The sequence below is a fragment of the Triticum urartu genome, chromosome 1, assembly GCF_003073215.2.
Source record: "Triticum urartu cultivar G1812 chromosome 1, Tu2.1, whole genome shotgun sequence".
Lineage (NCBI taxonomy): Eukaryota > Viridiplantae > Streptophyta > Magnoliopsida > Poales > Poaceae > Triticum > Triticum urartu.
The window spans coordinates 155,449,927-155,522,015 of record NC_053022.1 but is presented as its reverse complement, the minus strand read 5'-3'; positions in this window follow the sequence as shown (position 1 = coordinate 155,522,015).

Sequence of the window (72,089 nt, the reverse complement as noted above, 5' to 3'; positions counted from 1 at the left end):
TCTTGTAATATCAATACTAGATGGTATTCCTCATGTACACACATTTATAGGATTGTGAGGTGCACAAAGTACATCACTCCCCCACAATGGGATATTCCATTAATCTCTCACAAGAGCCAACTAAGATATGACCAAGATGCACAAAGGCTCAACGAACGACACACATGTACATGATGTGCAAACCAACACACACATACTTGATTGATCAAGATAATCAAGTTGGAAGCACAACATATACAAACACATGCAAGAACGAAACCAAACATGCAAAGGGGCAAGTAACTATCAATGTAGACACTTTAAGCACGAGTTACCGCAAGGAGAAACATTGGATATAAGATAGAAACTTGATAATCCGAATGACTTGGCTTGAGACAATAAGAATGATGAAGTCCCCTTAATTCTTCATAATGTAGCCAAGTCTCCAATGACCTCCAATATCACCTATTGATCAAGTTTGAGCTTGTTGGTCCCCAACCAAGTTGGGTCCTAAGAGGTTAGTCACAATAGGCTTGGCTACCCAAATGGTTCTTTTCTTGACACCACTTTGAGCACCAACAAATTTGGCAAACACATTGCCAACATTATCCTTCCCAAGAGAATAGATATCATCAATAATAATTGGGTTGGATAAGTTACCACTAGTGCATGAAGAGGTGAGGTGACCTTTCTCGCGACATAGGTAGCAACGTCTACTCTTCACTTTCTTCTCACTTGATTTCTCAACTTGAGAAGCATAAGCTTGAGTCTTCTTGGGAAGAGGCTTTTCTTCAACTTGAGGTTGAGCATGAGAATGAACTTGTGGCCGCTTCCCTTGTTGCTTGTCACTAATGGGTTTCTTCTTCAATGGGCAAGATCTAACATGATGCCCTTCAATTTTGCACTTGAAGCAAATAATCTTGGCCGAATTCTTGACTTGTTCTTGGCCCTTCTTCTTGATCATCTTGGACTTCTTCTTATTGGAGTTGAATCCAAGTCCACCTTTGTCATTGGGGGATTTTTGCACACTCAAGATATTGTTGAGTGTGGATTTCCCTTCATGACTCTTTTCCAAGTCTTTCTTCAAAGAAGTGACTTGGGCCTTGAGCTCTTTGATTTCCTCTACATGGTTAGTCTCAACACAAGTACTAGAGGAAGTATAAGATTCATCGTTAGAGCAACAAGGCAAGGAAAGCAATTCATCACAAGATGTACCAATGTTATGCGTGGATGAATCGCGAGGACTAGCACAAGGCAATATAGCATTTTGAATAAAAGTAGTGCTAGTATCCACATGAGGTTCACTAAATGTTACCTTAGCAAGAATGGCCTCATGAGCTAACTTTAGCACATTATGGGATACTAGAAGATCATAATGAGAGCTTGTGATCTTTACATGATTTTCTTCCAACATCCCATAATTGCTAGATAGCAACTCAAGTTGATCCCTTAGCTCAACATTCTCCTTCAAAATGGATGCTTCACAAGAGATAGAGTTAGTAGCACAAGCATCATCATTAACAACAAGAGGAGAGGACACCTTGGAAAGCTCTTTTGAATACGAAGCTTTAAGTTGAGCATGAGACTCGGTGAGTTTGATGAGCTCACTCTTAATGACCCTTGAGCCATTTTCGAGGTGCTCAAATTCCTCAAGGAGTTTAGCATGTGCAACTTCAAGCTCCTCATTTTTAATTTCAAAATCATTGGCCACCTCAAGAGCTCTATCACGAGATTCCCTCACTCTAGATAATTCTAGAGCAAAAGTTTCCTCAAGAGATTCCTTGGTGGTTTGTTCAAGTTCGAGAGCTTGGGAGAGGTCCGCGATCTCATTAGCGTAATCACGCTCATGACCTTCCATTTTATCAATGGTGACCTCATGCTCCTCAAGACAAGATTCCAACTCATCAATATATTTCTTGCCCTCAATGGTAATGGACATGACTTCCATGAAGTTGGAACGAGCAATTTTATTTTTATTAAGAGCTTTAAAAACCATTTCCCCCTTAATTTTTAAGGAGGCAACATTATCATTCTCTTCATCATTATCCTTATCATCATTAGCATCAACATCATCATCAAGAGACATATTGGGTTTCAAAGTAGGAGATATCTTTGAAGCCTTAGCCATAAGGCAAAAAGCAATAGATGATGATGTAGGATCCCTTGAAGCACCATTTAAAACCACATCTTGTTCCATGGAGTGTTGGGTTTCCTCTACATTGTTAGCACCACAACTCGAGGAAATACAAGCATTTTTATCATGGCAACAAGATATAGCAAGCATATCATCATGAGATTTAGTCAAACAATTTCTACAATATATGCACGGACTATCAACACAAGCATGTGAAACATGTATGGTGCTCGAAGTGTTAAAGTTCAAAGAAGAAGCATTGCAATAAGATAGTGATGGAGGATCATCCACAATAAGCATACTATCATCATTGCAATGACCAACACTACTCACCATATCATTACCTTGTGTCAAACCACATGTAGGTGAAGTAGAAGAAGTTGAGAAGACTATACGGCCGGATGTGGAGGGAGAACAATCATCCCCACAAAACTTGGACACACCATATTTATCTTGAAGCTTTGTCCACAACTCATGAGCATCCCGGAACGGCATGAGTTGAAATATAACTACATTGCTCAAAGCATCGAAAAGCACATTAGAAGCTTGAGCATTGAGATAAGAGTTTCTCTCATCCTCTAAAGATAATCTTTGGGGATCCTTTGGAGGAGAAAAAACCATATCTACAATTCGCTCTAAATTTGGGTCCATGACCCTAAAGAGATTAAGCATGCGAATTACCCAAACATCAAAATTTGTGCCATCAAAACTAAGAGTGTCAGAGAATCCTAATCCTCTAGTCGACATCTTTACTCTCTAGGCGGTTAAGCCTAACAAAGAGAGACGAGGCTCTGATACCAATTGAAAGATCGTGGATGTCGCCTAGAGGGGGGGGGGTGAATAGGCGTTTTAAAATAATTACGGTTTAGGCTTGAACAAATGCGGAATAAACCTAGCGGTTAATTTGTCAAGCACAAAACCTACAACAACTAGGCTCACCTATGTGCACCAACAACTTATGCTAAGCAAGATAGACTACTAGGTGATAGCAAGATATATGATAAGAAACAATATGTCTATCACAAAGTAAAGTGCATAAGTAAAGAGCTCGGGTAAGAGATAACCGAGGCACGCGGAGACGATGATGTATCCCGAAGTTCACACCCTTGCGGATGCTAATCTCCGTTTGGAGCGGTGTGGAGACACAATGCTCCCCAAGAAGCCACTAGGGCCACCGTAATCTCCTCACGCCCTCGCACAATGCAAGATGCCGTGATTCCACTAAGGGACCCTTGAGGGCGGTCACCGAACCCGTAAAAATGGCAACCCTTGGGGGCGGTCACCGAACCCGTACACTTTGGCAACCCTTGGGGGCGGTCACCGGTACCCGCCAAATTGCTCGGGGCGATCTCCACAACCTAATTGGAGACCCCGACGCTTGCCCGGAGCTTTACACCACAATGATTGAGCTCCGAACAACACCAACCGTCTAGGGCGCCAAGGCACCCAAGAGGAACAAGCTCTAGGGCGCCCAAACACCCAAGAGTAATAAGCTTCTCAAACTTCACTTCCACGTATCACCGTGGAGAACTCAAACCGATGCACCAAATGCAATGGCAAGGGCACACGGAGTGCCCAAGTCCTTCTCTCTCAAATCCCACCGGAGCAACTAATGCTAGGGAGGAAAATGAGAGGAAGAACAAGAAGGAGAACACCAAGAACTCCAAGATCTAGATCCAAGGGGTTCCCCTCACATAGAGGAGAAAGTGATTGGTGGAAATGTGGATCTAGATCTCCTCTCTCTCTCTTCCCTCAAAACTAGCAAGAATCCATGGAGGGATTGAGAGTTAGCAAGCTCAAAGAAGGTCAACAATGGGGGCAAAAACAAGCTCAAGAGATAAGGTTCATTGGGGAAGAAGACCCCCTTTTATAGGTGGGGAAAAAAATCCAACCGTTATGCTCACAGCCCGCACAGAGCGGTACTACCACTAGGGCGGAAGTACCCCTTTGAAAAACAACAGCGAGGAGGCAAAAGGCCAGAAGAACCGCCGGAGCGGTACTACCGCTCGTCCTCACGGTACTACCGCTCGACCTCATGGTACTACCGCAAATGGTAGCGGTACTACTGCTTGCGAGCGGTACTAAAAAATACATCCGGGCCTACCACCACAAGACTTGGGACGAGTTTTTGGTCCGGAGCGGTACTACCGCTGTAGGAGCCACGGTAGTACTGCTCTGGAGCGGTAGTAAAAAATTACATCCGCTCCAATTCGCGGTAGTACCGCTGCAGCCTTTTCAGAACACCAAAACTGCCACAACTTTTGCAAACGGACTCCGAATTCGATGAAACCAAGTTTGTTGGAAAGCTAGCGACAAGGGCTAACACAATCTTCAAAGAAATATCAATAAGAAGCAAATGAGAAAAGGCCCATAAGAAAATGGTGACAACCCTTCCTCGGAAAAGACCGGTAAAACCTCCAACACCGAAAACATCATAGAAGACGCATGCGAACTCCGTTTTCGATGAAACCAAGCTTGTCATCAAGATGACCATAAGCTCTAAGACTCACAAAGAGAACCAAACAAGAACCAAGAAACATGATGCAAGGATGCAATGGTTTGAGCTCTCGACGAACGATACGATCAAGCTACTCACTTGAGAGCCCCCCTTGATAGTACGGCTATCGATCCTATAACCCGGTCTCCCAACTACCACCATGAGACCGGTAAAATAGAAAACCTATCAAGGGAAAACCTTTGCCTTGCACATGATCCACTTGAGTTAGATGATGACGATCTTGTCCTCCTCAAGATGGACCACCTTTCTTGATTGCGTTGGGTCGATGAAGACTAGATGATTGCTCCCCCATACTCCACTATGGGTGAGCCACTCTTCGGCACATCTTCACAAGTCCATTGACACCACAATGGATGGCAAGCTTCAAGCACTTGATCTCTTCATGATTCTCCACTTGAAATTGCGCACGACAATCTTGATGACGATCACCACTTGATGTCATCCTTCCCATGGGTTGTATGATATCATCCTCTTGACGCAAGCCCATGGACACGTACCTAACCCCACATAGACTCTCACATAGACCATGGGTTAGTACACAAAGTGCAATGGACAATGCTTACCATACCATGGGATCACTTGATCCCTCTCGGTACATCTTCTACTCTTTGTGAGTTGATCAACTTGATTCACTCTTGACTTAGTCTTGATCAACCTTGAATCTTTCCAACTCTCTTCGTTTGGATGATGTCTTGAAGGTAAACATGAATGATCACACAATCTTATTCTTCAAGACATGCTTGCAATAAGCTCAACTCTCAAATGACCAATCTTGGATAATTCCTTGAATAGCACCTTGGTCGACACAAACTCTCCTTGAAACCAACACATGTACTCCAAGAAAAGCCTATGGACAAAACCTTCAAATGTAACTCAAGGAAAGCATTAGTCCAGAGAGATTGTCATCAATTACCAAAACCAAACATGGGGGCACCGCATGTTCTTTCACTAGCCACCACAGAGTAGAAAAAAGACAAGGAGGGATCGATAAAGAGATATATATATATAGAGAGAGAGAGGCGACTGAACCCGCCCAAGCAGTTCATCGCACCAGCTCAAGAACACCTCTCGCGAGGCTGTTCTTCCCTTGTACTGTTCATCATCAGCCCCCGAGGCAATCCACCACACCACACACTGGATTAGGGTATTACACCACAACGGTGGCCCGAACCAGTATAAACCTTGTGTCCCTTGTGTTGTTCGTTGTTTCCAGCTTAGATCACGCGAGGAGATTGGACACAGATCGGTAGGGGAGAGATCTCCGCGCGCACCCCAGTGTTCAAACCTCAAGGGTTTGCCGGAACCCGAAATTCGACATTTGGCGTGCCAGATAGGGGTGCGCCAGAATCTTTCTTCCGCTGTTCGCGTACGATCTTCCGTCGTGTCCACGGCTGACGCTCGTCGGGCTCGCGCCGAGCGCCGGGCTGCTCTCGCCACCCGCGTCGCCCAGACGGCGCCCGTCGGTGGACATCCTCGTCGTTCCCCGTCGCCTACCACCAACGCCGCCACCGGCCCGACGAGGAACGAGTAGCATGCCTCCTCCCAGCATCCTTCGGTGCGGCGGGAGGGCCGCACCGCCACACCGTCGCTGACTCCAGCCGCTTCGTCGTCCCACGCCCGTTGCGCCCCCACGGACGCGCATGCCACGCTGCTCCTGGCAAGAGAGTTCTTGCACTACTGCCCCATCGATGACCTCTACGAGGACTGGCTCGCCCGCATCACCGAGCTCATCAGCGCCGCAGGGGGCTCCCTCTTGTCGTCCCTCTCGCTGCCTCGCCCTTCATTCCGCGCAAGAGGCGGGGATCAGGAGGCGCCTCCACCACCTCCTCCCCAAGAAGGTGCCCTGGCTCCAAGGCGCGCAGCCCCAGGGCGAGACCCTCCGCGTCCGGCGTCTGCGCAGCAAGAAAGGAGCTGCCAAGAGATCCCCCGTCCCAAGAAGGTGCTCGCGCGCTCCCAGCACCGGCGCGCCAAGATCGCGTCCCTGCACCTCCACGCCAAGACCACGCGCTGCTCCAAGCAGCGGTGCACGGTAATCCCCAGGAACAAGCCCAGCACCAGCAAAAGGCACCGGTGGCCACGGCAGGCTGCCGCGCCCTCACTCCCGAGCTACGCGGCGTCGCATGGCCAGGCAAATTCAATCCTGACCTGCCCCCTCGCTACGATGGCACGACGGACCCCGCGGAGTTCCTACAGCTCTACGAGCTATGCATCGAAGCCGCCAATGGAGACGAAAGGGTCATGGCGAACTGGTTCCCATGGCGCTCAAGGACGGGGCCCGCACCTGGCTCCTGAACCTGGCTCCTGGCACAATCTCCTCTTGGGACGAGATGCGCACTCGCTTCATCGCCAACTTCCAGGGCACTCGCGACCAGCCCCCGACCGTGAGCGATCTGCGCCGCATCAAGCAGCAGCAAGGGGAAACCCTGCAGAAATACATCCAATGCTTCAACAACGCTCGCCTCAAGATCCCCAAGGTGACTGAAGAAGCCATCATCTTGGCCTTCTCCGATGGCGTATGCAGCATCAAGATGAAGGAGGAGCTAGCAATCCATGAAGACCTGTGCATATCCCTAGAGCTGTTCAACTTGGCGACCAAGTGCGCCAGGGCTGAGGAAGGGCACCTTTCCCTCCTCGAACTACCGGCTGCCGACCCAGAAGATAAGAAGCCCAAGGCCAAGGACGTGAAGCGCAAGGGGGCTGTCATGCTTGCACCGGAGCCAGACACCAAGCAAGGCAGGGATCAGCCTGAGTCATCCAAGGGCAGCCGGTACTGCGTGTACCACGACCTCCACACCCACAACACCAACGAATGTCAAGAGCTCAGGGCCGTGAGAGATGGACGTGTCGGCCGATGCCCCGAGCGCAATGACAGGGGCTATGGCCGAGGAGGAGGAGGAAGAGGTGGCGGACGATGGGAAGACCGTGGCCCTCGGCAAGGGTGGCATGACCGACCTCGCGAGGATCGCTGGCAGGACCAGCCTCGCGAGGGAGGCTACAGAGATCAGCCTCGTGAGGATCGCCCGTACGGCAACGCATGCCTTCCTCCTCTGCCGCCACCGCCAAGGAGGAACGAAGACCAACATCAAGACGAGGGGGCCGGGGGCTTCCAGGAGCCGCGCACAATCGCTTACATCTTGGGTGGCGCGCAGGCCCCAGCCTCACAGCGCATTTTCAAGCAGTTTGCTCGTGAGGTGAATGCAGTCCTCCCCAAGCTTGAGGCCACGCGCCCTCTCAGGTGGTCTGCGTGCGCTATCATGTTCAGCTCAGTGGATCAGCTCAAGTGCGCGGCAACGGCCGGAGTCCTCCCGATGCTTTGCTCCCCAGTCATCAGCAACGTACAGGTCACCAGGACCCTAATTGACGGCGGAGCAGGACTCAATGTCCTGTCCGTCGAGACGTTCGACAATCTCCAAGTGACGTATGATCAGCTCTAGCCGACCAAGCCCTTCTCAGGAGTCACTGATGGTTCCACTGTTCCCATAGGGCAGGTTCGCCTTCCAGTCACCTTCGGACAGCGCAACAACTACCGCATCGAGCTCATCGACTTCGACGTCGCCCACATCCGTCTGCCATACAACGCCATCCTCGCGTACCCGGCCCTGGCCAAGTTCATGGCAGTGACTCACCATGGGTACAATGTCCTCAAGATGCCAGGAAGTGGTGGAGTCATCACCATACCCTGTGAAGAAAGGGACGCAGTGTGTTCACTTGAGCGCACGTTCCAAGCCGCAGCAATCGAAGACCTGGACCACAGGAACGAAAGGCTTCCCGAGGCGACCCTTAAGAAGAAGAAGGTTTCGCCTGACCCAAGCCATAAGGAGGTAGGCGCCTCCGGAGGTGTTGTGTCAGGATCTGCGCCCAATCAGGGAGCGCCACCCTCTCTCGCATAGGAAGGCGCGCCCAACGCCCTCCTCGGGCAGGGCTCGGGGGCTCTTTCTTGGAGAGCCACCGACTTTGCCAAGGTTGCGAGGGAGGCGCTCGGGCACCACTTGGAGGGGTGCTTCCAGGTATGTTTCCCTCAGGAAGATACAAGGCAAGGAAGACCAAACCCTCAGGAGTTCATCGCAAGAAACACCCAGGAGCTACAGGAGTCGAGAGTCATGTGCGGCAGCTGCCACTTGCCCACCGTAGCCCCACATCCAGGCGAGGATGGTGGGCTGCGCGTCTGCATCGACGTGCCAGGGCTCAACCGAGCCGCGTCTCAGGAGCGCCTCTGGCCTTCACGCGTGGGGCGTGCGAGGGTCCACCTCACAACTACGTCCGCATGCCTTTCGGCCTGCCAAACACGGTCGCCGCTCATCAACGCCTGCTGAGGAGCATTTTGGAGGCTCAGGAGGTCAGGCATCGTGCGGTCCTGGCGGAGATGGAGATGGCTCTCGGAGACCCACCTGTGCCCCCGGAGCCTCCCGAGGCTCCTGGGCCTGGGGGCTCGTGAGGATCGACGTCTTCATCACACATCGCCCGCTTCTTCAACATCACTCCATCTTCAACGGCACTAGGTGACACCTTTCTAAGTTCCATTCTTAGCTGGGAGCCCACATGGCCGCATCGTTCCCAGGCCGCGTGGGTCCGTCCCTGCGGCATGTATCCGTTTTGCTTATGCTCTTCACTTACCTTGTTGGGGGCGCCCCTCGGGCTGCATCATCCCCGAGCTGCTTGGGCCTGGCCCAACGGCGTTTGCTTTTCTCACGTCTATTTAAATGAATTTCCTCCCGCGTGCTTAACACGCCCGACCTAATCGCCTGCTCGATTGACGCCTACCTATGGAGCTGCTCGCTCTGGCACGACATTTGCGCACGGGTCCGTCCCTGCAACACCGATAAACCTGAGTAGTCGAGCTGTGGCTGCGGCAGCCCCGCAAGGCGCCACCTCACCAGGCCCTCAGTGCCCCAATCACTTCCCTGGAGCGACAAAGGTTGGCTGGCAACCGTAACAACAGGTCTTATTTCTCTTCATGATTGGTGTGCAGGACCTACTCCAGGAGCAACGTCAGGGACGTCGCGAGCCGCCTCACCCTCTCTCCGGCGCGGACGCTTGCACGTTAAAAGGGGGGTACCTGAGCATCGCGACTCATGGGCTCCTACTGGCTCTCCAGCCCTCACCCCTGGCCTTAACCCACGGCATCGCGACCTGTCATACCAGTGGCGGCTGAGCTCGCTCGAGGGCCGGGACCCGAGGACGTAGAGCATTAAGGAAAGTGCGGGGGAGTGGGAAGAAGCTCGCGAGGACCTAGCCCAGCAGTGCCTCAGCTGCCACCGCTCGGGCCAGGCGCTTCATCGAGGAACTACACCAGACTCAAGAGATAAGTCACGCCCTTACAGGAGTTGAACCAACACAGCGCAAAAACCCTCGCCCAGTGCGGCTCTGTCATGGCGACGTTGCCTTCCTTTCTTGCCCAGCGAGGGCTGCTTGAGCGCTAAAGGGGACCTCCCAAGCATCGTGACTCGGGGGCTCTTACCGGACCTCGGGCCGCTCACCTCCTGGCCTTGACCATGGCATCACGACCTGGCATACCAGCGACGGCTGAAGCCTGCCTGGGGACTGGGACCTGTCAGCGTAGAGCGCCAAGTCCTTGTGAGGATAGAAAGGGGGAGCCGAGCCGAGACAGGACAAGCACCTCGCATTGATTCATATTAAGGATATAATATTCATAAAAGACATGGCAGACGCCTTACATGCCTTCGCAGGGTGTTGCTTCGTTTCCTCGCAGGGAACAAGAGTACTAATCCTAAGGAACGCTAATCGCCTGCACCGCCACAAGGGACGCCATCATCAACAGTGGGCTGCCCAACGTCGACGCCAACCCCATCCAGACCAGTGGCATCGGCGGCTGGATGCAGCTGCCCCGCTCCGAGCATGGCGCGAGCTCGGGGGCTCGTAGCTGTTGTCGCTCGTCTCCGGAGTCGCGAGGAGCTTGGGGGAGCCGCTGGATTCCCCAGCTCCTCCGCTGCCGTCTGAGGAGCTGCTGGAGGGCCGATGGGCGGGCCGGGTCCTTGCCGGTTCGTCACCCCTGCTGCTCTCCCTGGGGCAGCACTCCAGCCGGCGTCCTTCATCATCGAAGACCTTGAAGAACATCAGGGAGGCGTCGTTGTATTCAAGATGAATCACGAGGGCACCTACCGTCCGGCAGACCCGGGTGATTTCGCCCCAGCCCCGAGTCATGAAGACCTTGCCCGGAGCGACGACCGCGACCTTCGCTCCAGTCACAAGGGTACCACAGTCAGCGTGCTACAGCTAGAGCTCCAGAGCCCCGCTCGGCGGCATCTCGAAGGCAAAGGAGGGGGAAGGTGAATCCAAGAGTTCGGAGGCATGGCGGCGTGGAGCACGAGCTCGCGAGAGGAGCGCTCGACGTGGACTCCAGGAGGAACGACACGCACCACCGTGACTCACCGGCGTCGACAGCGGCACCGTCGATGTCGCTCGATGCCTTCTCCCCTAGGACCCACGACGCGGGCATACAAGGGTAGCGGATACCCAGGCGGCGGCCGCTCGTACCAGGGCCTCGGTGCCTCCTACTGAGCACCCTCTTCTTGGTGGCAGAGGACCAGCCGCTTCTTCAGCGGAAGTGGGTCAGGACCCTCTCGTGGGGCCTTTCCCTTCTGCAGAAAACCGGCGGATTGGTGCCATTGGCGTAAGGAGAAGCAAGAACGAAGAAGAAGAAGGAAAGGAGCGGAAGCAAGGGATGGACTGAAGGGACTCGCGCAGCCCCGTACTTATAGCCGGAGGAGGCCAACCGTCGAGCACCACGATCGCAGGTAATCATGACCGATTTCTCTGCATGCAGGGACATGTCAAGTCGTGCGGTTGCCGAGGCATCGTGGGGAAGCGCAGACGCCCACGTCCAATCAATCGCCACGCGGCGCCCAAGGCCGCAGGCTATTAGGGCCCGCAGCGCTTCGCGCTTGCCCCTTCGCTTCCCTGCTAGGCCAAGCCCGGGAGCGCCTTGGGCCCGGGGGCTACTGTCGGCGTTCTGGGAATGAGGGTCCCTAGACTTGCCTGCCTGCGGCCTGCGGCGTGGCTCAAGTGGGGGCCCAGCGCGGCTCATCTTCATCAGCTCAAGCTCAAGACCCTCGCGAGGGGCCAAGCCTCGCGGGGTGGACGACCGGAAGCTTCCTCAGAGGCAGCCTCATCAGGCAGGCTCGCGAGGAGGCAGAGAGATCAAGGCAGGGGTGCCTCACGAGGAGCCCGTGACGCAAGCCATGACGATCGAGACCAGGCGGGCGCCGGCCTGTGCAGTGCCCTTGTTTCCCCTTTGGTGCAACGGGGGCAAGCAGAGGCCAAGGCATCGGGCAAAGGTTACCATTCCAGTGCAACGAGACCAAGACCAGCAGAGCGGCAGGACGGAGGTCACCGTGGAGCCCAAGACGGCGTCATCACCAGTACTTTTGGCAGCCGAAGACCACCTTTGGTCAGGATAACTTGTACTAGATGTTCCCCTTCAAAATGGCCAATTGTTGGCGCCCTTCCCGCTCATTATTTGGGGAGAGGCCCAGGGCCTCTATAAATAGAGCTAGCCACCACAGAGTAGAAAAAAGACAAGGAGGGATCGAAAAGAGAGATAGAGAGAGAGAGAGGCGACTGAACCCGCCCAAGCAGTTCATCGCACTAGCTCAAGAACACCTCTCGCGAGGCTGTTCTTCCTTTGTACTGTTCATCATCAGCCCCCGAGGCAATCCACCACACCACACATTGGAGTAGGGTATTACACCACAACGGTGGCCCGAACCAGTATAAACCTTGTGTCCCTTGTGTTGTTCGTTGTTTCCAGCTTAGATCACGCGAGGAGATTGGACGCAGATCGGTAGGGGAGAGATCTCCGCGCGCACCCCAGTGTTCGAACCTCAAGGGTCTGCCGGAACCCGAAATCCGACAGTATTGTCACAAAAGATTTTCATTGGACCTGATGCACTAGGTATTACACCTAGATTGGATATGAACTCCTTCATCCAGACTCCTTCATTTGCTGCTTCCGAAGAAGCTATGTACTCTGCTTCACATGTAGATCCCACCATGACGCTCTGCTTGGAACTGCGCCAACTGACAGCTCCACCATTCAATATATATATGTATCCGGTTTGCGACTTAGAGTCATCCAGATCAGTGTCAAAGCTTGCATCGACGTAACCATTTATGACAAGCTCTTTGTCACCTCCATAAACGAGAAACATATCCTTGGCCCTTTTCAGGTACTTCAGGATGTTCTTGACCGCTGTCTAGTGATCCACTCCTGGATTACTTTGGTACCTCCCTACCAGACTTATGGCAAGGCACACATCAGGTCTGGTACACATCATTGCATACCTGATAGAACCTATGGCTGAGGCATAGAGAATGACTTTCATTTTCTCTCTATCTTCTGCAGTGGTCGGGCATTGAGTTTGACTCAACTTCACACCTTGTAACACAGGCAAGAACCCTTTCTTTGACTGATCCATTCTTCAAAACTTTATCAAGGTATGTGCTTTGTGAAAGTCCAATTAAGCGTCTTGATCTATCTCTATAGATCTTGATACCTAATATATAAGCAACTTCACCGAGGTCTTTCATTAAAAAATTATTATTCAAGTATCCTTTCATGCTATCCAGAAATTATGTATTATTTCCAATCAACAATATGTCATCCACATATAATATTAGAAATGCTACAGAGCTCCCACTCACTTTCTTGTAAATACAGGCTTCTCCAAAAGTCTGTATAAAACCATATTCTTTGATCAGACTATCAAAGCATATATTCCAACTCCGAGAGGCTTGCACCAGTCCATAAATGGATTGCTGGAGCTTGCACACTTTGTTAGCACCTTTAGAATCGACAAAACCTCCTGGTTGAATCATATACAACTCTTCTTTAAGAAATCCATCAAGGAATGCGGTTTTGACATCCATTTGCCAAATTTCATAATCATAAAATGCGGAAATTGCTAACATGATTCGGACAGACTTAAGCATCACTACGGGTGAGAAAGTCTCATCATAGTCAACTCCTTGAACTTGTCAAAAACCTTTCTCAACAAGTTGACCTTTGTAGACAATAGCATTACCGTCAGCGTCAGTCTTCTTCTTGAAGATCCATTTATTCTCTATGGCTTGTCGATCATCGGGAAAGTCAACCAAAGTCCACACTTTGTTCTCATACATGGATCACATCTCATATTTCATGGCTTCGAGCCATTTCGCGGAGTCTGGGCTCATCATCACTTCCTCATAGTTTGTAGGTTTGTCATGGTCTAGTAACATGACTTCCAGAACAGGATTACCGTACCACTCTGGTGCGGACCGTACTTTGGTTGACCTATGAGGTTCGGTAGTAACTTGATCTGAAGTGTCATGATCATCATCATTAGCTTCCTCACTAATTGGTGTAGGCATCACTGGAACTGATTTCTGTGATGAGCCATTTTCCAATTCGAGAGAAGGTACAACTACCTCATCAAGTTATACTTTCCTCCCACTCACTTCTTTCGAGAGAAACTCCTTCTCTAGAAAGGATCCATTCTTAGCAACGAATATCTTGCCTTTTGATCTGTGATAGAAGGTGTACCCAATAGTTTCTTTTGGGTATCCTATGAAGACACATTTCTCCGATTTGGGTTTGAGCTTATCAGGCTGAAGCTTTTTCACATAAGCATCGCAACCCCATACTTTAAGAAACGACAGCTTAGGTTTCTTGCTAAACCACAGTTCATATGGTGTCGTCTCAACGGATTTAGATGGTGCCCTATTTAACGTGAATGCAACCGTCTCTAAAACATAACCCCAAAACGATAGTGGTAAATCGGTAAGAGACATCATGGATCGCACCATATCTAATAAAGTACGGTTACGACGTTCGGACACACCATTACGCTGTGGTGTTCCAGGTGGCATTAGTTGCGAACCTATCCCACATTAAATTTGGGTTGAATACTCTACCCTCAAAAATTGTTGCGATCCCCTATACTTGTGGTTTATCAACGTACGGCAGTGAGCATCATGAAATTGGTGATGGAGGAAGGTTGACGATGACGATGGCGACGGATTCCCCTCTCCCGAGCCATGAATGGACTCCAGATCAGCCCTCTCGAGAGAGATTAGGGCTTGGCAGCGGCTCCGTATCGTAAAACGCGATGAATCCTTCTCTCTGATTTTTTTCTCCCTGAATCTGAATATATAGAGTTGGAGTTGAGGTCGGTGGAGCCTCAGGGGGCCCACGAGACAGGGGGCGCGCCCCCATCCTCGTCGACATGGGTGTGGGCCCCTTGACGTTGATTCTTTCGCCAATACTTTTTATATATTCCAAAAATATTCTCCGTGAAGTTTCAGGTCATTCCGAGAACTTTTATTTCTCCACATAAATAACACCATGGCAATTCTGCTGAAAACATCGTCAGTCCGGGTTAGTTCCATTCAAACCATGCAAGTTAGAGTCCAAAACAAGGTCAAAAGTGTTTGGAAAAGTAGATACGATGGAGACGTATCACACATCATAAGAAGCCTTGCAAGCAAAGTAACTAATGAGTTAGTTATAGGATGATGTATTATGGAACGAGTAAAGAGACTTGCCGGTAACGAGATTGAACTAGGTATGAAGATATCGACGATCGAATCTCGGCAAGTAACATACCAATGACAAAGGGAATAACGTGTGTTGTCATAATGGTTCGACCGATAAAGATCTTCGTAGAATATGTAGGATCCAATATGAGCATCCAGGTTCCGCTATTGGTTATTGACCGGAGAGGTGTCTCGGTCATGTCTACATAGTTCTCGAACCCGTAGGGTCCGCACGCTTAACGTTCGATGATGATAGAGTATTATATGAGTTATGTGATTTGATGACCGAATGTTGTTCAGAGTACTGGATGAGATCACAGACATGACGAGTCTCGAAATGGTTGAGAGGTAAAGATTGATATATAGGACGATGGTATTCGGACACCGAAGTGTTCCGAAGGGTATCGGGTACTTATCGGGTCACCGAAAGGTGTTTCGGGTACCCCCGACAATCCTATGGGCCATATGGGCCTTGTGAAGGAACACACCAGCCCACAAGGGGCTGGTGCGCCCTATAAGGCTATAGGAGGAGGATAAGGAAAGGGGGAACAGAAAGGGAAGTGTGGATTAGGATTCCCACTTCTTTCCCTCACCCCTCTTTCCTTCCCCTTCATGCATACATGGAAAGGGGGCACAGAGCAAGGCAGGGCCCTAGGGGGCGGCGGCCAACCCTAGGGCGCCCCTGTCTGCCTCTCCTCCCCTCCCACCTTTATATATATATATATATGTATATATATATATATATATGTGTGTGTGTGTGGGGGGGGGGGGAGGGGCGCCTCACAAGCACACACCAACAATTGTTAGCCGTGTGCGATGCCCCCTCCACAGTTTACGTCCTGCGGTCATATCTTCATAGTCCTTAGGCGAAGCCATGCGCGGATCGCTTCACCATCACCATCATCACACTATCGTGCTGACGGAACTCATCTTCTTCCTCGACACCTTTGCTGGATCAAGAGGACGAGGGACGTCATCAAGCTGAACGTGTGCAGAACTCGGAGGTGTCGTATGTTCGGTGCTTGATTGGTCGGATCTAGAATAAGTTCGACTACATCAACCGCGTTGTCAAACGCTTCCTCTTTCGGTCTACGAGGGTACGTGGACACACTCTCCCCCTCTCGTTGCTATGCATCTCCTAGATAGATCTTGCGTGGGCATAGGAAATTTTTGAAATTGCATGCTACGTTGCCCAACAGGGGCATCCGAGCCAGGTCTATGCGTACATGATATGCACAAGTAGAACACAAAGAGTTGTGGGCGGTGATCGTCATACTGCTTACCACCAATGTCTTATTTTGATTCGGCGGTATTGTTGGATGAAGCGGCCCGGACCAACCTTACATGACCACGTTCATGAGACCGGTTCCACCGCTAGACATGCAACTAGTTTTGCATAAAGGTGGCTGGCGGGCGTTTGTTTCTCCTACTTTAGTTGAATCAAATTTGACTACGGCCAGTCCTTGTTGAAGGTTAAAACAACAAACTTGATAAATTACCGTTGTGGTTTTGATGCGTAGGTAAGAACGTTTCTTGCTAGAAGCCCGTATAAGCCACGTAAAACTTGCAACAACAAAGTATAGGACGTCTAACTTGTTTTTGTAGGGCATGTTGTGATGAGATATGGTCAAGACATGATGTGATATACATTATTGTATGAGATGATCATGTTTTGTAAAAGTTACTGGCAACCGGCAGGAGCCTTATGCTTGTCTCTTTATTGTATGAAATGAAAACGCCATGTAATTGCTTTACTTTATCACTATGCGTTAGCGATAGTTGTAGAAGCAATAGTTGGCGAGACGACCATGATGCTACGATGGAGATCAAGGTGTCAAGCCAATGACGATGGAGATCATCACGATGCTTTGGAGATGGAGATCCAAAGCACAAGATGATGATGGCCATATCATGTCACATATTTTGATTGCATATGATGTTTATCTTTTATGCATCTTATTTTGGTTAGTACGGCGGTAGCATTATAAGATGATCCCTTAACTAAAATTTCAAGGTATAAGTTTTCTCCTCGAGTATGCACCATTGCGACAGTTTGTCGTGTTGAGACACCACGTGATGATCGGGTGCGATAGACTCTACGTTCACATACAACGGGTGCAAGACAATTTTGCACATCCGGAATGCTCGGGTTAAACTTGACGAGCCTGTCATGTACAGACATGGCCACAGAACACTGGAGACCGGAAGGTCGAATGTGAATCATATAGTAGATATGATCAACATAGAGATGTTCACCATTGATGACTACTCCATCTCACGTGATGATCGGACATGGTTTAGTTCATTTGGATCACGTATCATTTAGATGACTTGAGGGATGTCTATCTAAGTGGGAGTTCTTAAGTAATTTGATTAATTGAACTTAATTTATCATGAACTTAGTCCTAATAGTATTTGCATATCTATGTTGTAGATCAATAGCTAGCTTATAGCTCCCCTGTTTTATTTTTTATATGTTCCTAGAGAAAACTAAGTTGAAAGATGATAGTAGCAATGATGCGGACTGGGTCCATGATCTGAAGATTATTCTCATTGTTGCATAGAAGAATTATGTCCTTGATGCACCGCTAGGTGATAAACCTATTGCAGGAGCAGATGCAGATGTTATGAACATTTGACAAGCTCGATATGATGACTACTTGATAGTTTAGTGCGCCATGATTTACGGCTTAGAACCGGGACTTCAAAAATGTTTTGAATGCCACTGAGTATATGAGATGTTCCAAGAACTGAAATTGGTATTTCAGACTCATGCCCATATCGAGAGGTATAAGACCTCTCACAAGTACTTTGCCTACAAAGATGGAGGAGAATAGCTCAGCTAGTGAGCATGTGCTCAGAATATCTGAGTACTACAATCGCTTGAATCAAGTGGGAGTTAATCTTCCAGATAAGATAGTGATTGACAGAGTTCTCTAGTCACTATCACCAAGTTACTAGAACTTCATGATGAACTATAATATGAAAGGGATGGTGATAATGATTCTCAAGCTCTTCGGGATGCTGAAATCAGCGAAGGTAGAAATCAAGAAGGAGCATCAAGTGTTCATGGTTAACAAGACCACTAGTTTCAAGAAAAAGGGCAAGGGAAAGAAAGGGAACTTCAAGAAGAATGGCAAGCAAGTTTCCACTCCTGTGAAGAAGCCCAAAGCTAGACCTAAGCCTGAAACTGAGTGCTTCTACTATAGAGGGAATGGTCACTGAAAGCGGAACAACCCCAAATACTTGGCGGATAAGAAGAATGGCAAAGTGAACAAAGGTATATTTGATATACATGTTATTGATATGTACTTTACTAGTGTTCATAGTAACCCATGGGTATTTGATACCGGTTTAGTTGCTAAGATTAGTAACTCAAAACAGGAGTTGCAAAATTAACATAGACTAGTTAAGGGCGAGGTGACAATGTGTGTTGGAATTGATTCCAAGGTTGATAAAATCACCATCGCACACTCACTCTACCTTCGGGATTAGTGTTGGACCTAAATAAATGTTATTTGGTGTTTGTGTTGAGCATGAATATAATTGGATCATGTTTATTGCAATACGGTTGTGCATTTAAGTAAGAGAATAATTGTTGTTCTGTTTACATGAATAAAACCTTCTATGGTCATACACACAATGTAAATGGTTTATTTAATCTCGATCGTAGTGATACACATATTCATAATATTGATGCAAAAAGATGCAAAGTTGATAATGATAGTGCAACATATTTGTGGCACTGCCGTTTAGGTCATATTGGTGTAAAGTTCATGAAGAAACTCCATGCCGATGGACTTTTGGAATCACTTCATTATGAATCATTTCATACTTGTGAACCATGCCTCATGGGAAAGATGGCTAAAACTTCGTTCCCCGGAACAATGGAGCGAGCTAATGACTTATTGGAAATAAAACATACCGATGTATGCAGTCCAATGAGTGTTGAGGCTCGTGGTGGGTATCGTTATTTTTTTACCGTCACGGATGATTTGAGCAGATATGGGTATATCAACTTAATGAAACAAAAGTCTGAAACATTTGAAAAGTTCAAAGAATTTTAGAGTGAAGTGGAGAATCATCGTAAAAACAAAATAAAGTTTCTACGATATGATCGCGGAGGCGAATATTTGAGTTGAAAGTTTGGCCTTCATTAAAAACAATGTGGAATAGTTTCACAACTCACGCCACCTGGAACACCACATCGTAATGGTGTGTCCGAACATCATAACCGTACTATATTAGATATGGTGCAACATATGATGTCTCTTACCGATTTACCAGTATCATTTTGGGGTTATGCATTAGAGACAACTGCATTCACATTAAATAGGGCACCGTCTTAATCCGTTGAGATGACACCGTATGAATTGTGGTTTGGCAAGAAATCTAAGCTGTCATTTCTTAAAGTTTGGGGTTGCGACACTTATGTCAAAAAGGCTTCAACCTGATAAGCTCGAACCCAAATCGGAGAAGTGCATCTTTATAGGATACCCTAAGGAAACAATTGGGTACACCTTCTACCACAAATCCGAAGGCAAGATCTTTGTTGCCGAGAATGGAACCTTTCTAGAGAAGGAGTTTCTCTCGAAAGAAGTGAGTGGGAGGAAAGTAGAACTTGATGAGGTAATTGTACCTCCTCTCGAAATTGGAAAGTAGCACATCAATGAAATCCGTTCCCGTGATGCCTACACCAACTAGAGAGGAAGCTAATGATGATGATCATGAAACTTCAGATCAAGTTACTACTGGACCTCGTAGGTCGAACAGAGCATGTTCCGCACCAGAGTGGTATGGTAATCCTGTCCTGGAAGTCATGTTATTAGACCATGGCGAACCTACGAACTATGAAGAAGCTATGATGAGCACAAATTTCAATAGATGGCTTGAGGCCATGAAATCTGAGATGGTATCCATGTATGAGATCAAAGTGTGGACTTTGGTGCACTTGCCCAATGATCGGAAAGCCATTGAGAATAAATGGATCTTCAAGAGAAAGACGGACACTGACGGTAGTGTTACTATCTACAAAGCTCAACTTATCCCAAAAGGTTTTCGACAAGTTCAAGGTGTTGACTATGATGAGATTTCCTCACTCGTAGTGATGCTTAAGTCTGTTTGAATCATGTTAGCAATTGCCGCATTTTATGAAATATGGCAAATGTCAAAACTGCATTCCTTAATGGATTTCTTAAAGAAGAGTGCTATATGATGCAACCAGAAGGTTTTTGTCGATCCTAAAGGTGCTAACAAAGTGTGCAAGCTCCAGTGATCCATCTATGGACTGGTGCAAGCATCTCGGAGTTGGAATATACGCTTTGATGAGGTGATCAAAGCATATGGTTTTATACAGACTTTTGGTGAAGCCTGTATTTACAGGAAAGTGAGTGGGAGCTCTGTAGCATTTCTGATAGTATATGTGGATGACATATTGTTGATCGGAAATGATATAGAATTTCCGGATAGCATAAAAGGATACTTGAATAAGAATTGTTGATCGGCAATATTTTTTTGAAGAAGTTCAAAATAGACCAGTCAAAGAAAGGGTTCTTGTCTATGTTGCAAGGTGTGAAGTTGAGTAAGACTCAAAACCTTACCACGACAGAAGATAGAGAGAGAATGAAAGTCATTCCCTATGCCTCAGCCATAGGTTCTATAAAGTATGCCATGCTGTATACCGGACCTATTGTATACCTTGCCATGAGTTTGGCAAGGGGGTATAATAGTGATCTAGGAGTAGATCACTGAACAACGGTCAAAATTATCCTTAGGTACCTAAAGAGGACTAAGGAAATGTTTCTCGGTTATGGAGGTGATAAACAGTTCGTCGTAAAGAGTTACATTGATGCAAGCTTTGACACTGATCTAGATGACTCTAAGTCTCAATCTAGATACCACTACAAAAAAAACACATCCGTGACATTTTGGGCCGAATGAATTTTTTTCCTGTCATACTTATGACACTTCTATGACGATAATTGTGACAAAACCCGGTATCATCATAGATGTGGTGGGGTCCTACTTCTATGACAAAAAATCATGAAAAAAATGGGCTTTTCGTCCTGGGCAGGCCGGAGACACAGCTGCATGACATTCTTTGGGCTGTCCATGATGAAAAAAACCGTGGTAGAAGCGAGGGCGCGGAAAATATCAGGGAGTCCCCGGTTACGGTGGGTGGTCGGGGGCCGAGCGATGCTCGTTTCTCTCACACGTACGCGCGTGTGTGCGAGGCGTTGGGCTCTAACTAAACCCGAGCGAGGCATTGGACTATAACTGAACCCGAGCTATTGCACTGCAGGCTACGCGTTACTGAAACCGAGCGATCGATGGATGGCTGTTAACTAAACCCGATCGAGCGATTCCTTCGCTACTGCTGCTAACTGAAGCCGATCGATGCTGCCTCTAGATGAACAATGAGCGTTGCGGGGGGGTGGGGTGGATGAACAGTTCCTGGTGGGGGTGGATGAACAAGACCCGTGGTGTTGCCTCTGGATGAACAGTACCCCGATCGATCGAGCCAGTTGGGGCTGGATGAACAGGACCCCGTGGAGGGAAGGATGAATAGGACCACCCCATGGAGGGCAGGATGAACAGTAGACGGTGGAGGGCAGGATGAACAGTAGCATGTGGAGGGGTGGTTGAGCAGGAGCCCGTGGAGAGGGCTGGTTGAACAGTAGCCGGTGGAGTAGCGCGCAGTGGAGGCTGAATGAACAGGAGCCCGTGGATGAACAGTCACAGGTGGAGGCTGGAGGAGGTCGACGGTGGATGAACAGTAGCCCGTGGAGGCTGGAGGGGGTCGACGGTGGAGATGAACAGTATCTCGTGGAGTCCCTATTTGCGGTATGCCACACCCCTCCCGATGAACAGGACCCCTGTTTCGACCGTACTGCTCCAACACAAGTCTGTTTCATCCGTTTTGCGGTACGCCACACCCCTCCCGATCAACAGGACCCCCGTTTAGACCGTAGGAGGTCCGTTTCCTCTGTTTTGTGGTACGCCAGACCCCTCCCGATGAACAGGATCCCGTTTCGAACGTAGCCGGTCGAACCCAAGGCCGTTTCCTCTGTTCTGTGGTACGCCAGGCCTCGTTTCCATCGGCTGTTCCGTTCAAGCCCTCCCGATGAACACAACGACGCATTCCATTCCGACCCAGCCGGTTAGCTCCCCATGAACACGACGACGATGTTGTTTCTCCGTTCCGACCCAACCATGTACACGAGCCCTGGCCATACGTACGCGCGAGTAGGCGTTCGAGACCCCGCCCGTATGTACGTACATGGCCGTATTTACTTTCTTGCACCCTGGCCGCTATACGTACGTGTACATGCTACGTGCACGCCTCTACTACGACACGTGTGCGCCTCTACATCAACCAGTATGTACATACACGTTCGCGGCCAGAATGACAACGCTACGTACGCTTCGACCAGGTGGGTCCCGACTGTCAGGCACTTCCTTGCGTGCGAAGATGTAGCTGGTGGGTCCCAGCAGTTAGGGGGGCGAATCGTTTTTTTTGCCTGGACGCACTTCCTTGCGTGCGAAGATGTAGCTGGTGGGTCCCAGCAGTTAGGGGGAAACATTTTTTTTTCACGAAATACGGTGGCCCGTCCGGTGGGTCCCTACTGTCAGGTAGAAGAATATTTATTTTGCACGTAATAAGGAGGCACTTCCTTGCTGCAGCCGTGGACCCAGCTGCCAGCCTCTACATGTACGGTCCACGTCCGATGGAAGCCGTTCCTTGACCACATTGACCATGCCGCGCCGAGAGCATCAGGGCGGTGGACGACGGCGAGGCCTAGGAAGGGGACAACGCGGAGCCAGGGAAGACGCGGCGTGGATGCCCACGCGTAGAGGAGTATGAGGGTTCACTGGTTCGCTGCGGTGTGAGGCTACCGTCGCCGCAGAATAACAGGGGGTGTGGGTGAGTAGAGGGATGGCCTGGCCAGCGGTGGGAGTAGTAGGGGCGGTGAGGCCTCCGCCGCATCGCAGCCGGCCACGGGAGGCAGGAGCAGGAGGCACGATCGGCGCTGGTTTGGGCGGTTGGAGCAAGAAGACCAGGGGTTGAAGAAGCACTACGACCGTTGGATGGACATCGTACGGTCGGTGGAGCTAGAATGTGCATATTGACTAAGTTGACAAAGCCCTCCATCCCCGTCAACTCAGTAGGCCCACAAGTCAGCCTGCCACTATACTGGGTCCCAGCTAGCAGGGGGAGTATTCATTTTTTTGTGCGTAATAAGGAGGCACTTCCTTGCATGCGAAGATATAGCTGGTGGGTCCAAGCTGTCAGCGGCGGTAATGTTTTTTTCGCGAAATATAGAGGCCCTTTCGATGGGTCCCAGATGTCACGTGGAGGAATCATTATTTTTGCACGCAATAAGGAGGCATTTCCTTGCATGAGGCCGTGGACCCGACTGTCAGCCTCTCCACGTACAGTCCACTTCAGATGCATGTCGGTCGTTGACCACGTTGACCAGGCCGCGCCGAGAGCACCAGGCGGTGGACGACGGTGAGGCCTAGGAAGGGAACGACACGGAGGCAGGGAAGACTCGGCAGTTGTTTCCCACGCGAAGGGGAGTACGACTGTACGAGGGTTTACTGGCTCGTCTGCCATCGTCGGAGAATGACAGCAGGTGTGGGTGAGTTGAGGGATGGCTAGGCCAGTGATGGGAGTACGGTGGGGCGGTGAGGCCTGCGCGGCAGCATAGCCGGCCGCGGGGAGGAGGGAGCAGGCAGTCCCGCCAGCGCTTGTTTGAGCAGCTGGAGCAGGAAGAGAAGAGATTGAAGAAGCACGATGGCCGTTGGATGGAAATCCAATAGTCACTGCTTGTGTGTCAACCTTTTTTAGGAAAGACTCAAATCTGTGGAAAACAACATACAACCCATCTGCCATTATTTCTAATAATTTACAGCCCATTTGCTAATTCTTAAGGTTTTTTTAGATCCCATATTCTTTTTGTTAGCATTACAGCCCATATTGTGGCCACGGTTAAAAAATTATACGAAAATTTGCATATTTCGGTGCGGTCCGAACTGTTTTTAATCCCGAAATTTTGAGTCACATTCAAACTGATTTTAAAAATAAATGTATACCAATATAAAATCGAACAAATTGTCCATGCACAAAAAGCAATGCAATTTAAAATCTCGAAATGAAAAAAAGAAATTTGAAACTAATTGCCGGTTTGATGTGTTTTAAAAATGTACAACCCATTTCTCATTACTGATAGGCCATTTTCTCGGCCAGCCGAATGATGATCTCCACGTCTTGAAAGACTCGCAGCTCAACAGGCCTGACAAAGCGACTTACTTGGAAAATCACAAAAAAACTGGGTTGTGGCCGTGGACCCAAATGTCAGCCTCTCCACGTACAGTACTCTTCCGATGGAAGTCGGTCCTTAACCACATTGACCACGCCGCATCAAGAGCACCAAGGTAGTGGACGAGGGCGAGGCCTGGGAAGGGGACGACGCGGAGCCGGGGAAGACGTGGCAGTGGATGCCCACGTGGAGAGGAGTATGAGGGTTCACTGGTTCGGCTGCGGTGTGAGGCTGCCGTCGCCGCAGAATAACAGGGGGTGTGGGTGAGTGGAGGGATGACCTGGCCAGCGGTGGGAGTAGTATGGGGGCGGTGATGCCTCCACGGCAGCATAGCCGACCATGGGAGGCAGGAGCAGGCGGCATGACCGGCGCTGCTTTGGGCGGCGGGAGCAAGAAGACCAGAGGTTGAAGAAGCACTATGGCCGTTGTATGGACATCATACGGTCACTGGAGCTAGAATCGTTCATATTGACTAAGTTGATAAAGCCCTCTGTCCCCGTCAACTTAGTAGGCCCACAAGTCAGCCACCCACTATGGTGGGTGAGGGAGTCCTGGATTAGGGGGTCTCCGGACAGCCGGACTATTGGACTATGAAGATACAAATTGAAGACTTCGTCCCATGTCTGGATGGGACTCTCCTTGGCGTGGAAGGCAAGCTAGGCAATACGGATATGTAGATCTCCTCCCTTGTAACCGACCTTGTGTAACCCTAGCCCCCTCCGGTGTCTATATAAACTGGAGGGTTTTAGTCCGTAGGACAACATACAATCATACCATAGGCTAGCTTCTAGGGTTAGCCTCTACGATCTCGTGGTAGATCAACTCTTGTAATACTCATATCATCAAGAACAAACAAGCAGGAAGTAGGGTATTACCTCCATCAAGAGGGCCCGAACCTGGGTAAACATCTTGTCCCCCGCCTCCTGTTACCATCCGCCTTAGACGCACAGTTCGGGACCCCTACCCGAGATCCGCTGGTTTTGACACCGACATTGGTGCTTTCATTGAGAGTTCCACTGTGTCGTCACCATAAGGCTTGATGGCTCCTTCGATCATCGGTAGAGATGCGGTCCAGGGTGAGGTTTTCCTCCCTGGACAGATCTTTGTATTCGGCGGCTTCGCACTGCGGGCCAATTCGCTTGGCCATCTGGAACAGATCGAGAGCTACGGCCCTGGCCATCAGGTTAGATTCGGAAACTTGAACTATACAACCGATATCTGCGGAGACTTGATCTTCGATGGATTCGAGCCCATGTCAGGTGTGCCGCACAGTCACAACGAGCATGACATAACTCTGCCTTCGGACAGTATTCTGGAGATCGCATCTGCAACTACTCCGACCGTCAATCCGGAGCAAATCGCGCCATCCGAGAGCGGAGGGATAGACCCCGCCACGGTGGCCATGCTCTCAGCGGCGATAGAGCCGGATGCTGACTTCACCCCTTACGGGAGCCGTGTCACCGAACCACTGGATTCATCCCCAACCACGGACTTCGAGCCGCTTACATCCGTGCCCGTCGAACCCGACTGGGCGCCGATCATGGAGTTCACCTCCGCGGATATCTTTCAGCACTCACCTTTCGGCGATGTGCTAAATTCATTAAGGTCTCTCTCCCTGTCAGGAGAACCTTGGTCGAACTATGTCCGGCTAGATGGGATGCGGACGACGAAGAAATTCGCTGCCCACCCACCACCCACTTAGTAGCCACCGTCGATGATTTAACCGACATGCTCGACTTTGACTCCGAAGACTTTGACGGTATGGACGACAATGCAGGAGACGAATAAGAACCACCGCCCACAGGGCGCTGGACCGCCACCTCAGCATATGATATATACATGGTGGACACCCCCAAAGAAGGCAATGGCGACGAGACAGCGGAGGATGACCCCTCCAAGAAGCAACCCAAGCGACGACGTCAGCGGCGCCGCTCTAAGTCCCGCCACAGCAAAAGTAGTGATACCGGCACAGGAGATAATAACACTGGCCCTCGAGGCACTATCCGAAGCCCTTGTGACGGAGGAGTTAACCGCGCTGCGCTCTACAGTCGACAGGGATGACGTGATACTAGACAAAAGATCCAAGTCCACCTCCTTTAAACCAGCGGACGAAATAGCCAAATTCCAGGTCCATCCAACGGATCACACAAAACTAACATCCATCGGGGCACAGTTAAACCCTGCTGTAGACGCCGCACTACGGGAGTTCCTGCACGAGAATTGGGACATATTCGCCTGGCATCCTTCAGACATGCCAGGAATCCCATGCAGATTGGCCGAGCATAGCCTCAGCGTTCAAAGGATTCAAGCCGGTCAAGCAGACTCTTCAGCGTTTCTCTGAACCTAAGCGACAAGCCATGCGAGAGGAGCTAGCCAAGCTACTGGAGGCCGGATTCATTAGAGAAATAAAACATCCGGATTGGCTAGCCAACCTGGTGATGGTACCAAAGAAGGACAAATCCTGGCGCCTATGTGTCGACTTCAAGGACCTTAATAAGGCTTGCCCAAAGGATCCCTTCCCTCTCCCTCGCATCGATCAAATCATCAACGCTACTGCAGGACACGAATCATTGTGCTTCCTCGACACATACTCCGGTTACCACCATATTAAGATGGCGGAGTCCGATCAAGCCGCAACGGCATTTATCACTCCATACGGCCCCTTCTGTTTTAACACAATGCCCTTCGGGCTCAAAAACGCTGGCGCAACATATCAGCGCATGATTCAGACATGTTTGGAAAAGCAGATCGGCAAGATAGTGGAGGCATACGTAGACGATGTGGTCATTAAAACCAGACACGTCGACTCCTTAATAGACGAATTGAGGCTCACGTTTGACAATCTCCGAACATACGACATTAAGCTCAATCCGGAAAAATGCGTTTTCGGCGTACCCACTGGAAAGCTCCTAGGCTTCATCGTCTCCAGTAGAGGAATTGAAGCAAGTCCGACTAAAATCCGAGCCCTGTCGCAGTTGGCTACACCAACCGACCTCAAGAAAATCCAGAAGTTAACTGGATGTGTGGCGGCCCTAAGCCGCTTTATCTCCCGATTAGGAGAAAAGGCACTCCCCCTTTATCGCCTTCTTCGGCGCACCGAACACTTCGAGTGGACGAACGCAGCCACGGCCGGATTGGAAGACATAAAAGCCATCCTGGCCACCAACCCGATCTTGGTCGCGCCAAATGTCGGCGAACTAGTGCTATTATATATAGAGGCAACACGCCAAGTTGTAAGTGCAGTGCTCGTCATCGAACGAGAGACAAATGGACATAAATTCCCACTTCAAAAGCCGGTATACTATGTATCTACCATCCTCACTCAATGCAAATCACGGTACCCACATTACCAAAAGATAGCATACGCGGTATTCATGGCATCCCGGAAATTACGACACTACTTTCAAGAGTGTTCAATCACGGTGGCCTCTGAATGTAACGCCCCGTATGTAACTTGCCATATTTGTGTTCCAACTCTTGCCATTTTCGGCACTAAGTTATGATATTCCTCGTTGTTGGGTGTTGTCTTCGTGTTGCTTTTGTCTTTTGTCATGCATCTCATATCATGTCATCATGTGCATCGCTTTTGCATACGTATTCGTCTCATGCATCCGAGCATTTTCCCCGTTGTCCGTTTTGCATTCCGACACTCCTATGTCCTCCGGTGTCCTCTTTTACCTCTTTTCGTGTGCGGGTGTTAAACGTTCTCGGATTGGACCGAGACTTGCCAAGCGGCCTTGGTATACTACCGGTAGACCGCTTGTCAAGTTTCGTACCATTTTGGACTTCGTTTGATACTCCAACGGTTAACCGAGGAACCGTAAAGGCCTCGTGTGTGTTGCAGCCCAACACCTCTCCAAAGTGGCCCAAAACCCACCTAAACCTCCTCCACCATCTCGGTCGTTTGATCACGATCGTGTGGCCAAAAACCGTGCTCAATTTGGAGCCTCCTAGCTCCTTCTATGTATAAATAGGGCTCCCCCTCCGAAATTTCGGGCAAAATCCACCCTAACCCTACCTTCTTTCCCCCTCTCCGCCGCCGGACGAAAACCCACCGGCCGGACGTGTACGATCCCGCCGCCGCCGCCACGTGTCTTCTCCCCATTCGCCGCCACCCGCGCCCACATCACCGCGCCCGCGCCGGCCCGCCGGGGCCCAGGCAGGGCCCTCCCGGCCCGCGCGCCGCCGCCGCCCTCCCTGCTCGCCCGTGCCGCCCGCGTCCGCCTAAGCCGCCGCGCGCCTCGGCCGGCGCCTCCCCGCGCCGCTCGCCGGGCTCCGCCGCCCGCCTCGACGTCCAACTCCGGCACCCTCGTCGCCGACCAACCTCGCCACCTCTCCGCCAAGGCCGGATCCGACACCTCCTCGCCGGCGCCCGTCGTCCTCCCGCTCCGGCAAGCCCGCGTCCTCTTCCCCGAGCTTCGGCGCTGACTCCGGCAAGCTCCCCTTCCACCTCGGTTCACGTGCGCGCTGGATCCAGATCCAGAGCTACAGTAAACCCTAGGTCGTTTTCTGCCCAAGTCCCTGACATTTTGAGCCATGTTCATCATGTCATATCTTTGCATCCATGGCCCCGTTTTGGGCGTGTAGCATATCAAATTGTTCGTCTCGATGTGCACTTCATTTCATTCCATTGCACCATGTTCCTTTGAGTTCATCTTGATGCCCTAAATGTTGTTGCAAGAGTGCTATGTGATGTTAGTTTCTGACTCTTATCAGATTATGGACATTTGTCATTTTTGCCATGTTTAATGTGTGCCTCCTATGATCTTGAGCCCTACATGTATTTTGTTGTATGTCATTCCATCTTTACAGGGGTGTATGCCATGTATTTTTGTGATCATTGTGGTGACTAGCACAAGCATGCAAAGTAGCTCTCGTGATGTTGCTGATTTCAGGGACTTAGAATTCTTCTAAGTCATTTCCCTGATGATATTTTTATGCCTTGTATTCTTGTTGCTACAGAGTGATTCATGCCTCTTTTGAGCATGTTCAGTAAGGATGATTTTGATATATTGTTATGCTCTATCCGTCCATGTCTTTGTTTGCAATTATGGAGCACCCTAGCATGACTCAATCTTGTTCTACTTTTGCTATAAAATGTTCCTGGCAGATTGTTTACGTGTTCATCAATTTTGCTGAGGTTGTTGTAGTTGATCCATGCATGCTATGAGAGTGGTATTGCCATGGTTAGCTTATTTCTCATGTCTACTTGCTGGGTGTATGCTTAGCTTGTCATGCAATTCCTTGTGGTGAGTGCATCGAGGTCGTAAACATGCCTACGTAACTCTGTTTTGCCATGTTCCAGTTTTCTGCTAAGTCTGAATCTGTTAATGAAACTTGCTATGTTTACATGGGTGCCATTGTATTTTCTTATCCCTTTTGGCTTATGGTCAGTAAGGGACTTTTGTTATATGCTTTGATTAGTTTCATGCCATGCCTTGCTTTGCCACGATATGTTCCTGTAGCATGTCGTTATCTTGCTCTAAACATTGCTTCCTGATGTTAAATCCTGACATGTTGTTATTTTCACTAAGTGTGTGAACCTGATATCTTTTGCACTTTTGCCATGCTTGTTTGAACCTGCTATTGTGTGATTTAGCCGTAGCTCAGCGTGAATCTTTTGTCAAGTATATTGAGTGGATCACTGCCCTGTGATTTGTTGCTATGTTAGAGTGCAGTAGCTTATTTTTCTTGATGCATTTATATGGCATCGTGCTGTTAATCGCAGATTTGTGCCATTATTGTTTTGCTTGCCATTTGCAAACCGTGCATCCGATTCCTGTGATCTTTATATCGATTTCGACCGAAATCAACTCATCTTTCCAGTGGCACTCTTGGTTTTCCAAGTTGAGGCCTCATTCCATCTTTCCTTTCTGAAGCATGCATATGCATTGCATATCACATCCCGCATATCATGCCATGTTTTGCATCATGTTGCTTGCGCATTGCACCGTGGTTGATCGTGGTTCCCTTTGCTTGTATTCTTGCTTTGGTTAGAGCCGGGAGATGAGTACGTGATCGAGGAACCCATTGAGTACGCTTACGAGGATCAAGCTTACGTCAACTCGGAGAACTTTGCAGGCAAGATGACCATACCCTCGAAATCACTTCTATCTTTGCTTGCTAGTTGCTCGCTCTATTGCTATGCCTATGCTACGATACCTACCACATGCTTTACCATGCCTCCCATATTGCCATGTCAAACCTCTAACCCACCTTGTCCTAGCAAACCGTTGTTTGGCTATGTTACCGCTTTGCTCAGCCCCTCTTATAGCGTTGTTAGTTGCAGGTGAAGATTGGAGTTTGTTCCTTGTTGGAACATGATTATTGTTGGGATATCACTATTATATCTTGTCTACTTTAATGCATCTATATAATTGGTAAAGGGTGGAAGGCTCGGCCTTATGCCTGGTGTTTTGTTCCACTCTTGCCGCCCTAGTTTCCGTCATACCGGTGTTATGTTCCTTGATTTTACGTTCCTTACGCGGTTGGGTTATAATGGGAACCCCTTGACAGTTCGCCTTGAATAAAACTCCTCCAGGAAGGCCCAACCTTGGTTTTACCATTTGCCACCTAACCTTTTTTCCCTTGGGTTTCGTGGACTCAAGGGTCATCTTTATTTTAACCCCCCCGGGCCAGTGCTTCTCTAAGTGTTGGTCCAACCTGAGCGATGTCCGGTGCCCTCTGGGCAACCAGGGTCTATGCCAACCTGACGTCTGGCTCATCCGGTGTGCCCTGAGAATGAGATATGTGCAGCTCCTATCGGGATTTGTCTACACATTTGGGCAGCTTTGCTGGTTTAGTTTTACCATTGTCGAGATGTCTTGTAACCGGGATTCCGAGTCTGATTGGGCCGTCCTGGGAGAAGGAATGTCCTTCGTTGACCGTGAGAACTTGTGATGGGCTAAGCTGGGACACCCCTGCAGGGTTTTGAACTTTCGAAAGCCGTGCCCACGGTTATGGGCAGATGGGAATTTGTTAATGTCCGGTTGTCGAAAACCTGAAACTTAATTTAATTAAAATGAATCCACAGCGTGTGTAGCCGTGATGGTCTCTTTTCGGCGGAGTCTGGGAAGAGAACACGGTCTCGGGTTATGCTTGAACGTAAGTAGACTTGGATCACTTCTTGATCATAGATTCCCGGACGTGCTTTGCCTTCTCTTCTTGCTCTCATTTGCGTAAGTTAGCCACCATATATGCTAGTGTTTGCTGCAGCTCCACCTCGTACCTTTTCCCTACCTGCAAGCTTAAATAGTCTTGATCGCGAGGGTGTGAGATTGCTGAGTCCCCGTGACTCACAGATTACTTCCAAAATTAGATGCAGGTGCCGATGATACCATTCCAGGAGATACGACTAAGCTCAAGTGGGAGTTCGATGAGGACTCAGGACAATACTACGTTTCCTTTCCAAACAATCAGTAGTGGAGCCCAGTATTGGGGCAGGAGTTCGGGAGTATTGCCATAACTCGTATAACGGATGCTTTTCAAAGGTTGAGGTAAATGATTTCCGAAGGTTTCTTGCTTATGTGTTGAAGGATGGATACAGCTGGATGTAGGATTTGCTAGTTTTGGGTGAGATATTATGCTTCCCCTGTATCCCCAACACCTGATTGCATAACCGGAAAATTTCGGGAGTTTCATAGGTGGGAATTCATGTAGCTCTAGTATTTCTTCCGCAAATATTTGGTTCGTGATTGGGTAATCCTTACCAAGTATTTTGTCATGTTCGTACCTTGTTGTTTTATTCATCTACCTCTATCTAAGTGGCTTCTCAATTTATGGAAGTGTGACCATTTAATTTGGAATTCATTCGTTCATTCTTGTTCGAATGTTAAGACTATATGTTGCAATTTCGATCCATTCGATTCAGCTTGAATATATGTCTGTCAAGATGCTAACAGATGTCACCCTCTTCAGGATGGCTCCTCCAACGCGTTAGAATCCGGATCCGCCACCACCACCTCCACCTCCGGAGGCATGGCAAGCTGTGATGGCCGCTACCAACGCCAACACGCAGCTGATAATGCAACTCTTGCAAGAGCGCAACCAAGGAAATCAAGGCAATGGCAACAATCAAAATCCGTTTGCTACACTCAACCAGTTCCTCGCAAACTAGCCAAAGCCCTTCAGTAACTGTGTCGAGGCCACAGACGCTGATGATTGGCTCATGGATATCTACAAACATTTCGAGTGCAGCAACGTCAGGCCTGAGGACTTTGTCAAGTTTGTTTCGTTCCAACTCAAAGACCAAGCTGTAGAGTGGTATCAGCAATACAAAGATTCCAGAGGAGGTCGTGTGATTACCTGGGATGAATTCCGCCAAGACTTAAGAGCTCACCACATTCCTCAGAGTGTTGTAGAGAGCAAGCGTGAGGAGTTCCACAATCTGAAGCAAGGCAGTTTGTCTGTTTACCAATACAACATCATGTTCCAGAAGCTCGCTCGTTTCGCTAAGCAAGACGTCCCTGACGAGAAGAGCATGATTTATCAGTTTAGAGGTGGCCTCAGAGAAGATCTACAACTAGCTCTTGTGCTTTTTGAGCCGAAGAAGTATGATGAGTTCTACAATATGGCACTAAAGCAAGAGACTGCTCAGCTCAAGTGCGATGCTTCCAAGAAGAGAGTCAGGGATGCAACTCCTTCTTCCTCAACTCAAGTGGTAGCTAAGCAGCAAAAGTATTGGTTGCCTCCTCCTCCTCCGTTCCATCAGCCTTATCAGCAGAAGAGCAAAGGTGGCAATGGATCTTTCCCCCCCCCCCCCCCCCCCCCTTCAGAACAAGACTCCGTCTCATGCTCCAAGATCAAGTGCTCCGTATCACCGTCCGCTCTCAGAGGTCACGTGCAACAAGTGTCAGCAGAAGGGTCACTATGCAAACAAATGCTTCAATCAGAGGCGTCTTTCTCCTCCTCCTGTGAGCTCGGCTAGCAATGCAGTGGTCAAGCATAATCCCAAGTCTACTAAGGTCAACTTGATGAACGCAGCTCAGGAAGAGGACTTGTCAGAAGTGATCATGGGTAACCTTCCTGTTAACAATATTCCTGCAAAAGTCCTTTTTGATGCTGGTGCATCGCATTGTTTCATTTCAAGACCATTTGCATCTAAGCATGAGTTGCCTTTCCAAGAATTGCCTAGGCAGTTATCAATTGTCTCTCCGGGTAAATTCATGAACGCAAGCTCTATGGTTCCAGATGTTTCTATTACATTGGGCGACTATAAGTTTCTGTCCTCTCCAATTGTTCTTGGTAACTCGGATATTGATCTTATTCTCGAAATGGACCGGCTTCCTAAGAACAAGGCTCAACTTGATTGTGCTGCCAGGCAGATTCAATTGACACACTCGTTTGAGGAGGTGATCGTTTTTGCCGCTCGTGATGATACCATTCGACTGTTTTCTCTGAACGAGAAGGGCGAGTTGGATGCCATTTCTCAGATTCTAGTCGTTTGTGAATATAAAGACATCTTTCCAGAAGAGCTTCCATGAATGCCTCCTCACCGGCCAGTTGAATTCGTCATTGATCTTGAGCCTAGCACGGAACCTGTTTGCAAACGTCCTTACAAGCTTGGACCTGAAGAGTTGAAGGAGCTGAAGAAACAACTCGGTATTCAAGAGCATATGGGTCTCATCCGACCAAGTTCTTCTCCATGGGGTTGTGGTGTTCTTTTTGTCAAGAAGAAGGATGGAACGGACCGACTTTGTGTCGACTACCGTCCATTGAACAAGAAGACCATAAAGAACAAGTACCCACCTCCCAACATCAACGAGCTTTTCGAACAACTCAAAGGTGCTCAAGTATTCTCCAAGCTTGACCTCCGTATGGGCTATCATCAGATTCGCATTCGTGAACAAGACATCCCCAAGTCAGCATTCAGAACAAGCTATGGTTCCTATGAATACAATGTCATGTCTTTTGGCCTTGTCAACGCTCCTCCAACATTCTCTCGCATGATGAACTTCATCTTCAACGCCTACACAAATGACTTCGTCTTGGTCTATCTCGATGGCATTTTGTTCTTTTCCAAGAACAAGGAGGATCATGCCAAGAACTTGAGATTGGTGCTGGATAAACTCAGAGAACATCAGTTCTATGCGAAGTTTTCCAAGTGCGAGTTTTGGCTCGATGAGGTTCTCTACCTTGGGCATATCATCTCCGCCAAGGGCATAGCTGTTAATCCTGAGAAGGTGTATGCAATTGTGAATTGGGAACCGCCTCAGAATGTGAAGCAACTCCACAGCTTCCTTGGGCTCGCAAGCTATTGTCGAAGGTTCGTTGAGAATTTCTCAAAGATCGCGAAGCCTCTTTCCAACCTTCTCCAGAAGCATATGAAGTATGTCTGGACGCCTGAATGTGACATCGCTTTCAACACCCTCAAAGAGAAGTTAGTCACAGCTCCAGTTCTGACTCCTCCTGATGAATCCAAACCATTCGAGGTTTTCTGTGATGCTTCCCTTCAAGGTCAAGGTGCTGTGTTAATGCAAGAGAAGAAAGTTGTCGCCTATACCTATCGCCAGTTGAAGCCCAACGAAAAGAACTACCCCACTCATGACCTCGAGTTGGGGGCAGTTGTCCATGCTCTTTTAACATGGAGACATCTCTTGTTGGGAAGAAAAGTGGACATCTTCACTGATCATAAGAGTCTCAAGTACATCTTCACTCAGCCCAACCTCAACCTCAAACAGACTCGTTGGGTCGAAATGATTCAAGAGTATAATCCGAGTATTGAATATACTCCAGGCAAGGCCAATGTCATTGCTGACGCTTTGAGCAGAAAGGCTTACTGCAACAGTTTGATTCTCAAGCCCTACCAACCAGAGCTTTGTGAAGCTTTCCACAAACTTAATCTCCAAGTTGTTCTTCAAGGATTCCTGGCCAACCTCCAAGTCTCTCCTACTTTGGAAGATCAGATTCGTGAGGCCCAGTTTCTTGATGTTATGGTGAAGAAGGTGAAGATTGGGATTGCCCAGAGCCAACTCAAGTACAAGTGTTATCGCCTTGATGACAAGGATACTCTATTCTTCGAGGACCGCATTGTTGTTCCTAAAGGTGACCTTCATAAAGTCATTATGAACGAGGCTCACAATTCACTCCTCTCTATTCATCCGGGAAGTACAAAGATGTACCATGACCTTAAGCAGTCGTATTGGTGGACTCGAATGAAGCGCGAGATTGCTCAGTTCGTGAATGAATGTGCTGTCTGCAGAAGAGTGAAGGCAGAACACCAACGACCAGCTGGTCTCCTCCAACCTCTTGCCATTCCAGAATGGAAGTTTAACCATATTGAGATGGACTTCGTGACTGGATTCCCCAAGTCCAAGCGTGTCAATGATGCTATCTTCGTTGTGATCGACAAACTCACTAAAGTGGCTCATTTTCTTCCTATCAAAGAATCTATCACAGCAGCTCAGTTGGCAGAGCTATATACCTCCAAGATTGTCTCTCTACACGACATTCCACAGTTGATATATTCAGATCGTGGAAGCATCTTTACCTCCAAGTTTTGGGACTCCTTCCAGAAGGCCATGGGCACCAACATTCGCTTCAGCACAGCTTTTCATCCTCAAACTAGTGGCCAAGTCGAGCGAGTCAATCAAATTCTTGAAGATATGCTCAGGGCATGTGTCATTTCTTTCAGTATGAAGTGGGAAGATTGTATTCCTTATGACGAGTTCTCCTACAACAACAGCTTCCAAGCGAGTTCGGGCAAGGCCCCATTCGAGATTCTCTATGGCAGGAAGTGTCGTACTCCTCTTAACTGGACAGAGACTGGTGAACGCCAACTTCTTGGAAATGACTTGATCACAGAGGCTGAAGAAATGTGCAAAGTCATTCGTGAAAATCTCAAAGCCGCGCAATCGCGCCATAAGAGTTACTATGATAGCAAGCATCGTGACTTGTCTTTCGAGATTGGAGACCATGTCTACCTCCGCGTCTCCCCAATGAAAGCTACTCGTCGCTTCGGTATCAAAGGGAAGCTTGCCCCTAGATACGTGGGTTCTTTCAAGATCATTGGCAAAAGAGGCGATCTCGCCTATCAACTTGAGCTTCCATCCAACTTTGCAAACGTGCATGACGTGTTTCACGTGTCTCAGCTCCGCAAGTGTTTGAAGACTCTTGACCGCACCATCAACTTCGAAGAGATCGATCTCCAAGAAGACCTGTCTTATCATGAGCATCCCATTGCTATTCTTGAAGAAACTGAACACAAGACTCACAACAAGTCTATCAAATTCCTGAAAGTGAAGTGGTCACATCATTCCGACCGTGAAGCCACTTGGGAACGCGAGGACCACCTCCGTTTCGAATATCCGGAGTTTTTCCAGTCCTAGATCTCGGGACGATATCCTTTCATAGTGGTAGAGTGTTGTAACGCCCCGTTTGTAACTTGCCATATTTGTATTCCAACTCTTGCCATTTTCGGCACTAAGTTATGATATTCCTCGTTGTTGGGTGTTTTCTTCGTGTTGCTTTTGTCTTTTGTCATGCATCTCATATCATTTCATCATGTGAATCGCTTTTGCATACGTGTTTGTCTCATGCATCCGAGCATTTTCCCCGTTGTCCGTTTTGCATTCCGGTACTCCTATGTCCTCCGGTGTCCTCTTTTACCTCTTTTCGTGTGCGGGTGTTAAACGTTCTCGGATTGGACCGAGACTTGCCAAGCGGCCTTGGTATACTACCGGTAGACAGCTTGTCAAGTTTCGTACCATTTGGACTTCGTTTGATACTCCAACGGTTAACCGAGGAACCGTAAAGGCCTCGTGTGTGTTGCAGCCCAACACCTCTCCAAAGTGGCCCAAAACCCACCTAAACCTCCTCCACCATCTCGGTCGTTTGATCACGATCGTGTGGCCAAAAACCGTGCTCAATTTGGAGCCTCCTAGCTCCTTCTATGTATAAATAGGGCTCCCCCTCCGAAATTTCGGGCAAAATCCACCCTAACCCTACCTTCTTTCCCCCTCTCCGCCGCCGGACGAAAACCCACCGGCCGGACGTGTACGATCCCGCCGCCGCCGCCACGTGTCTTCTCCCCATTCGCCGCCACCCGCGCCCACATCACCGCGCCCGCGCCGGCCCGCCGGGGCCCAGGCAGGGCCCTCCCGGCCCGCGCGCCGCCGCCGCCCTCCCTGCTCGCCCGTGCCGCCCGCGTCCGCCTAAGCCGCCGCGCGCCTCGGCCGGCGCCTCCCCGCGCCGCTCGCCGGGCTCCGCCGCCCGCCTCGACGTCCAACTCCGGCACCCTCGTCGCCGACCAACCTCGCCACCTCTCGCCAAGGCCGGATCCGACACCTCCTCGCCGGCGCCCGTCGTCCTCCCGCTCCGGCAAGCCCGCGTCCTCTTCCCCGAGCTTCGGCGCTGACTCCGGCAAGCTCCCCTTCCACCTCGGTTCACGTGCGCGCTGGATCCAGATCCAGAGCTACAGTAAACCCTAGGTCGTTTTCTGCCCAAGTCCCTGACATTTTGAGCCATGTTCATCATGTCATATCTTTGCATCCATGGCCCCGTTTTGGGCGTGTAGCATATCAAATTGTTCGTCTCGATGTGCACTTCATTTCATTCCATTGCACCATGTTCCTTTGAGTTCATCTTGATGCCCTAAATGTTGTTGCAAGAGTGCTATGTGATGTTAGTTTCTGACTCTTATCAGATTATGGACATTTGTCATTTTTGCCATGTTTAATGTGTGCCTCCTATGATCTTGAGCCCTACATGTATTTTGTTGTATGCCATTCCATCTTTACAGGGGTGTATGCCATGTATTTTTGTGATCATTGTGGTGACTAGCACAAGCATGCAAAGTAGCTCTCGTGATGTTGCTGATTTCAGGGACTTAGAATTCTTCTAAGTCATTTCCCTGATGATATTTTTATGCCTTGTATTCTTGTTGCTACAGAGTGATTCATGCCTCTTTTGAGCATGTTCAGTAAGGATGATTTTGATATATTGTTATGCTCTATCCGTCCATGTCTTTGTTTGCAATTATGGAGCACCCTAGCATGACTCAATCTTGTTCTACTTTTGCTATAAAATGTTCCTGGCAGATTGTTTACGTGTTCATCAATTTTGCCGAGGTTGTTGTAGTTGATCCATGCATGCTATGAGAGTGGTATTGCCATGGTTAGCTTATTTCTCATGTCTACTTGCTGGGTGTATGCTTAGCTTGTCATGCAATTCCTTGTGGTGAGTGCATCGAGGTCGTAAACATGCCTACGTAACTCTGTTTTGCCATGTTCCAGTTTTCTGCTAAGTCTGAATCTGTTAATGAAACTTGCTATGTTTACATGGGTGCCATTGTATTTTCTTATCCCTTTCGGCTTATGGTCAGTAAGGGACTTTTGTTATATGCTTTGATTAGTTTCATGCCATGCCTTGCTTTGCCACGATATGTTCCTGTAGCATGTCGTTATCTTGCTCTAAACATTGCTTCCTGATGTTAAATCCTGACATGTTGTTATTTTCACTAAGTGTGTGAACCTGATATCTTTTGCACTTTTGCCATGCTTGTTTGAACCTGCTATTGTGTGATTTAGCCGTAGCTCAGCGTGAATCTTTTGTCAAGTATATTGAGTGGATCACTGCCATGTGATTTGTTGCTATGTTAGAGTGCAGTAGCTTATTTTTCTTGATGCATTTAGATAGCATCGTGCTGTTAATCACAGATTTGTGCCATTATTGTTTTGTTTGCCATTTGCAAACCGTGCATCCGATTCCGGTGATCTTTATATCGAATTCGACTGAAATCAACTCATATTTCCAGCGGCACTCTTGGCTTTACAAGTTGAGGCTTGATACAATCTTTCCTTTCCAAAGCATGCATATGCATTGCATATCACATCCTGCATATCATGCCATGTTTTGCATCATGTTGCTTACACATTGCACCGTGGTTGATCGTGGTTCCCTTTGCTTGTATTCTTGCTTTGGGTAGATCCGGGAGACGAGTAAGTGATCGAGGAACCCGTTGAGTACGCTTACAAGGATCAAGCTTACGTCAATTCGAAGAACTTTGCAGGCAAGATGACCATACCCTCGAAATCACTTATATCTTTGCTTGCTAGTTGCTCGCTCTATTGCTATGCCTATGCTACGATACCTACCACATGCTTTACCATGCCTCCCGTATTGCCATGTCAAACCTCTAACCCACCTTGTCCTAGCAAACCGTTGTTTGGCTATGTTACCGCTTGGCTCAGCCCCTCTTATAGCGTTGTTAGTTGCAGGTGAAGATTGGAGTTTGTTCCTTGTTGGAACATGATTATTGTTGGGATATCACTATTATATCTTGTCTACTTTAATGCATCTATATACTTGGTAAAGGATTGAAGGCTCGGCCTTATGCCTGGTGTTTTGTTCCACTCTTGCCGCCCTAGTTTCCGTCATATCGGTGTTATGTTCCTTGATTTTGCGTTCCTTACGCAGTTGGGTTATAATGGGAACCCCTTGACAGTTTGCCTTGAATAAAACTCCTCCAGCAAGGCCCAACCTTGGTTTTACCATTTGCCACCTAGCCTTTTTCCCTTGGGTTTCGCGGACTCAAGGGTCATCTTTATTTAACCCCCCGGGCCAGTGCTTCTCTAAGTGTTGGTCCAACCTGAGCGATGTCCGGCGCCCCCTGGGCAACCAGGGTCTATGCCAACCCGACGTCTGGCTCATCCGGTGTGCCCTGAGAATGAGATATGTGTAGCTCCTATCGGGATTTGTCGGCACATTCGGGCGGCTTTGCTGGTTTAGTTTTACCATTGTCGAGATGTCTTGTAACCGGGATTCCGAGTCTGATCGTGTCGTCCTGGGAGAAGGAATATCCTTCGTTGACCGTGAGAGCTTGTGATAGGCTAAGTTGGGACACCCCTGTAGGGTTTTGAACTTTCTAAAGCTGTGACCGCGGTTATGGGTAGATGGGAATTTGTTAATGCCCGGTTGTCGAAAACCTGAAACTTAATTTAATTAAAATGAATCCACAGCGTGTGTAGCCATGATGGTCTCTTTTCGGCAGAGTCCAGGAAGAGAACACGGTCTCGGGTTATGCTTGAACGTAAGTAGACTTGGATCACTTCTTGATCATAGATTCCCAAATGTGCTTTGCCTTCTCTTCTCGCTCTCATTTGCGTAAGTTAGCCACCATATATGCTAGTGCTTGCTGCAGCTCCACCTCATACCTTTTCCCTACCTACAAGCTTAAATAGTCTTGATCGCGAGGGTGTGAGATTGTTGAGTCCCCATGACTCACAGATTACTTCCAAAATCAGATGCAGGTGCCGATGATACCATTCCAGGAGATACGACTAAGCTCTAGTGGGAGTTTGATGAGGACTCAGGACGATACTACGTTTCCTTTCCAGACGATCGGTAGTGGAGCCCAGTTGGGGCGATAGGGGATTTTATGCATTTGGGGTTGTCTTTATTTTGGTTCCGTAGTCGGACCTTGATTGTATCTGGATGATTGTAATGCTATATTTATGGTATTGTGTGAAGTGGAGATTGTAAGCCAACTATGTACCTCTTTCTTATTCAGTACACGGGATGTGTAAAGATTACCCCTCTTGCGACATTGCCTACAATGCGGTTATGCCTCTAGGTCGTGCTCCGACACGTGGGAGATATAGCCGCATCGTGGGCGTTACACTGAAGTACCACTCAACGACATAATAAACAACCGCGATGCCACGGGCTGGATTGCCAAATGGGCCATCGAGCTCCTCCCGTTTGACATAACATACAAACCATGGCGAGCCATCAAGTCGCAAGTGCTGGTTGATTTCATCGCCGAATGGACAGAAGCCAAACTTCCCTAAAGAGTACAGCGCGTACTCCAATTGGATCATGCACTTCGACGGCTCTAAAATGCTGGCTGGTCTGGGGGCTGGCGTCGTCCTGACGTCCCCCACCGGAGATACGGTTCAACATAGACTCCAATAACGCAGCCCAATACGAGGCCCTATTGCACGGTCTCCGGATGGCAGTTTCCATGGGCATTCAACGCCTGGAGGTGCGTGGGGATTCAAACCTCGCAATATCCCAAATAAATGGAGACTTCGATGCCAAGGATCCAAAAATGGTGGCATATCGCAATGCCATTCTCAAAATGTCAGCTGGGTTCGAGGGGCTTGAATTCCACCATGTGGCTCGGGAAAATAATCAGGCGGCGGATATCCTCGCCCGTCTCGGCGCTAAGCGCGACCCTGTCCCACCTAACATCTTCCTGGAAAAAAATGTTTAAGCCATCCGTGGTATGGGAAGGGGACACCGGCAATAATAGCCCGGATCCGGCCACAACACCGGATACCGAACACTCTGACACAATCGGAGGCTCTGCCATTGAAATAACACCTTCAGCCCATGTAATAATGGTCGTCATCGCCCCTTGGACAGAGCCATTCCTGGCCTACCAAACCACGCAGGAACTACCTGAGGACCAAAATGAGGCACGCTGGATAGTGCGGTGATCTAAATCCTACAAGGTCCACGAGGGAGAGCTTTATAAGAAAAGCACTACCGGAGTCCTTCAGAGGTGCATCTCCGAAGGGGAAGGGCGGAAGCTTTTGGCAGAAATCCATGCCGGACTCGGCGGCCACCACGCTGCAGCCCGGGCCCTTGTAAGCAAGGCCTTCCATACAGGTTTTTATTGGCCGACGGCCCAGGTAGATGCGCAACATCTGGTCCAACATTGCGTCAGTTGCCAGCTTTTTGCAAACCAAAGCCATATGCCGCCTACCACCCTCCAAACAATCCCCATTACTTGGCCCTTCGCGGTCTGGGGGCTTGACATGGTTGGACCCCTTAAAGGGGGAACCCATAAGAAAAAATACCTACTGGTCATGCTGGATAAATTCACCAAATGGATAGAAGCCAAACCCGTCAAGACGGCTGAATCCGGACCGATGATAGACTTCATATCTGGGGTTGTACACCATTATGGCATCCCCCACATCATCATCACTAACAACAGCACGAATTTTACAGCCAATGAGGTGAAACTCTGGTGCAGCAATATGGGCATCAAGCTCGACTATGCTTCTGTCTATCACCCACAAACTAATGGTCAAGTTGAGCGAGCAAATGGTCTTATCATGAGCGGCATTAAACCCAGACTAGTGCGGTCCTTAAAGGAATCAAACACGCACTGGGTAGAGGAGCTCGACTCTGTACTATGGGGGTTGCGGACCACGCTAGATCGCACTACTGGATACACACCGTTCTTTATGGTGTACGGCGCAGAGGCAATTTTGCCTTGCGACATAATTCATGACTCACCTCGAGTGCGCATGTACGAGGAAAAAGAGGCCGAGCTCGATCGGCAGGACAGTTTGGACGCCCTGGAGGAGGAGCGCGACGTGGCAAAGGCCCGTTCCGCATTTTATCAGCAACAGGCTCGAAGGTATCAAAGCAGAGAAGTATGGGCCAAAACCTGCAATGTTGGCGAACTAGTTCTAAGCCTGCCGGAGAAGAAAAAGAGCAAGCTCAAGCCCAAATGGGAAGGTCCCTTCATTGTTGACCAAGTTCTAACCGGTGGAGCGTACCGTCTGCGGGATGCATCGGATAATCGACTCGAGCCAAACCCATGGAAAGCAGCCAGAGTACGATGATTCTATGCCTAGTGCCGGACTATATGTTCGTCCCCTCACCTCCCTCAATTTTTTGCATATCTGTCTTTTCTCTTTCCTCTCCTTTTATTTCTCATTCGGGCCCTAAAGGGCTAAACTTGTGTCTTGGTTGCACAATCGCGCCGCGCTAGCCGCGCTCATTATACCTGGGGGCTTCTTATACAGAAGCTTAATATAACTATTTTTCCGGACCTTATGTCCCGCACATGTGTTATTCTTCCGCATGTACCCCTTTTTTCGCCATTATATGCATCGATATGACTTAAGTTTTGGCCAAGCTGGGTTGCCTGGCTCTTGTATTTATGCCCTACGTTCCCGTTAATTCGGCTAGGGCATAAGGGGAGCACCTCTGCGATTGTTACTGCCGGGTCAGCCGGATGTGTACCTCAGACTGGGTGAAGACGAAAGCTAGCGTTCTTAAGGGAATATTCGGTCGGTGAACAAAATATGACTTTTATTTAATTTGAAAAAATGCCCCCAGATGTTTATACCCTGCGTTCCTTTTCGCAGTTCGGACATGCACATTAGGGCATGCATACCCAGGGAAAGGAACCCTTAACGGAACTATTCTCCCTGGAAGATGTTTCTTACTACCCATGTAATATAACATAGCTAGTTGGGTACTTATCTGTTCAAGCACTTATGACCCCTACGCCTGGTTTCCATCCATACCCCGGTTTTTACATAATCGAGCAGGTATTCGGATACACTCCGGACTATCGGGTCTAGAGGTCGAAGCGAAAAGGTCTGCCATGACAAATGATTTACAATCCGGCTAGGGACATTACATATGTCACTTGAAGTACACAGTCACTAAGACTGATTAAATTCTTCTTCTATACCATCCAACAGGCTGTCTAGCCTACAATCCTGTTGTGAATACTTTGCGGCTAATTCTACTTGATCATACACTAAACTGACGGGAATCTCCTTCCCATCAGGCCCCACAGGACCAACACCGGCCTGTGGTTTGGGTCCGCTTTGGTGTATCACATCTTCACCATAGCCCAGGCTTCTCTCGCAACTTGTCGGCAAGCTGATATCTTCCATAACCGGAAGCGCCGCCGCGCTCCCTTGAGCTTCTTTACAAGCTCCCCCATGCCTCTTGGCAGGGATGCGGACGGCCACAAGGCTTGGGCAATACCCTGCATCACCTGCCGAACTTGCTCGTGCAGTTGTGAGAGCTCTTGTAGAAGATCACCCGTAGACCCGGGCATCTGTTCCGCGGAACGACCCGTCAGCATACCTACAGACACAACTCTGTCAGTCGGCTTCTTCGCCGAACTCCTTTAAAAGTTTGTTCAAGCACTTACTAAAAATGCCGGGCCGAAGCCACTTATTCTCCTTCACGGAGTCCGCTAGCTGGGCCCGGACATCTTTCAGTTCCTCGCCCAGCCGGGTATTGGCGTCTTGGAGATTGTTTTTCTCCTGCCTGACTCGGCGTAAGCACGCGCTCACTAGCATTTAGCTGTCAATCAGCGCGTGCCCCATTCACCACTACGGCCTCCGGATTCACTCCGGGGTCACCTGCAACATCTATTATTAGATTTGCATAAATGCCGCATACTACCTGGTACCTACCTTCTTTGCAAGGGAAACAGGTGTTACCAGAGGGACCCTTCTCGGACTCCCTCAACGCAGCAACAACGGCCCCTAGCTGGGCCTTGCACTCTTCCAGCTCTTGAAACAATTGGGAATTCTTCTCTGTAAGAACCTACTCAAATAAATGATCCTTAAATCAGTTGTGTCAACTGTTTCAAGTCTCAGGGGCTACTAATACATATAATCGTCAGATTTACTTACTCGTATATCCCTTACATACTGGTCCGTGGCTCTGGCTAGACCATTTTGACCAGCACGGATGTACGCGTCTCCGGAATTGAAGGCATCAAATGCCTCTGGTGAGAAACAAGCGTCACGGAGTACGGCCCGGCGACGCCTGTGATTCATGGCGCTCTCCACTTCGGAATTTGTAGCGGATAGTCTGTCCGCATCCTATGTAGGAGGAACATCCGGCGTCTGCCTCGCGTTAGCTTCCGCCTCTATGTCCGGCCTTGTAGCCCGACTGGTCGAGGCGTGATCGGCAGCCTCTCCGGATATAGTCCGGCAGGTGTTTTTTCTAGGAAACACGGATGCCATTATATTTTAAGCAAGATGACAACTATGGGATGAGGTTTTCTGTTATACCTCAGTGCTGGCGTCTCCGTCCTGACCACCTTCCTTTTTGCCTACCCGGCTTCGGCGCCTCTAGTTGGCGAGTTGCTGTAGGTTCGGCACGGCGTCCCGAAGGCCTTCCCTGTAAGACACCATACGTGTACGGTAGGTGAAGTGCATAAAAGGGAATCCTTTTTTGGGAGTTGGGACTTTGGTTTTCTTATGTGCAACGCAGGGAGTAGTCCCGGATAGTCGGCCGTTATGGCCACCATGGCGTCGTCGCAGCTCAATTGATAGAATTGCATGTCTATCAGCTCCACGAATATGTCTGGATCCTCTTCAAGTCCGGGATCGAGGGCCCGACCAGGGTCCTCTAGTTGTGCAGCTGGTCTGTTGACATCCCTTATCGCTTTTCGCAGTTCCTGCCGTGAAATGGCAAGGTGAGTACCTACGATGAAGAATGCGGGAAGGTTGAGAGTAAAAAGGGTACAACTCACCCATTTTGGAGGGTTGTACATGGAGAATCCGTCCCGTGGTTTAATGTGGATGAACTCCTCTTCCTCTCCCTTGAATAACTCGGACAGAACTTTTGCTAAAGCAGCAGGTGAGTCTGGTCCCTTGCGTCCGCAACGGATGGCATCGTCTTCCCTGTTAAAACACCACAGGGGTGACCTCGATATTGAAGTGGTTGCACCCCCCGCATTATGCATATTGACATAACCTCGATTGTTGTCAATTCTGATTGAGCCAGCGCTTTAATCTGGTTCATTTGATAAAGGAGTTCTCCGTTATCTTCCTCCTGGGGGCTCCATGGGCGCCAACTTCGACGTTTCTTCAGAGGAGCATTGTCGAACTCAGGAAGACCTCGCCGAACAGGGTCTGGAAGAGGGACGTTCTCCATGTAAAACCACTCCAAAGGCCAGTCTTCGGACGTCTTCTTTGGAGTACCGGATGGGTATCCGATCTCGGCGATGCGCCCCACTTGATAAAGTGACTCCTTCTGTGTGTGGGGCACAAGGCAGAATAGCCTTTTCCACAGCTCAAAATGAGCCTCGCAGCCCAAAAATAGCTCACAAATGGCAACATAGCCGGCGATGTGTAATATGGAAGTGGGGGTGAAATTATGCAACTGGAGGCCGTAAAACTCCAGGAGTCCGCGGAGGAACGGATGAATCGGAAATCCGAGTCCCCTTAGTAAGTAAGGAACAAGGCATACCCGCTCCCCCATGGAGGGATTGGGGAAGCTCTCCGCTTGCTCCCCGCCATTATAAGTGGCGAGCCCGGCTCTGACGGGAACCATATACGCCAGAGGGAGAAATCCCTGGGTCTGCAACTCTACTAATCGGTCGTGTGGGACTGAACACTTCTCCCAATCACCGGGCTTGGGGCTACGGGTGCGAGAGGAGGAGCTGCGATGGCCGGCCATGATGGAATGGATTTTTCCGAGCGCGCTCCGATGGATTCTCGCCGTGGGAAGATGGTGTGGATTGGATCTAAGAATCCCCATCCCTTTAATAGGCGATTTACTTACCTGGTGAGGGGGGCAAATGTAAAAACGCCCTGGCTCCTCGCATTCGCTCGACGCGTGGAAGATGGCCCTTATTAGGCGCAGAAGCCAAGAAGTCCAACAATTATGGGAGCCGGACACTACTTAGATATTCAGGATTTGGAGAAGAACCCACCTTGCAATGCCGAAGACAATATTGCGCGCCGGACTCGTCGTCATTGAAGCCTGGTTCGGCGGCTACTGAGGGAGTCCTGGATTAGGGGGTCTCCGGACAGCCAGACTATATCCTCTGGCCGGACTGTTGGACTATGAAGATACAAGATTGAAGACTTCGTCCCGTGTCCGGATGGGACTCTCCTTGGCATGGAAGGCAAGCTAGGCAATACGGTTATGTAGATCTCCTCCCTTGTAACTGACCTTGTGTAACCCTAGCCCCCTCCGGTGTCTATATAAACCGGAGGGTTTTAGTCCATAGGACAACATACAATCATACCATAGGCTAGCTTCTAGGGTTAGCCTCTACGATCTCGTGGTAGATCAACTCTTGTAATACTCATATCATCAAGAACAAACAAGCAGGAAGTAGGGTATTACCTCCATCAAGAGGGCCCGAACATGGGTAAACATCTTGTCCCCCGCCTCCTGTTACCATCCGCCTTAGATGCACAGTTCAGGACCCCCTACCCAAGATCCGCTGGTTTTGATACCGACAGTGGGTCCCAGCTAGCAGGGGGTATTCATTTTTTTGTGCGTCATAAGGAGGCACTTCCTTGCGTGTGAAGATATAGCTGGTGGGTCCGACCTGTCAGCGGGGGGAATGTTTTTTCCATGAAATATAGAAGCCCTTCCCGTGGGTCCTAGCTGTCAGGTGGAGGAATCATTATTTTGCGCGTAATAAGGAGGTATTTCCTTGCATGCGGGCATGAACCCAGCTTTCAGCCTCTCCACGTACAGTCCACTTCCGATGGATGTCGTTCATTGACCACATTGACCAGGCCGCTCCGAGAGCACCAGGGCGCTAGACGACGGCAAGGCCTAGGAAGGGAACGACATAGAGGCAGGGAAGACTCGGCAGTTGTTTCCCACGCGGAGGGGAGTGAGGGAGTCCTGGATTAGGGGGTCCTCGGACAGCCGGACTATATCCCTTGGCCGGACTGTTGGACTATGAAGATACAAGATTGAAGACTTTGTCCCGTGTCCGGATGGGACTCTCCTTTGCATGGAAAGCAAGCTTGGCGATTCGGATATGTAGATCTCCTCCCTTGTAACCGACTATGTGTAACCCTAGCTCCCTCTGGTGTCTATATAAACCGGAGGGTTTTAGTCCGTAGGACAACAACAATCATACCATAGGCTAGCTTCTAGGGTTTAGCCTCTCCGATCTCGTGGTAGATCAACTCTTGTAATAATCATATCATGAAGATCAATCAAGCAGGAAGTAGGGTATTACCTCCATCGAGAGGGCCCGAACTTGGGTAAACATTGTGTCCCCCGCCTCCTATTACCATCCGCCTTAGACGCACAGTTCGGGACCCCCTACCCGAGATCCGCCGGTTTCGACAGCGACATTGGTGCTTTCATTGAGAGTTCCACTGTGTCGTCATCATAAGGCTTGATGGCTCCTTCAATCATCGGCAACGATGCGATCCAGGGTGAGGTTTTCCTCCCCGGACAGATCTTTGTATTTGGCGACTTCGTACTCCGGGCCAAATCGCTCGACCATCTAGAGCAGATCGAGAGCTACGCCCCTGGCCATCAGGTCAGGTTTGGAAGCTTAAACTATACCGCCGACATCCGCGGAGACTTGATCTTCGACAGATTCGAACCCACGTCAGGTACGCCGCACAGTCACGATGAGCATAATTTAGCTCTGCCATCGGACAGTGTTCGGGAGATCACACCTGTAACTACTCCAGCCCTCAATCCGGAACAGATCACGTCGTCCGAGGACGGGTGGATGGACCCCGCCACGGAGGCCGCACACTCAGCAGCGATAGAGCCGAATACTGAGTTCACCTCCTACGAGACCTGTGTTGCCAGACACTCAGATTCGTCCCTGGCCACAGGCTCCGAACAGCTCGCGTCCGTGCCCATCCAATCTGATTGGGCACCGATCATGGAGTTGACCTCCATGGATATCTTTCAGCACTCGCCCCTAGGCGATGTGCTATACTCATTACGGTCTCTCTCCTTGTCAGGAGACCCTTGGCCGAACTATGTCCGGCTCGAGTGGGAAGCGGATGACGAAGAAATTCGTTCCCCACCCACCACCCACTTAATAGCCACTGTCGACGACTTAACCGATATGCTTGATTTCGGCTCCGAAGACATCGACGGTATGGACGACGATGCGGGAAACGAACAGGAACCACCGCCCGCAGGGCGCGGGACTGCCACTTAATCACATGAGATATACATGGTGGATACACCCTAAGAAAATGATGACGAGGAATGGGAGGAAGCAGCGAAGGACAATTCCCTCAAGAAGCAACCAAAGCGACGGTGTAAGCGCCGCTCCAAATCCCGCCCTGGCAAAAATAGCAATAACAGTGCAAGAAAGAGTAACACCCCGGTCGACCCCAAAGGAGACAACGACCACATGAACCCAGCAGTGGAGCAGGGTGAACCAGCGGAAGGTGAACATAGTACGGAGCCGCTGTCAGGTCACAACGACCCCGAGGGTAAAACTCATCAACCTGTCTCCGGAGACATGAATAGTCCAGACGATGATGCACACATCATCCCTAAAAGACACTCGGAACAAGAGAACCTTCATAAAAGGCTCATTGAAACCGCGCGGAGCCTGAAGAAGCAGAAGCAAAGGCTTAAGACCGCGCAGAATACGCTTAACAGCAGACGGAATAAAGTGCTTGACACGGAAGAAAAATACGGTGGTAATCGCCACACAAAAAGCTATCCAAAGCGCAAGCTGTTGCCGGAATTCGACGATGAGGCCTTAGAGCCCACTCAGCCGGAAAATAAAATGACCGATCAAACGGACCGACCACCCCGTGGTCGCGATAGGGCGGCTAACGATGACGTACACAAGTCAGCACACGACCTACGTGAGGACCTACAGAAAAAAGCCAGTTTGACCAGGTCCATTTACGGACCTAGGAAGCGCGTTCCGGCACAGAATCATCGCCGCCCAAATGACTATACTGACAGAATAATGGTTCGGAATCAAAACCGAACACTACAACCGTCAGACATTCCCAAATACAGGGGTGCCACGTACCCTCTATGCTTCACCGACGAGGTACTGGATCATGAATTCTCAGAAGGATTCAAACCCGTGAACATAGAGTCATACGACGGAACAACAGACCTTGGGGTCTGGATTGATGATTTTATCCTTCACATCCACATGGCTCGTGGAGATGATCTCCATGCCATCAAATACTTGTCTTTAAAGTTGAGAGGACCAGCTAGGCACTGGTTGAAAATCCTCCCCGAAAACTCAATTAGAAGTTGGGAAGAGCTCGAGGACACTTTCAGGGCTAATTTTCAAGGGACCTATGTCCGACCTCCGGATGCAGATGATTTAAGTCACATAATTCAACAACCCGGAGAGTCAGCCCGAAAGCTTTGGAATAGATTCCTAACTAAGAAGAATCAAATCATCGATTGCCCGAACGCCGAAGCCTTAGCGGCTTTCAAACATAGTGTTTGGGACGAATGGCTTGCCAGACACCTCGGCCAGGAAAAACCAAGGATAATGGCAGCCCTAACAAGCCTTATGACCCGCTTTTGCGCGGGTGAGGATAGTTGGCTGGCCCGCAGCGGCACCAGTGACCCAAGCACATCCAAAGTCAGGGATGGCAATGGAAAACCACGACGCAATAAAAGCAAGCGTCGAAGAAACGAATACAGCCCAGACAACACGGCGGTAAACGCCGGATTCATGGGCTCTCGACCCGGTCAACGGAAAAAGCCATTCAAAGGCAGCAGAGATGGACCGTCCAGCCTAAACAAGATTCTAGACAGATTATGTCAGATTCATGGCACCTCCGATAAACCTGCAAATCACACCAATAGAGAATGTTGGGTCTTTAAGCAGGCCGTCAAGCTAAACGCCGAACACAAGGGGAGGGAGACACCAAGTGAAGATGAGGATGATCCTCACCAACAAAACACTGGGGGACAGAAAAAATTCCCACCAGAAGTCAAAACAGTGAACATGATTCACGCAACAAAGAGGAGGAGCACACGCGTGCTCCGAGACATATGCATCGTAGAGCCCGTTACCCCCAAGTTCAACCCTTGGTCGGCCTGCCCAATCACTTTTGATCACATGGATCACCCTACTAGTATCCGACACGGAGGATCGACTGCCTTGGTACTAGACCCAATAATTGATGGATAACATCTCACCCGAGTCCTTACGGACGGCGGTAGTGGTCTTAATCTGATATATCAAGACACAGTCCGCAAAATGGGGATAGACCCAACAAGAATCAGCCAAAGCAATACAATCTTTAAAGGAGTAGTACCAGGCCCAGAGGCCCGCTGCACGGGCTCTATAGTACTAGAGGTTGTATTCGGTTCCCCCGACAACTTCCGAAGCGAAGAATTAACCTTCGACATCGCTCCATTCCGAAGCAGCTATCAAGCACTACTCAGAAGAACAGCCTTCGCTCACTTTAACGCAATACCGCATTACGCTTATATTAAGCTCAAGATGCCCGGTCCACATGGCATCATCATAGTTAGTGGAAACTCAGAGCGTTCCTTACACGCGGAGGAATGTACGGCGTCTTTCGCAGCTGAACACTGAACGACCCCTCCAACCAGAATAAATGATCGGTCATCAAGACCGCGGACACGGCTAGACGAGTCCAGCACCCCCCTCGCTGTAACAGTTCAGGTAAACCTGAGATTGGGTCGATGGATATACCCCCATAGGTGGCGCTAGGGGCTTCCCGCATGTAAAAGGACTATAGTTCGGTTTGACCTTACTTAGACTGAATTTCAGTGGTCTATTAATAATAACCTATTTCCGCACGTAGGCCTTCACTTGGGTTTTTTCTCCCTTGCAGATGACAATCGTGCTACACCCTTCTAGGACACGGCACAATGGAGACACAGGCGCAGACGTGCAGCAGGGCCCCGCTCAAAGGTTTCTTTTTAGATTAAGACCCCGTGTAAACCTTTCTCACTGTCTATTGTTGCTTTACGCCCTCCGGATACTTAACACAACCGAGAGGGATGCTGACGTTATTGGCATTCTCGCCACGTCAGACTAATGCACGTACCTGGAAATTGAGGGTTCATTATCAAGGGCTTTGCTCAGCTCGGTATATGTTGTAAAGTCCGAATACCTTAGGGAGTGTTCGACCTCGCGAGTTTGGCCTTATATGCATCATCTCCGAATCATGTCTTTGGTCAAATGCTGGGTTTGCCCGGCTCCCGTGTTTTGCTACCTTACGTTCCGCTCTATCGGCTAAGGTGGCACTAGGAGAACTACTGCGATTGTGCCCTGGTTCATCTGGGTGAGCACCTCAGTAGAGAAAGCTGAAAACTGACTGGCATGATAAAGTGTGAGACTGGTCAACCACTCAATGACTCAGCGGAATCTTCGCGATTCCTCCGCATTAACGAAGGACCGGTTTCCCGGTCATGTATGTACGTGCACCGTATTCGGATAAGCGCGGAGGTACCAGGGGCTATATAGTAGCCCCACTGTCAAACTCCTATGGCTAAGTGAAAGTGTTAAAGCAATATAGTTGATTGCCTTGTTCGCCACGCTATCACCTCCTTCATGGACCAAGATGTTGGATCAAGTGTGAATACGCGCTTTTCTAAACACCCCCGCATTATGTGCGTGGGGGCTGAAGCCGATGACTGCAAACTTTCAGGTTATATACATACATAAAACGGCCGCACAGGAGGCATCATAATACTTTTAGGAAAAAATATAAACATAGCCTTTATAATTCAAAGAATATTGTTTTTACAATTGGGACACATGTCACTCGAACATGATACTCTTCGAGCACTGCGCATCTATTAACCCAGCGCCTTCTAGGACTTCTCCTAAATAGTGCTCGGTCGAGATCTGGCCTACGGTCGGACCCTGGGTTGCAATAGCGGTAGCATCCATCTCTGCCCAGTATGTCTAAACACGGGAAAGAGCCATCCGCGCACCCTCTATGCACGCCGACCTCTTTACGGCATCGATACACTACACAACACCAAGGAATCGTTGCACTAAACCAAAATAACTATTCAGCTTTGGCCCTTCCGGCCAAAGATGATCCGCGACAGACCTCATAGCAAGCCCGGACAACCTATGGAGCTCCTCCCACTCGGCCATTTGCTCATTTAAGAGCAGCGGACGTGTCGGAGCACTGAACTGCGACCAGAACAACTTCTCTACTTCGTGATCTTCTTGATCTTTGAAAAACGCAGTCGCATCAGCAGCACTCATTGCCAAGTCCGCATACACATCTGCAGCACTCCATAATCGATCCAGAGGGGCATACTTCGGATCTCTGAACTTCGTCCGCAACAAAAAGGGATTCCCAGCCATGATACCTTCGGCTTGACGAAGCTCCTCCTCAGTCGCTCTGATTTTAGAACGGGTTTCCTTGGCTGCCTCCACGGCTGTCTTCAGGTCAACCGCTCTCACTTGGCTTTTCTTTTCGAGAAGCTCATATCGGCCGGCGGCATCTTTCAGCTCAACAGCCATCTCGGCTATTTTATCTTTGCTCTTGCGATGAGCAGCCTGTTCGGCTCTTAAATCTTCGGCCGCCTTTAGGGCGGCCGCATCACTTCTCCTGGCTTGTTCCTTGGCTCGGGCAAGTTCCTCCCGAAGGGTCTCCACGGCGGCAGCTCCATCTGCAGTCACAGCATACATTAGATACTAGCATCATGCTCCTCTTAATATCTGTTAACTACCCGAAAATACATACCCCGTGCCTCGTCAAGCCGCTTGTTCACAAGCACAATGTCGGCATCTGCCGCACCAAGTTGCCAGCTTAGTCCGACAAGCTCGGCAGTCCGGCCAGCCACCGGACCGTCAGCCGCCTGCATAGGATAGAAGTGTCGGAGAATAACATGATGTGTGGGGGAATAGAGTGAGGGACTAGCTAACATTGGAGGGTACGTACGGTAGGGCGGTGGAGGCGCAGCCAGCCATGGGAGGCGGGAGCAGGCGGAGCTGACAGGGTGGTTTGGTTTGGGTGGCTGGAGGAAGAAGAAGACAAGAGATAGAAGATACACGACAGATGTTGGATGTCAATCCAATGGCTCGTAGGCAGAATCGTTTGTTGACTGGCTAGTAAGTCGACACCACCTTGGATAGGCTATTTCCTCGCGGATCCCAAATGTCAGAATCCAAAACTGTCGCAGTCATGCAGCCCTTCCTATGAAAATTTATAGCCCGTTTGATGTGCTAGTTGGAAATAAGTTTGTGGGTGCTGGTGGGGGCTAATCACTTGGCTTATGTAATGCACAGTGAGCTCAAGCAGCCGGCGAGAGTGATGTTATTTCCCTTGGTTGGGATTTGTTAGTTGTTACAATATTTCACTCTAAATTAAACGACTAGCAAGCCATTTGCCTTGCTTCAAAGAAAATATGACAGTCACAGCCGAGTTGAAAAGGGCAAGAACATCTAACTCTAGCTTACAAAATGTACAAAAGCACAAGGGTTAATTGTTCATCAGGTTTACAAAAAAACTAGGTTGAAAAGGGCAACAACATCTAACTCCAGCACTGTTTCTGGCAGTCACAGTCAAATGGATCGGTCAGGTCCATAGAATGAATATCCTGGGTCGTAAAATTTCCTGGATTATGACCACAATATGTTGTAAATAGAATCCTGGCACGTTTAGAAGCTCTTTTGCCCATCTGAAACTCCTTTTTTTCTCTTCCACATCCCCATCCGCCAAAACCATGCTGCTGATAGACTTAAGCCTGATGGACAATAGTAACCTCGCATTCAGCAGGAAGAATGTGACAAATCTAGTGTTTGCATGGTTGGCTACATATCGTTCTAGCGTTATTGTCTTCAATCGAATCTCATGAGAAGTGAGAAAATCCCGATGCTTACAATCCACCGATTGGTTATAACTTTCTTACCCCGTCCAGTTGCCTAAATAGACATGAAGATTGAAAACAGTTAAGGTCTAAAAAAAGGAGTGTCGAAAGAGCAACAGCTGAACGGTTAATTCTAGTACACTATATGCGGGCTTCCAATGTGCGTGAAATTATCACTTTTATATACAACTTCTCCAGACATGGAAAGCATTGCAGCAAGCTAATAATCTTGTTCAGATCAAAACTATTCATTTGGATATATAAGATCTTGACATAATCCAGCACCATTGATAGGCCATCCATGGAGAAACTCTTCATTGAGCATAGAACATAATATTAGTACAAAATGTGTACTCCAAGATGAGATATAACTTATGCGCATAAATTTAAAATGCAGCTTATGGTTACAAGTGTAGATGATTATGTAAAGTACCTGAAGAAATGTGGATCCAAACACCATATTGAAATGAGCACAAAGATCATGTATTACACCCAAGGTCTCTAGTTTAGGCGCAGAGAGGACGGTTATTTGCAATGGTGAATAACTAGAATCAATGATCAACCTTTGAAGTCAAGGGGCATCTTGGATGATGAGCTGCCTTCCGTCAAAACAAATTCCAATTCTTACAAGGTTAGGCGACTTTATTTGGAGACAACTGATTCTAACTGTGAAAACAAGCACCAAGCACTCCAGGGCAGGGCAACTGGAGTGGATGATGTTGTGCAATGAGGCCTCCGATATACGAACCCACACAAGTGAAAGTTTCTTCAGAAATGGGAGTCAAAGGTTTAGTACCAGATTGTCTGGTAGGTCGCACAGCGCAAAGGTGGCGGTGTGGAGATAGGAGGAAAACCACGAGATGGACATCGGTGTTGAGGGCAAAGGTAGATGGCGTTCGGTATCTGGTAGGTGATTTCCAAGGGAATAGTAGAACTCAAGCAGCTGTAGTCCTGTGAATTCAGGGGATCTCAGCCAGGTGTCCACCATGCAGGGCATGGTATGCTTGCTCAGGTAGCATGACGACAGTCTAGATTAAGGGGCACGGCGCGCCATAGAGGGCGCCACCGAATTGAGAGGACTTGGGTGCGGCAGCAATCCTTGGTGGGGAGAAGCGAGATGATCTCCCCAAGGACGGCGTCCAGGAGATCGCTGATGCAGTCCACCCGAGATTCAATGGGTTCCTAGGATCCGGTGGGGGCGGGGTCGCCGCTTCTCCCCGCGCTGCCGGGTGCAAGATCTACAACAGGCGTCGCCGCTGGCGGGAGCCTCATCTTCTTGGCGATGGGGTTAGCCGACTCCATTTTCCTCGAGGGCGTCGCATCGCACTCACGGATTTGAGCAGAGTAACGAATGACGAGCCTAGTTGTAGTGCGAGTGAAGAAGAAGGGGAGCTGGGGTTTTTCTGTAGTAGTGAGGAAGAAGGGGAGCTGGGGTTTTCTATAGGAGTGAGGTGAGGAATTTGGGGGTACGAGTGGAGCGAGCTGACATGAGGTGGGTGGGAGTGAGGAGGAAGAAGAACACCTAGGTTTTTTGGGGGGTGGTGTGCTGGGTGTGGGTAGCACCTCCCATTCAGTAAATATATGGACTTTTGAATTGATTTTTAATATTTACTGGGGTGGATGGGCTGTTTTGTCTTGGGCCCAGAGAAACAATTACTACTAGTACAGTGGAGACACTCTACAGCTACCCAGAAAAACAATTACTACTAGTACAGTGGATACAATACCACTTCTGGCTCCTCCTAGGTCATCGAAACGTCTCCCTCTACTGAATGCCGTTATACTTTTGTTCACCGACATGCGGGCCTTGCAGCGCGTGGGCCCAAATGCCATCCACAAAATAAGAAGGCAGTATGCAAGCGGAGAGTCACCCCGGTCGTAGCGCGGCAATAACGAGCCATCATATCACAAAACCCCACCTCCCCGCAGTCTAAGTTGACGGACGGAGCAACCATCATTTCACTCTTCACTGAATCCCCTTCTCCCTCACCGTCTTCAAGAAAGGCAACACTCGCATCTGCCATTGTTCTTCTCTCCCAACGAAGGGAAGGTAAGCGGATCCGTGATGTTGGTATATTTTTGTTCAGAGAAAAAAAAGAACTTTTGCAAAGCAGTAACCGATCCTCACTCTCTTTTTTGTGTCATTCTCATTGCGATTGTGTTTTCCTTTCAGTGGTTTCCTAGTATTCGTCAGTTTCATGATGGACCAAGGAGAACCAGGAAAAGATCTGCTGATATTGGAGCAGACGCGGGAGGCTGATCCCCACGAGGCAGAGAGCTCCAAGAAGATGGAGGCAGCCACCGAGCCGACCCCAGATACGCTCACGGCCACTACTGAGATGGTGAACGCCCCGTTTGAGGTTACAGCCCTGTGGCACTGCAGGAGTAGTTTTCCCCCTTCGAGGATGTGTGCCCCCCCCCCCCCGCTGAGCTGTCCAAGGTGATTTTCTTCTTTGCCGATCTCGATTGTGGTTTTTCATGTAAGTACGTGGTGATGAATAATGCCAAATTTTATTAGCTTCGATGCCATACTATACATAGTGGTTTAAATAACTTGTGTTTCTTATACTGGAAAGTAATTCAGAATTTGTTTCTATTTCAATTAGAGCCCTGATGCAGACAAGGATTGTGTGGTTGTACATGTCACTCACTATGAGGCGGATGACCTAAATATACGCACTGGGAAAACAGAGTTTTTAGGCTGTTGGATCCTGGAAGCCATTTGCGCTTATACCAATGAAGAGTTGTATTCCAGCCTCACTGTTGTCAGGCGTGTTGTCCAGGGTGTACTGAAGCACAAGAAGTTCAAAGCTACTCCTTCGTTTGTGAGGCATACTGTTCTTGTCAAGCTTACGCGGGAAGGTGACGTGGCATGCCTCCACAAACAAGTTTATGAGTGGCAAGGCCACAAGGTTTTCTTCGTGAAGGTTCACAGGATTGAGCTGCTGCCGGACGTCCTCGATGATGTTCATGGCAAGGTACGTCTTGTGTCCAGCCCAAATTAGATCGAGGCATGAAATACTTGCCCCAGATAGTGTTTAATAGTAGTTTGGATTCCGTCTAATTGTCCAAACCTTGCCTATTATCGAGCCCTCTCGGGCTAGTACACTGTTTGAATCCATCTATGGGAACTGCTGCTACTTTTGTGTGCCTGTGAATCATCGTAATTGTTGCCGAAACAGATGCATCCTCACTAGTTTTATCATACGAGCAGTGTGAGTTTTGATGAAATAGAGTACTCGTTTGGGAACTGTGCGCCGACGTATACATAAGTACTTGTAAACACTGTTGGTGCTACCCCACTTATAAGTAGTTGTGCAAAACACGACACATTGGCTCAGCTCGCTTGAACACTAGGCTATCGACCAGCTAACAATCAACAATCTGATGTCTGACATATAAGGAACCATGTATCTTGTTACAGTGGTTCATGCGGTTAACTAAGGCCACAATGTAAATTCCAAATGTTCACACGCTAGTCCAGCGTTCATGTGGAACACTCACATTAAACTCGGCTTCATAAAAAACTTGAAAATCATAAGTTAAGCAATTTTATACATCTCAATGATTCATAGAACATAACAAACATATACTAGTTCACAGCAAAAGACAAAGTTGTGAGAAGGTTTACAAATCAGGAAAAAAACAAGCAAGGCTTCTCTGAGCAAAGGGCCTCCCGGCAGGCTTAAATTTCCTGGAGTTCACTCTGGTTTTTTCTTGTTGCCACCATCCAGGGTTAGGTTCTCTCATTCCAGAATAACCAATTATAATTGTGTTCTCAGCTGGAATGCTGAACTGAACCATGTAGTGTACTGACCAGCTGAAATTCATGTGCATTCCACTAAATTTAAGCACCACTATTTGCAGAAATAAGCAGACCACAATGCCTCTTGTCCATGCACCTGTCCAAAAAACCGCCGTGCAGCCGTGCCAGCTAGTCCTTGGTCCATGGGTGAACTGGTAGAAAGTGCATTCCGGACTAGGATGCAGTTATTTTCGCTCGTCCCTGCACTGCAATCAGGAAGTAAAACATACGAACCAACTTCTTTTATATTGCATTGGTCATTCTACCTAGTAACTACCAATGTAGGAATACCTGGAAGACGGGTGGTTAGACGACGACAACGAGGGATAGCCATCTCATTTTGCACAGTTCTACTAAAACTAAGGTGTGTGCTTTTGATTGCGCGGATAGAAACGATACGGAGACCGACATCCCGAAATGATATGGAGACGGACATCCCTATTTGCGCAAATACAAAATATGGTTATTTAAACAGTGACAGATATTTGCAGTGGCGTATGATTAACAGCATCATCTATTGTGTTATAATTGGCACTAGATTGATAGTATGAAAGTGTCCTTACGTAAGTAGCATCACATCACATCAACACTGCCACTAGATTAACATGCAGAACAATAGCATTAGTATTACTGTCATGAGAGTAGCACATGGTTAGTAAATGTGCAATCAAATTTGTGCAGTTCCACTGGGATGAAGCAATGTTAGCGGTGTGAGATTTAAGTGGTGAGGCAGATGTGGTTGCCGAGAGCGGCAAACACTCAGGCAGCATGTCTGCATTTGTCCCATTTTTTATCTCATCGGCGACATTTTCCTATGTGAGCACAGGAAATCTAGACCTGCTCATTCTCATTTGCTTTGTCCCCCAAGACCCGTCACTTTATTTCCTTTTTCAACCAAGATATAGGTACACTCCCCCCCCACCCTTCGCCATCCACCATGCTTTCTTTGTCTTTTCAACCAAGAGACCGGTTGGGTAGCTAGTATCTACTACTTTCCCCTGTTTCCTCTTAGAACCAAGTCCTAGATTCATGCTACAGCTTTCCCACTTTCTTCCCTTTTTGAACCAACTCTTAGAGTCGACTGTATGAACTAGCTTTACCTCTAATAATAGTAAAAGTCTAGGTGGCTTTGGAACAACAGACGGAAGTAGAAAAAGATCCACACGAAGCCAAGTGGGGAGCTGGGGCAGTAGAGCAAGGCAAGTTTCGAAGGAATATATACCTGAGGGTCGTCGGCATGTGGCAAAGACGGCGTCGGGAGGCCGCATCTTGGCCACAATACCGCAGGGAGGAAGAAGGGGTCGGAGGCCCTCCGGAGCCGGCGCTCTCTCGGAGAGAACGGCACAGCCGCCGATCGGGACGCGCGGGCAGCCGTTGGTCTCCTCCCTCGCCGCCGACGACAGCGTGAACGATGCACCTACACCCCTGCCCTGGTCGAGGTTGTCCGGTCGGATTTGTGACCAGCCATGAGCTGAGAGAGAGTGTGGCCACCTATGTCTTGCTTAGATCTGGAGAGCATGAGAGAGTGAACGAGAGGAACCCTAGTAAAGCAAGCGCTAAGGCTCCTGCTTATATATATAGTGGAGTGATTTTATTGTACCAACTTCAAAAAACTGCGCTCCTACGTGTACCCGCGAGTGGGTGTGAGATAACTAGTGCGTGCGTGCACCGCTTCTCTTCGTGAGAGTACAATATACTATGCCCAAAGAACGTTCGCGATAAGAGTAATAGTATAAGTGTGTGACGTGTGAGCTAAAATAAAATGTGTGCGACGTCTTTTGTTTTTTATAAGTTCTGAGGGTAGGGTATGAAGAGCACATATGTGTGTGACGTCTACCTGCAGATAGATGGTGGGTGCGAGAGGACTCGGGAGGGTGCGTGTGCGTGAGAGAGAGGGCGACACGTATCAATGCAATGCATGTGCCCGTAAATCATTATCCGACAAACGTTCGCCACAAGCCTTTTCCTGACGAACGCCATAAGAACCGTTAGATCGGCATCCGATAGTGTCATTTTTGCCATGTCATTTAACAGAATAGCCACTCCTCCTACACACAAATCTTCCATGTGAGTGTTAGCAACTGCCGTCTGCTCCCTCCGTTCCAAAATGCAGTGCATATAGCTTTATTGAAAATTTGAACCTCGCAAACTTTTACCGAGTTTTCGTGTACCAAATTGCACATGTAGAATACCCTATATATATATCATTTCATTCATCTTCGAGAGGTAACTATAAAGATGGGGGAGGAGTCTACAAAGAAAGACCATTGTATCACCTGCAGCAATTTCAACCATCCTTTGGTGTGGAGGAATATCATCAAAACTCTATATGATATGATTTTTATAGGATTTTTTCCTTTAGAGCCAATTGGTTCATAGGAATAGATTCATATACTCCACATTTCAAAGGAAATAAACATGATATCATTTCTATAGCTTTAGAGCCACTTGGTTCATATGAATGGATTCCTATACTCCCATAATTTCAAAGGAAAATAGACATTAGCGTATATTCAATAGAGAAGTTCCTATGATATGAACCAAATTGCATCTCTTTTCTAATCCCTCCTCATAGGAATTGAGATACATGTCATCTCTAGATTCAATAGAAAAGTTCCTATGATGTCAACCAAATGACATCTCTTTTCCAATCCCTACTCATAGGAATTGAGATACTCCATGTCATCTCTTTCCCTAAAACTTCCATGTATACATCTTCTATTCCTAATTAGCTAGTGCAACCCACTAGTAGCTTTTTTCCAAGACATGCAACTATGGCACAAGAACTATATAGTGTGCGAGTAACTTGAAAGATGGTCGCTGGATGAAGCTAATCCGACAGTGTAGAGATGGCAAATCCGAGCACTACTGGCCGTTGGATATCATCAACATCCCACCAGATCTGCCACATGTACAATTTAGAAGACTCCATGGTTGAACTTGAGCATAATGCACAAACCTCAAAACACAAGCACTTCTCCTTTGTTCTAGAATCTTCTGTATCATAATTGATTTTTTTTCTAAATGAATTGTCATTATTTGTTTTTTACTTTATGCTTTGCAATGCACAACCCCATGAATCTTAACATTTTTATAAAACTAATTGATTTTGAATGAGATGAACTATAAGAACTAAACGAACATCTACATCATGCATATATGACCCAAAGCTTTACATGCTATAGTGTGTATTTATTCATAATTTGGTTTTGAAATCTCATGCGATCAATGCATGTGTACCTTAATAGTTTTGAGTAGAGTAGAAAATTTCACGCGGCCCCGGGTATATAAATGCAGGGCCCATGCATCATTGCCTTTTGAGTGAACCTACGTCCATAATTTTTTGTACGTACTATATCTCCACTGGTCCCCGAACCCAAAATGCTGCCTCGTTCCCCTAAAACCAAGCGGCCCACACATATTTAAGGCATCGACTTGAACTCAATCCCTCTCTCGTTTACTACGATGTGGCCCCGCACGCCCTAGTAGTACTCCTACAAACCCTACCGCCGCACGCATCATCGGTTTTCTTCAAGAGGACGAGGGAGAAGCCGATTTGTAGTGGAGGCGCTTTTAGAAAAATGATATGTAGTGGAGACCCCTACCCTAGGGTGCCCTAGGTAGCTGCCACACACATCGTTGGTTTTCTCTTTTCTTTATGCTCTTGCGCCCTAGAGTGAAATGATGGTTGCTTCGTCCGTCCAGCTTAATGCGGGAAAGGTGGGGCTTTGTGATTTAACCCCTCATCGCTCATTTTCTACTACCGTGGCGCTACGACCGGGGTGCCTCCAATTCCAACCGCTGCTCCAAACTGTAATTTGGTGCATCTCACGTGGAACAAGACGGTGGATGAGCCACATGTCGGCCAAAGGGGTCCTGTTAAGTGTGTCGCCATTTCGTGTGCGGACTGACCCTGCTTGAGTCGCTACAACAACATGACAGGTGCAGCCTACCACTTGGTTTTGCTCCTTGGTGAATCCCGACTATATTGATCTAAAAAGATATGTACTGAACTATCCTCTCTGTCTCATTTTTTAGACGTCTCGGTTTATAGGGCGTGCACGTCATTCTAGGTCATCCATTTGACTAACTAAATCTGAGTTACTATGTCACAAAAAGTATATCATTGGATTATTAAGCGGATGTAGTTTCTAAACATATACTGTTCATCACATATATAGCCAGTTAAATTCTCAACCTAGAATGACGTGCATGCCATGTAAACCGATACAGAGGAAGTATAGTAGTAAAATGAGGTGATTTTGCCGAGCGATCGGCGGGGGAGCATGGCCTGTCATGTGGTCCCACGTGTCATGATGTACCAAGGCGATGCGCGTGTCCCTCTTGAGGCAGAAGCAACACTACGTGGTTTGAGATGATGGAGAACCGAAGTGTGAAATAATGGTTGCTTCGTCTGTCTGGGAAGGTGCGGCATTGTGATTTGATGTCTCATTGCTCATTACTATTACTGGGGCGGTACGACTGGGGTGCCTCCCCCTGCTGTTCTGCACTATTATTTGGTGCTTGACACGTCGACCCGGTTGCTATATGTCCCACATGTCGGCGACGGGAAGTACAGAATTCATGAAAGCGAGCGTCGACGGAGGAGTACAAGACACGGCTTGGGTTTTTGCTGCTTCGCGCGAACCATTGATACAAACCCGGACTAAAAAAGGTGAGGGCGGGTCTTTTCCCACGCGGCAGGCAGGGGAGTTTGGCATAGTCTGTTCAAGGCAAGGAGGCAGGAAGGGAAACAAGCAAATAAAGGTTGTGCGACTTAGTTTTGGGAAAATCTGATTTTACGGAGTATGTACCCACTAGGGTTTATAGGGCTCATCTACAAAAGATTCGTTTTTCCGTTTTATTAGTCTCAATTCGACTAGTAGTAGTAGTACCATCACATGTTGGATTTCGAGGTGCGTTAGATCACCCGATGCAAGCGGTGTCAAGAGAAAAATCACCAATGCATGTAGAAGTTCATGGAAATTTAGTGGTCATTCATGCATTCGTTCTAATTAATGCCTCGGTAAACATAACTTCTTCATAAAATGAGTGTACTAATTACTTGTGCAAACTAGGAGTACGAAATTAATTCGACCACTCACCGTCTACCTTGGTTGGAGAGATTTTGAAATTGAGCCATAAACTGGAAAGGAGGGAGTAGTAACTTTTGTCTCGATGCAAAATGTATTTTTTATAATGGCCTTGTATAAGAGGGTGCTTGGATCCAAGGGAGTTATTTTAGTCTGACTAAAAATAGTCTCTTTAAGAGGCTAAAGTTCCAAGCACCCCTGACTAAAGAGGGGCTAAAACTAGTCTTGAGACTAAATTTTTTAAGTCAGGGGTACCCCTACTAAAATGTGGATTAGTCCTCTCTCTCCTCATTTAACTCCTCTCCTTTAACACAGGCGAGTTCTGGATTGGAGGGTTTGGAGGATAATAAATGCTCATTAACTTGATTTTAGTTTCTTTAGTATTTGGATCCAAGCATGGGTGAGGCTAGCAAGTTTTAGTCCCACTACTTTTAGTCATGATACTAAAACGTATCCAAGCACCCTCTAAGTAAATGGAGAGAGTACTAAAGGACATACATATTCCAAACAATATGATAATCTCTCAAACCAAGGTAGGGACGAGGAGTAAATGGAGGGAGTACTACTTCCTCCTTCTAGGTGTGTAAGTCATCTTACGTTGTGCATCGCGACCAAGGCAGAGAGGAAAACGAGAAAACTTAATGTCTTTTTGCTAATTAATAGCATTGCATGCAATGAACTAATCACTGCATGTTATGTTTGGTAGTCTCAAGTCATTGAAAGCATGCACAGCCCACATATCTTATTGGTTGATATGCCACAAAACAAGAAACAAGGAGGGAGTTAATGTACGGTGCCTAAGTGTTTTGGAATTATTTGGTTTTCGTAAGGTGACTTACACACCTAGACGGTGGGAGTAGTAAACTTTTCTCCTCGTCCTACGAGCCACCGCGCGCGTGGGCCAGGGAGCGGGCGTAAGGTGTAGTAAGCAAGCTTCACCTCATCCTGCGAGCCACTGTGCCCGTGGGCGGGGGAGACGGCGTACTAAGCAAGCTTCTCCTCATTCTGCGAGTTAACGGGACACATGAAAAGTACTCCAGTGTATAGAGCCTTGCCTCTAAGGTAGGCCCCACATGGTTTGCCTCTTTTTTAACATAACGCGTCAAGTCGCAATTTGTTTGTTCACCCGTGGTAGACGATCCTCCCTCCATCTAGTGGACAACCAGTACACGTGTCAAGTTACCACGTGGGCTACCTTTTCATACAGAAATGAGCTGCACCGTGTACCCGCGCAGGTGTGGTTGGGAAAGAGACGGGAGTACGTGCGCCTTGCGTACACCTCTTCTCTTCGTGCACGCCCCCCACCTACGTGGGTGTGTGTGAGGGGGACCATAGAGATACAAACCTAGACATAATGCGCCATCCATCCCCATGCCTCCGCCTAGTCCGACCACCAGTCACCACCACGCCCCACTCCTCCTCACCTTATCTCTCATCTTTCTCCCTCCATTTTTATATACAAGGCCACTATCAAAATTATAATTTGCAGATATACAAGGCCACTAACACTAATCAATGCAATATTGATGGTGTTTGCCTCATAGTACTACTAGCAAAGGAGGACAATAATTATCCCTTGCATGCATGCGGGAGTGTGAGCATTGGCTTGATGTGCATGAAATAGAAGAATACACATTAATTTACACGACAAACAAGGAAACAAGGTGGCTTGCAACATTGAGTTAGAAGACATTAATTTTTGCCTTGGTACCTGTAATATGGGTTTGTGGCCTTGTATACAAAGATGGAGTCCGATAAAATTCTCGAGATACCATTTATCCAATAAAATTCTCTAGCAATCATTAGTTTTTACAAAATTACTCCTGCATGGGTCAATCACAACAGGTGTTTTGTAAAAAAATGCATTTTGATGTTCCGTGCAATGCACGGGCATCTTGCTAGTCCATGAAAACAATACATGGCAAAATTCCACGGCGAACGAGGGATTTGAATCTGTTGGGAGGGGTTGTTTGGATCTTGCCCGGGGTAGCCAAAATATTGGCGACCCTTTTGTCCACCGGTGCCTTTGCCACCCATGAACGAGGAATGGCTCGGGTTCTCATGCATTCTCCAGTGCGCACGTTGGAGACGAGCTTGCACGAGCTGTGTTCTTTTTGTCCCACCACGCCGCCCGAGCTGCCCGCAGACCAACCGGCGACCCGCAAATTATGCCATCCAAACATAGCCACACACATTATGACAGCAAGTCAACCAACCGGACGAAATTCACGCAAACACAACGATATTTCATATAAACAACGACGGAAATCATATAAGATACCGGATTTTCATACAAACATGACGGATTTCATTACATTCAAATGAGCTACGCGGTTCTAGTTCTAGACAGCACAGGTATATAATACCTGGCCTAAATGGTCGTCCGCCGATCGATTTGTGTTCCTCATGTCCAGCAGCACGATCACCGGACTGCCGGGAGCCCCGAAGGTATATGCCGGGTCGACGAAGGTCCTCGCAAGAAAAGGATCTGGCAAGACACCTGCTGTGTACCTCGGCGTCGCCTCCGTGGTGGCCTTCATGGGACCCAAGCAGCGGCGGCCTCCCGTGTTCTACTTCTCCTCGATGGTGGCGGTGGATGCGGAGGCGCACGCCACCGACTCGTCACTCTCTGCGCACCCGGCTTCTATCGCTGCTTGCATGGCACGGCCACCGGCATGGGAGTCTCGGCCACAGAAACAGGAGACGCGGTACGAGGCGACAGCGTGGACGGCAGCAACGACGCCCGTGCGCCGCTACTCGTCCAGCTGGCCTGGAGCGGCGAGTTGCTGAACCGTGTGCCAGCTTGGGGCGACAACTAGCTCCGTCGGGCGAGGGGAGGGAGGTGGATCAGCGAGCTGCATAGCTCGTATCCGACGGGCTCGGCAGGCCACCCAGCCGGCTTTGATGCGGAATAACTACTCTTCGTAAGCCATTGTAAGAGTGGACAAAATGGTGAAGGAGGAGATAGGGGAGCAGCGGAGGTGTGTGATTCTTTGCCGGCGTTTGGCCTCGTTTAAATAGGAGATTAAATAGATGGCAGATGGGAGGAGCTCGGTCGGTGTTGCATTCAATGCCGTCCCGGTCATGAATGAACGTGTGTCCAGAGTGGGTTTCTCGGCTTCCACACGGGCGGGTTTCAAGGAGGCGTTTGAATGCGGCAAGGAGGCGTGTTCAGCCGGGTGTGCAGCGAGTGGCGCCCTCGACTCTGACATAGAACAGTGCGCCATTCTTCCACTGACGTGTGGGCTCTTTGGGTACATGGCATGCATGTCAGTGACCCAACGCAGGCAGCACACAGCAGAGGAACCTTTGGTGAGCCAGGGCGGTCAGAAGCGGGCATTTTATAAACCGATGATTGTTCATTGAGCGTGACGTCATCCTTTTCATGTAGATAAGCCTACTATGTTGATAGCCCGTTTGATACGTTGTGATTCAAAAAGACCGCTACAAACATCAATGTTCTGCTTATCCCAGATAAGATTGATTAATACACGTAACAATCCATGTCCTTAACAAAGGGTGCATGCACGTATAGGTTGAGCATGTGTCTTGCGTCGTGTGTTGTGTGCATGCAGGCGTGCGAGTGTTGCGTGCGTGCAAGGGTACGTTTCAGTGTTGCATGCATGTGTGCGTACATGCATGTGTTCGTGAGTGCATGTGTACGCGTCAGTGTTGCACGCCTGCATGTGTGCGTGTGTTCGTTATGTGTACGTGTCAGTGTTGCACGCCTGCATGCATGCGTGTCTTGCGTGTGTGCATGTGTACATGCGGGGTGAGGCTACACGTCAGTCGACTGACTTTTTCATCTCTGGTCATTAGATTTTCTAGCCATTGGATACGAAATCAAGGGCCTGCAATTTATCATCAAACTCCACCCCCCTGAGCCGCCAGCCACCACCGGCCGAACCGCCGACCCCAGCCGCCCGCGGCCGGCCCGCGCCGCCATACTGCCCCGCCTGCCCCGAAACCACTCCATACCGCCGGTCCGCCGACGCACCGGGAATCCCTCTAGGCCCACCCGCACCGAGCTTTTTCTCCAGCGATCCCCACCCCACCGCCCAATCAAGTCCCCCCACCACCGGCGACTGCCAACCAGAGGTCTCACGACTTCGAGTACCCACCGACCACTAATTTATTACCATTTATGTCCTTCATATACGCGCTGACGGGTGGGCCCTATGGTAATGTGTGCTGCTGAATGTGGACCGTTTGACTGGTCAATTGATCGTATCATCAACAAATTACGGAGCTGTATGGTGAGCCAGTGACCGTATGGTCACCCTAAAATGTATTTTATTAACACAGTACAGACTCAAACTACCATTTCTTTCTTTCATATACGGGGTGACAGGTGGGTCCCACGGTTACGCGCCCAGATGGTGCAACACTAGTTGCGCCACGTGGAACGTTTGACTGGTCAATTGATTGTGTCATCAACAAAATACGGAGTTGTATGGGTGAGCCAGTGACCGTATAATCATGACATGTATTTTTTTAACACGATACAGACGCAAGGGCTCATATATACGCGCAAGCACTCACCGCTATAAGCGCACACACGCAGACCCTACCCCTATGAGCACCTTCGAGAGAGTGGGCCAGCATATGATCTTGAGATTTTATGAAGTCACCATAGGTGCCTCGTAGTCGAGTGGAACGTCTCCTCCCACTGAACGCACATCGCCGGAAAATACTGAAATTAACCTAGGATAAATGCGACCACCGGGACTTTAACCCTGGTGGGCTCGAGAAACCACATGTTAGTTAGCACGACAAAATGTATGTGGTGATCATGATGAGCTTATTCTGAAGTCCAGTGACCATATCGTGTTTTCGCTTCAAATACAATGACCGTAAGTGTCGTCAATGAAATACGGAGCATGCATCAAATGCAAAGTCCGTCAGTGTCATCAAGAAAATACGGAGACGTATCGTGAGCTAGATACCATATGATCACCACGAGAATGTATATAGTGACCATAATGAGCCTATTCTGAACTCTAGTGACCGTATAGTGCTTTAGCTTGAAATACAGTGACCGTCATGCGTGAATGTGTCGTGGGCATGCATACTTTTAGAGGGCCGAGAGATAGTTTGTGTACATACGTGAAAGTGGTGTATAAAGAGGGTTGGGTCAACATGAGGACTCATGGGTTGGTTCCATCCAGCACCACATAGGTTGGATCGAGACGCGTTATACGAAGACCCATGTGGAGGACTCGGCGTACAACACGAAGCTAGCTACCAGAGTCGCGGAGGACTCTATCCCCACTGCTGATAAGCCGACTATATATGATTTGTAACCCTAGGCCCCGAGTATGTTATAGAAGCTTGGGGGCTAGTTCTTCGATAGTATACACACACGCACAATGCCTGGTATTCATGTGTACTTTGTACACACCCCTATCACTAATATACAGTACCAGGAGTAGGCTTTTTCCTCAACTCCAAGGGTCTGAACTAGGGTAAAACTTTGCCTCGTATTACCATCCAGCCTAACAGTCAGGGATATCCTACCGAATGATATGATGGAATCATATCTGCCAACTACTAAGAGAGAGGTGTGTCTGGGGGGGGGGCAATGTGTGCGAGAGTGGCCTAAAGATAATGTGGGTGCGGGAGACACGTAGGCACATATATGTGCGTATAGAGGGCTAGTAGAGACCGTGCGTGTGTATATATGCATGTGAGAGAAATAGTGTTTTCCAACTGAGATTAGTGAAAAGAGTGGTACATAGTAGTCAGAAAGAGAGAGAGAGATACAGAGAGAGCATGTGCGTGAGACTCCCCGACTCCCCGAGAAAGATTGTGAGCATGTGTGAAAGAGAAATGCCGATGCATATAAAGTGTGTGCACTTATGTGGTAGATAGAGAGATATATATAGCGCGTTTGTGAGAACGGGCCGAGGCATAGTGCATCTACGTGTAAAAGGCGGTTCTACGCATTAAATTAAAATATAAATGGCATTATTATTTTTGGATGAGATCATGAATTTTGCAAATTGCGTATGGACGAAAATCGGTCTATCAGACACCCATACTCTATTGAATTCTAGCATGTACATGTGTTTATTTCATATTATCGATCCATAGAGTGAGAGCGGTTTGAAATACAGGCAATGGATGCTTTTGCAATTCATATATAAACATTAATTAGTGCACTCCATGTTGTTAGTGTGAAGCACTATATACATTTGCCACTTGCATGGATACATTCCAAATTGCTAGCTACGAAATAGAATACATGTCGAATTCAACATAAAGGGGGTTTTGAAGATTCGAATTCATAGGAAGTGCATTCATCTATTTGAACCCGAGATAATGGCATTTGTAAATCAGATGTAAAAGGGGGCATCAATCTTTGTTGTGCATTTGAACATGCTATATATATTCATACGCATGTCTAACTCTTTTTTTGCAACCAAGGAGATTATATCTGGAACCGTGCATGAACTGAGGTAAGTTGCATATTTTTTAATATATACTCGTGTACAATGTATATTCAAATGTACCGCCTCCATTCCAAAATAATCGTAGCTTTAGGATTTTCAAGAGTAAAGATTTGTGAAGTTTGACAAATCCTGAATGTTCAATTCAAGAGAACCGAAAACGTTAATGCTTCTGCTCCCAAATATTGAATGAAGTGCCAAATAGGCCTATGGTCACCCGAAACCGCGTGAGACTAATGTTTGGTGGTACGAAATTAGTGTCCTGACTCTGGCCCGTGTAGCCTATCGGCTCGATGTCCACCGGGGTAGGTTTGTAACTTCACCAAGACGCTAGTCTCAACCACCTCTGAGAAGCATTCATACGCCGTGGGCGCCTAAACACCCATGCGCTCGGCCGAAATCTATCCCGCCCACATTTGGGACACCTGAGATTACTGTCCTACCCCCAACCCGCAATATGTATGAAATTTTAGATGGGGACAAAGTTTGTAACTTTCCCCAAATTTCAAACAAGCGCGTCCCAAACCGAAACATTGTTCCCCCTTAGTTCCCCGCCTCCCTCCGTTTCCCCATTCATACTCTCTGGGCGCCAAAACGCCCTCTCCACCAGCCGTGAAACCCCAGCCTCCTCCGTCCTCCACCCCATAGCGCCCAATCCACCGCCGCCCTCCTCCATCACGCCGGAGTCGGTACCCCGATGTCGTCGTCCAACGCAACTGCAACCGCAACGCCCTCAAGGACTTAGCAGCTGAAGCCAATGTAGAGCTGCCTCCACGACGCCGACGCCAACGTGCGCCGTACTAGAACTACTCCGACCATGCCGTCCTGCACCTCACTGCTGCCGCTCCATTGTCGCAACCGTCCACCGCACCGGAGCTGTTCCCGCTACACCATCGTTCGCCGCCTCGGATCTGCTTCCCCGCCGCCGACAGACGGCCACCGCACCACACTCAACAACTTGGCCATGGGTTCGTCCAAGGCTACACCATCCTCCACAACTTCTCGTTTCCAGTGAACCACAAGAAGATCGTTGGAAAAACAGAAGGAGGACACAGCACTGCCAGCAAAAAGAGGTACTCCTCTTCCCTTATTCATGCAAACCTTACGTCTCTGCTCACACCGTATTCATCCCATGAAAGAAACTAGTTGAGCACTTCTTACTGCATCTTCTTCGTGATACTAAATGCACAAGGTTTCCTCCCTTTACTATTTCACCTTTGCTAGAGGTTAGTAGCCCGCCTGGATTTCAATTCAGGGTCAGTCGAACCGCAATTAAAAGAAGCAGCACCCGCTTAGGCGTGTGGAGCACCTAGTCTGCCTGTTCACCGGGGAAGCGGCGCATCGGTGTCTATCATAAGGGTGTGGGCGCAGGAGCTTCTTGCGCCCGATCTGGAGGTCGGCGGGGCTTGAATGGATTGCCGGGGGGTGGTGCCAAGCATGGCGGTGCGTTGAGGTCGAGGGGAGGGCGCAGGCAGGGGACTGGGCCGGTGGTCGCTGCCGTTTCAAGGAAGATCGTCAACACTGACTGGCTGGAGGTAGATGAAGGCGATCTGCCCGTTCTTTGTACATCGGACGATGCAGAAAAAATGGACTGGCCTATTTGTTTTCAGTCGAATGTTATTTTCATAGAATCCTGTAGTAATTTAGTGTGCCATGCATGTTACAGAGCTATCATATGTCTCCCGTCATTTATTTCTCACCGACCTGCTATCTGCTACCTTTACACTATACTAATTGTGCACACACTTCACCCATACTCACACTATTGTTTTTTTATGCATGGGTATTTCAGACTCTGACGCAGTGTTGATGAATGCTGAAAAGAAAAGACAGAAGTCACTCCAGTGTAATTCGAAGATAAGCACTAAGCGTTTCAGCGCTCTAAAGGATGCAATGTCAGCAGTTGGAGACAGTAAACGTAGCTCTGTAGTTGATGATCTCAATTGCCACACACAACC